This window comes from Zingiber officinale, chromosome 4B (assembly GCF_018446385.1).
Source record: "Zingiber officinale cultivar Zhangliang chromosome 4B, Zo_v1.1, whole genome shotgun sequence".
In the NCBI taxonomy this organism is placed as follows: Eukaryota; Viridiplantae; Streptophyta; class Magnoliopsida; order Zingiberales; family Zingiberaceae; genus Zingiber; species Zingiber officinale.
The window spans coordinates 26,787,064-26,859,152 of record NC_055993.1 but is presented as its reverse complement, the minus strand read 5'-3'; the positions used below and the strand labels follow the sequence as shown (position 1 = coordinate 26,859,152).

Here is a 72,089-nt window from a genome sequence, read left to right as displayed (position 1 = left end):
ATCATGCGTAATGATGCATGACACTAAGCATAGAAATATCCTGATCTTATCTACCTCCATAAAAACATGTACCAAATATGTGGATGAAATAATATGATCTAGGTACACAGATCAGGTATGGTATCTAACCAGTCTGATATATCATAAAACATGGCATGTCACTACCTCTATACATAAGTAGTAAACAGGGCATGAATGCTAAACAAGTAGCAAACAAAACATGCTCGGAAAACAAATAGTGACATGTCGATGCAGATATAAACATATTTAGTACTACTTGTTAAAATCTACCAAACATATCAACAAGACATATCAAAATAGATAAGTCAAGGTACCCGCCTCCAATGTAGATCAAGCTAATCAACCTCTACGTCAAAGTGCTCGTCCCAAATCCAAATCCTGCAATAAATCATACGGTATACTTAAGTTTTATTGTAAACAAAATAACTAAACCAAAATCCATATTTACCAGGAACCCTAACTATTCCAAATTTCCATTTTAGGTGTAACTACAACAAGGATAAATTCCTCCTATAAACAATCACAATTGCATTGGATTAAGCATTCCATAACCCATTAATCATCAATTAAATCTGATTTATCCCTCTACGAAATATGTTTCTCAGTAAATCTAGCGCCTCCAATCAACACAATCGCTTCCTCCAATTCACATTCATATTTAGAAATTCATACACCACCAAACATGACACCATATTCAATTAACAAACCAACTCCAATGTGTAAATGAAATCACCTCTAAAACTTACCTAATTTGCCCTCCTCTGTTGAATCACAGCCGGAGAAGTTGCTGCCAGAATGATGCCCGGAGCTAGGTGGAGCCGCTAACCTCCAAATCCAACACTAAAATTCCCAAACTCTGCTGTATAGATCAATTATCCATCATATAGCTTACAATTCCAGTATAGGTCATGAAATCAAATCCTGCTAATCCAATACCTTGAAAGGTTCACCCCTCCAGATTCGCAGCCTTCTCTCTGACGAACTCCACTGCTACTGTGGCGGTGAACCAGTAGAGGGACTGCAATGGTTCTAGGGCATCAGGTCAAAGGTAATCGAGAGGTAAATAACCTTTACTGATCAACTTTCGACGAGAGCATGCCATGTCAACATGGTCCAGACACTCGGGAGGGGATCCAGGTGCCTAGAATGGGCTATAAAAGAAGGCTTCGACAAATGGCTCAATAACAACATTTTGAACAACTTTCACTTCTTTGTACTGCTCAAAAAATGCCTCCTCGAGATCCAAAAGCTGCTCCGATGATGACTACACTGAAGATCTAATCCTCCAAGTCGTCGGTATTGTAACTTCACGATGCCTCCTCGTCGCTTTTTATTCAAGTTACTTGTGTTTAAATTGTAATCATCTATTGTAACTTTCTAATTTATTAGTATTTTCCCAATGAAAGCACTCTCACATGCGAGCCTTAGAGTAGGAGTCACCACAGACTTCGAACCAAGTAAATCTTAGTCGAGTTAGCATTGTTCTTTTGTGTCTTTCTTTATTTTGCTGCCTTTACTCTCTCTCCGATTGTTTTAAAATGAACGTAAAAGCCACTAGCACTATTTACCCCCCCCCCCCCCCCTAGTGCATCTCGATTCTACATAAACATACACATGAACATAAGTATTCATGGTTTGGCACACTCCAAGGGTGTGAGTCCCCAGATCATACCACCATCCTATACATGAAGTTAACTGATTTCTTAGGTAAGCTTCCTAAGCTTGCCTAGGATATATCTTACCCATCCCCTTGCTCCTATCATAATTGGTAGGGATCTAAGTCTTAGAATGGACACCCCTACCCATACATACTTAAACTATTACTATGGTATAAGCTCCCCAGGCTTGCCCGAAACATATCTTACCCATAGTGTGAGCTACTCGAGAGAGGATCCCTGGATCGATGCTCGAAGCTCCCCGGACAAAAGGTACCCGCACTAGAACCTTGGAACAGGAGTGATACACAGTACCAGGATCGCAGCATGGTAAGCTCCCCGAGGTGTAGGACTCTCCCGAATCAACACTTGGGAGGCTTCCCAGCTCGCCAAGACATATCCTCCCTATACATACATAACTAATTTTATGGCAAGCTTCCTGGCTTGCCAAAATATATCTTATCCATATATACATAGCTAATTCTAATGGTAAGTTTCCGGGCATAGGTCCCCGGAACATATCATAATTTGGTAAGCTCTCTGGGTTTGCCTGGATCATAACTTAGTAAGATTTCCGGGCATAGGTCCCCGAAACATGACTGGGTAAGTGGCCCAGGCGTGGGTCCCCAGGGTCACACTAATTATACTTAAACATATCCATAAGTATAACCATGATCACTACTCAAGCATAGAACATAAATATAAACACGTATATAATGTAAACAGGATCATTGCATGAGCATGGACATAACTAAAAACATGCACCTAACATAAACTTGATCACTTCATAAGTATGGACATAAACATAAACATAAACATATAGACAAACATGATTACGTACCTAAACATATGATCACTACATAAGCATGAACATAAATATGTACATAAATATTAACATGATCCCTACATAGGCATGAACATAAACATGTACATAAACATTAACATGATCACTATACAAGCATGGGCATAAATATTAACATGTACATAAATATAAACATGATTGAATTTATAGCTTATAAAAGCATGAAACCTGAAACTAACATAAGGTACCAAATTATCTTAAACATAGTGGAATCCATAGCATACAAAAACATAATTTGAGTCCATAAAATTATCCAACACATAGTTGAATTCATTGCATACTAAACCCTAAATCCGAAACTAGTAGGTATTATAAAGGTATTATAACCTGATTGAGTTCATAACCACTTATTCCTAATTCAGACCTAACATATATTATATGTTATCAAACCATAATTGGGTTCATGGCAACTTAACTCTCATCCATAACTAATATGTATTATAATGTTATCAAAACATAAATGAATATTCATAGCCTCTTAAACCTTATAATCTGAAACTAACATTACCTACAAGGTTATCATAACATGGAGATTTTCATGGTATTTTAAAACCTTAAAATAGTGAGGAAAAAAAAGTCCCTACATAACCCCAAATCTACAAATTTACAACCATTTGGGGCATAAGAACATTACTAGCTTCTAAAGGTAACAAGTAGAAATAGAAAATATGAACATAATTATAGAGCAAGAACATGATTAATAACCCCTAAAAATAGAATTTAAACTCACCCCCATGGAACCCGAAACTTTACAACCTATACAAATCGATTTGAGAAACAAAAGTTCTCTAACTTCTAAGGGAAACCACATAGAAAGCATAAGCAAGTTGTAGTGCAACACCATAATTAATTATTGGTGCAATATTCCTTCGGTCAGGTTGACTAGGTTGACTAAGTTTGAGTTGACTCAATCTTGAGTCTTGATGCTTGGGTTTTGATGTTTGACAATATATGGAGATTGCAAGAGCAATCGTCTGATTGGGGAGATTGTTAGAGAAATTATCCTCTGGTCAAGGTTTGACCAGTCTGATGTGAAGAAAAGTCAAGTAGGTCAAAGGGTTGACCAAATACTTGACTGGAAAAGTCTTAACTAGAGGTTAGGCAAGAGGAAGTTCTGGTGAGTGAAGCTAGGCAGTTAGAAATCCTAGTGAGTGAAGTCAGGTGAAAGACCTAGTGAGTGAAGCTAGACAATTGGAAAATCCTAGTGAGTGAAGCTAGGTGAAAGACCTAGTGAGTAAAACTAGGCAGTTGAAAAATCCTGGTGAGTGAAGCCAAGTGAAAGACCTAGTGAATGAAGCTAACCAGGTGAAAGTCTCGGTGAGTGAAGCCGGACAGTGGGAAAATCCTAGTGAGTGAAGCTAGGTGAAAGTCCTGGTGAGTGAAACCAGGTAGATGGAAAGTCCTAGTGAGTGAAGCTAGGCAGATGAAAAGTCCTAGTGATTGTAGCTAGGCGGATGGAAAGGCCTAGTGAGTGAAGCTAGGCATGTAGAGATCCAAGTGGGTCAGGTTAACCGGACACCTGGTGTTGGGAAGCCCAAGTAGGTCAAAGAATTGACCGGATACTTGTCACGACGAAATCCAGATGTGTCAAGGGTGACTAGAAATTTGGTGGAAGTCCAAGTGGGTCATGGAGGATCGGACACTCGGCACGAGATGACAAGTCCAAGTGGGTCAAGATTGACCAGACACTTGGCACGAGATGAAAAGTCCAAGTAGGTCAAAGGATTTACCAGACACTTAGTGAAGAAGTCCCAGTAGGTCAAGGTTGACCGGATGCTAGGCACGAGGAGTTCCAAAATGTCACGATTGATCAGATGTTGGATTTTGGGACCCTTGAGCTTGAGTTAAGTAAGTTAAAGGTGGTCAATCAATCAGCTGATTGATTGGACCAAAGCCCAATCGATCAACCAATAGATTGGGAGAATGCTGCGATAAAAAGCAGCCCAATCGATCGGATGATCGATTGAGGGTGTTTATTGCACAAACAGAAGTCTCCCTAATCGATCAGCCGATCGATTGGGGGCTAGAAATCATGTGTGACGTGAGAAAGCTGAATCGATCAGCTGATCAATTCAGGATTGTCTAGCAAAGAGCATAGAGGCGCTTTGAATCGATCAGTCTATCGATTCAAGCCTCCCCAATCGATTGAGATATGACTGTTGTACAGGATATAGGTTTTGAACGATCGAAATCACTGGGATCTGACATGACAATCGATTAGGAGGAGCCCCAATCGATTGAAAGCCCTAGAAGCGCAGATATAAAGGCGACGAAGCATTTAAATGTTGTAACTTTTCTTCTAAAGCTCACACAATCCTCTTCGAGACTCACAGCCAATTCTTAGAAGCTCTTGGGGACAAGTATTGCTGCACTTCCAAGGTTCAACAGGCGATCAACTACAACAAGGTCAAGCAAGAAGAGGGGTTTTCCTTTGGGTACTTGTATTTTTCTTCTTGCGTTGTGTTGTATGTTGTGTGAGTATTGTACGAGGTTTCTCCACCTCCGGTAGTTACCGAGAAAGAGTATTTCTTTCTTAGTGGAGTACTTGCGTGTGTGGATCCTTAGATTAGTCACCTCATCTTGAGGTGGATACCAAGTAAATCTCTTGTGTTAGCGTTGTGAGAGTTGCTTGAGTGTTTTCCGCTGTAATAACATAATCAAAGCAAGCAACCAAAGTGCAACGAGCTATTCCCCCCCCCCCCCAGCATCAATTGACCCTAAAAAGTGATATCAGAGTGAGGTCGCTCTTCACCAGAATCACCGCCTGAAAGGGCAACAAGCTAGAGGGAGAAGAAGTTGAAGCAACAAATTCAACAAGTCAAAGATTTCATCAAGCATCAACTTCAAATGGAATTTCGAGATGGATTTGGATTCGACGCGAGGGTGCCTCCACTGTACATATCAATAAGTTTTGATCTTTGGAATTCAAGGATCGAAAATTTCTTCATGGTGGACATAGAGCAATGGCTTGCTCTAATGGAAGGTTTTCAAGCTCCAACAAATTCAAAAGGCAAAATTCTCAAGAAGAGCAAGTGGAGCCAAGAGAAAATTTAAAGAAGCGAAGCCAATGACAAAGTAACCAAAGTATTGGTCAACATATTGCCGAGCAACATTTTGAAGCAAATAGGAGAATTTGAAAAGCTATGGAGCAAATTGGCTAAACTCTATGAGGTCCCCTCCATTGTACCAAACCAAGAAGAATCCAAACAGGGTGACTCATTGGATCAAGATCAAGAGGAAGAGGACTCCAAAATTGAGAGATGCTCAACTTCTAAAGGAGAAGAACAAGAAGCTTCATCCTCAATAGAATGCAACAAAAAGGGCAAAGAGGGAGCATACTCCTTGTTCAATGAGCAAGAGGATGAAGATGAAGAAGTCTCCACCTCTAGGATTGAGGGGGAGCATCATGTATTGACACCGGAGCAAGAAGAGGCTTCCACTTCCAAGTCAAATGAAGAAGAAGAAGATGGTGCTACCTCCACAAATCAAGAAAAATCAAATGAAGGATCATGTGTCACCCCTACACACAAAGGTATAACAATTTCAAGTTTAAATAATAAAAATCACATTATTTGCTTTGAGTGTAGGGAAAGAGGACACTATAAGAGCAAGTGTCCAAAATTGGCCATGAAGAAGGGCCAAGCGGCACCCAAGGGCAAGGAGAAGCCCAAGAGAGTCGGTCCCGTGGAACGCAAGGACAAGGAGCACATTGTGTTCTTCTCTTGCAATCAAAGAGGACATTATAGGAATTGATGCCCTAAAGGGAAGAAGCCGACCAAAGTCAAAGGAGGAAGCACAAGTCAAGGGGGAGCTTCTAAGGTAAAATCCAAGATATCATTCATTGAACTTATTCCTTTGACCCATGATAAAAAGCAAGTTAGAAATAATTTATATCATTTTAATACTATTTATCATGAAAATAAGAAGCATGATAGAATTAGAGAAAATTATGTAGTCTATCATGCTAAAACTACTCAATCTTAGGCTAGAAAAATAGATAACAAATTAGGCAATAACTTTAAGGATTTTAGATATAGGCCTAAAATAAAATTTGCTCATAGGAATCAAGAAAAAACAAAATATAAGGATTTAAGGTTGGAAAACCAAGCCTTGAGATTAAGGCTTGATAAATTAGAAAAGCCCCTAAAGAAAATGGAAAATATTTTTAAGTGTCAAAATGAGCATAACCTAGGTTTAGGAACACAAAAGTCATCCTATGACCATAGAGGTTTGGGATACAAACCTAAGGCTAAGAAGGATGTGTCTTCATACCATAGGGTTCCATATAATTATGGAACCAACCCTAGGTCTAGTGGTCAAGTCAAAAATACAAGGGAAATTATCCCTAGAAGTATTTTTGGAAAAACTAATGTGACTAAGATTTCTAATAAGTCAAATAAAGTCACCAAGAAGGTCACAAGGGAAGCTATCCCTAGAGTTGATCTAGAGAAAGTGACCAAGGCTTCTAAGAAGTCTAGAAAAGTCATTAAGAAGGTATCTAGGGAAGTTATCCCTAGTGAGTACTTAGAGCATCCAAGGAGCACCAATAGGTTTTGGGTTCCGAGGAGCATATTCTCTACACCTTAGATGAGTTTAGAGAGTGCCAACTCCAAATGGGAAGGGTGGTTAACCCAACCTTGATAAAGTTGACACTTGGAGGCATTTTCAAGATTTTTGTTAACCTTTAAAAATGAAAAGGATAAATCAATTACTCTTTGGAGAGTAAAATGTACCAAAATTTGAGGAATTAGACTTAATATTAATTGGCACAACAAATCAAGAGTAAAAGAAATGTCAAGTTGGGTTTTGACATTTTCTTGAGAAAATGAGGGCAAATCTAGGATCAATTTTGGGTTCAACTAAGGATTAAGGATACTTAGATAGAATATCTAGGTATATTTTAATTATACTAAATTGTCATGCCTTGTTTGCCCATTATATGCCATGACATCATATTTTGCATTTATGCTTATTATGAAAAACAAATAAAAATATCATGTCATGTTATACATACATCATATAGTAATAGTATATTTTTTAAAAAAAAATTATTCTTTTTGATGTATGCCATAAATCATCATACATTATTTTTAATTTCCTTGTGATTAAGGACAATGACATTTACTAACAAGTGTCATCCTAGATGGATGCTTATAATTCCTAAAATGCCTAGATAGATATGCATGATTCCTAGTTTAGGGCAAAACTAAGATCTACATCTCACAAAAACTATAAGGTGACTTATATGTGTTTTAGTGCACATTAGATACAAGTGAGATGCTAGAATGATGAACAAGACTCAAGATATTGATTTAGTGCATCTATTTGAGTTTTGATTTCATCAAAATACATAGTTATGTGTATTACAATCATTGGGAAAGCTAATGTACAAGCCATATATATTGAGCCCAAAGAACATGGTTGGAAATTGGTCTTGAAAATTATTTTAAATATACTTTGGAAAACCTTGGTAAAAGCTATCTTTTAATAGTAATTATCATTGAAAAGTTAGACACAAACTAGAAGAAAACATTAAAATTTTCAAGAGTTTTCTTAGAAAATAAAGTCTGTGAAAATAAAGTGTATTTTCTTAGAAAACTATTTTTCCATGGTAGTATATACCCTAAATAATATCTACAAGAGTTTTCATGATTTTTAAAATTTTGTAGAATTTTTGGGGCATTTCTGAATTTTGCTGAAATTCACTTTCAAGAAATCAGAGTTTCAATCGATCACTTGATCGATTGGAGTGTCTCAATCGATTGGGCGATCGATTGAGATAGGGTTTTCTTGCGAGCAGAGGTTCATGGAATCGATTAGACAATCGATTCACTCATGCTTGGATCGATCGGGCAATCGATTCAAAAGCATTTTTCATGAACAGAAGCTCGCGGAATCGATCAAGCGATCGATTGAGCAAGTGGCAATCGCTTGAGTCCCAACCCAATCGATTGAAAAGGTTAATTTTGATTGGGAAAGCCTGATTTCAGCACGTTAAGCCACTTTTAGTCCCTTTAACCACTTCTAACCCCTTGGAATATATTTATATACATTTAAGGATAGTTTTCATGATGAAAATAAGGAGAAAGGAACACTAGATTGAAGTTTAGGATGAGGTTGGTTTTAATATTGAATCTGTTAAACCTCAAAACTTCAAGTTTTTGGGCTTCCTAAAGGTTTAGGGATTCCAAGTCATTGTTGGTACAATGACAGAAGTTTGGAGCATGTCTTTAAGGGGAGTTACTCTTTAAGAACATGAAAATTAATTTTTTTAAACACCATGGAAGGTGGTTTAACCTTCTTTAGAGTAAATGCTCAAGGTTGAGCACTGAAAAATAATGGAGAGTGGATATCTTCATTGTCCAGTTGTGAATACTCAAGAATGAGCATTATGAAGTGGATTAATGCTCAAGAGTGAGCATTGACTACAATGAAGGGTATGCGACCTTCATTGTTGAAATGATGAATGCTCTAGGATGAGCATTGTGGAGAAGTTTAATGCTCAAGGATGAGCATTGGATGTAATAAAGGGTATGAGACCTTCATTGTGGTGCTGTGATCAACATGGTAGGTTATGAACAATGTTGAGTAACTCTTCAGGGGGGAGAGTTTTAGATGTATGCCAATAGGAGGAGAATGTAGGGTTTAAGTTAGGCTTTCACTACCCCTCTAGGAAAGTTTGGGGGAGAATGTAGAGTCTAAATTATACCTTCATTATCCAAAGGGAGAGTTTGCTCTCTGGGAAAGGGAGAGAATGAAGAAAACCATCATTCATGCATTGGCATGAAGAAAAAGTTGAGGCTATGGGATTAGCCTAACTTAAAGGAATTGTCAAATATCAAAAATGGGGAGATTGTTGTTACAATATCCCTTGGGTCAGGTTGATCAAGTTGACTAAGTTTGAGTTGGTTCAATTTTGAGTCTTGATGTTTGAGTTTCGATGTTTGATAATATATGGAGATTGCAGGAGCAATCGTCCGATTGGGGAGATTGTTGGAGCAATTCCCCTCTGGTCAAGATTTGACCAGTCTGATATGAAGAAGAGTTAAGTAGGTCAAAGGGTTGACCAGATACTTGACTGGGAAAGTCCTAACTGGAGGTTAGGCAAGGGGAAGTCCTGGTGAATGAAGCCAGGCGGTTGGAAATCTTGGTGAGTGAGACCAGGTGAAAGACCTAGTAAATAAAGCTACGCAGTTGGAAAATCTTGGTGAGTGAAGTTAGGTGAAAGACCTAGTGAGTGAAGGTAGGCAGTTGAAAAATCCTAGTGAGTGAAGCAAGGTGAAAGACCTAGTGAGTGAAGCTAGCCAGATGGAAGTCCCGGTGAGTGAAGCCGAGCAGTGAGAAAATCCTAGTGAGTGAAGCTAGGTGAAAGTCCTGGTGAGTGAAGCCAAGCAGATGGAAAGTTCTGGTGAGTGAATCCAGGTAGATGAAAAGTCCTAGTGATTGAAGCTAGGTAGATGGAAAGGTCTGGTGAGTGAAACCAAGCACGTGGAGATCCAGGTAGGTCAAGGTTGATCGGAGACCTGGTGTTAGGAAGCCCAAGTAAATCAAAGGATTAATCGAATACTTAGCACGAAGAAATCTAGTTGTGTCAAGGGTGACCGGATATCTAGTGGAAGTCTAAGTGGATCATGGATGATTGGACACTCGGCATGAGTTAGCAAGTTCAAGTGGGTCAAGGTTGACCGGACACTTGGCACGAGGAGAAAAGTCCAAGTGGGTCAAAGGATTGATCGAACACTTGGTGAAGAAGTCCCAGCAGGTCAAGGTTGACCGGATGCTAGGCATGAGGAGTTCCAACAGTTCACGATTGACCGGATGTTGGATTTGGGGACCCTTGAGCTTGAGTTAAGCAAGTCAAGGATGGTCAATCGATCAGTCGATCGATTGGGAGAATGTTGCGATAAACAACAGCCCAATTGATCAGGTGATCAATTGGGGGTGTTTATCGTGCAAACAGAAGCATCCCTAATCAATCAGCCGATCGATTGGGCAACGCCAATCGATCAGTCGATCGATTAGGCAACGCCAATCGATCAATCGATCGATTGGGGGTTGAAAATCGCGTGTGACAAGAGAAAGCTGAATCGATCAGTTGATCGATTTAGGCTTTTCCAGTGAAGAGCACAAAGACACTATGAATCGATCAGTCGATCGATTCAATCCTCCTCAATTGATTGGGATATGACCGTTGCGCAAGATGTAGGTTTTGGACGACCGAGATCATTAGGATTTGATGTGGCAATCGATTGGGAGGAGCCTCAATCGATTAGAAGCTCTAGAAGCGCAGATATAAAGGCAACGAAGCGTTCAAATGCTATAACTTTTCTTCTGAAGCTCACGCGATCCTCTTCGAGACTCACCGCCAATTCTTGGAAACTCTTGGGGGAGTGTGCTGCTACACTTCCTATTAGCTAGAGCCCTAGAGCCAATCATTTGATGATTGTATTTTGGAGTTATTGTATCATATTCTATATAAATAAAGACATTTTGATTTTGGTTATTATACTTACTTGTATTGGTGCCAAATAAACTAAGTATAATAATGTCCTTGACTAGACGATTCTCACCTATATCAATCGGTTAGTTGAACCGATAGTGAGATGATATAGGGAACACTACTCTTAATCATTCCTAGTCGAGTATTAACATTCAGGGACAATGTTAATGTAATAAGACTAGCATGTATGTCAACTCGATGACTTGATCTCACAAGTCATGGATATAGAGATATCAAGTTGACACATGGGTATACATTAGAGAATGTATACTGAATGACCCGCCATGAAAAAGTATCATGGATCGTTATATGAGTGTCATATACTTTCTCATGTGGCTATTAGTATGACTACTAGTCCTTAGACCTGAAGTCAGCATAGATCCCTACATAAGGAGTTATGTACTTTGGTTTCGTCAAACGTCACCCGTAACTGGGTGGACTATAAAGGAGATTACTGGGTATATAACAAATTATGCAGAGGGATGTGAGTGATGTAGATGAGATCTATCCCTCCTATATGATGGGAGAGACATCGGTATTCTTGATAGAGTGAGACCACGAAGTGCATGGTCATGCCCAAATGAGTCAATATAGGATATTGAGCTCATTTGATTTAGTGAGTCTACTTGGAGTTCAGGATTTAGATTGATCAGAGGATGACACGGTCTATGCCTCACATTGATCAATCTAGATATCTAGGATAGAAGGACACTTGTCATATCTTGTGAGGAGTCACAACTAATAGTCACAAGGTGATGTCGGATCTCGACATTCTTGTAACTTGGGTAGTAATGATGTGTTGCTAGATACCGCTCATTACTTATGCTCCTAAATGGGTTTAGGGCATTGCCAACGTTGCAAGAACCTATAGGGTCACACACTAAGGACAATTAGATGGAGATTAGGTTCATATGATGAACCAAGAGGATTAGATTCATTTGATGAATCAAATTAGATTAAGAGTAATCCTAATTGGGCTAATTGAGTTGGACTCAAGTTGATTTATGTATTCAATGAGTCTAATTTAGATTATGACTCATTGAATCAATTTAATTAAATGAATTAAATTCATTATATTAAGTTGGCTTGAATCAAATAGTTGGATTAGATCAACCATGGGAGAGATTTGGTCAAGTTTGACTTGACTTGAGAGGAAGAGGAAAAAGTCAAGTTTGACTTGACTATTTACCACATCATTAGTGATTTGGCATTAGGTGGACTAATGATGATGTGCCACATCATCAAAGAGTGCCACTTCATGGGGGTTACAAACCTATTCTCTTTAATGGCCACATTAAAGAGGAATGGAGGTTACAACTCCAATTTGGCCGGCCACTTATTGTGGTTGAATGAAATTGATTTTTCATTCAAGGCAATTTGATTCCATCCTCTTCCTTGCTCTAATTTTTGCTCTCCCTCTCCTCTTCTTGCCGTGGCTGATCAAGGGTGCTAGCACACCTTTGTTTAGTTTCTCTCCACCTAATTAGTTCGTGTGGATACTTCTAGAGGAGTGTCTATTTTGACACTCTCGAGATCCGGCATCGTTTGGACGAGAGGGAACGCGAAGGGCTTCGCTACAAGGGTAAATTTATAAACATGTAGATCTAAGTGTAGATCTAGATAGTAAACTCGTACTCGTAAGTTTTTCGTAAATTTTCTTCGCATGGATCCATGGCTAGGGGCTTTGGGGGTTTCCGCGACGTGAAAAAGCGATTTTCGCGGCCCGAAAAATCCAACAGTGGTATCAGAGCCACGTGCGAAGCTTGTACGAGTTTAGTTTGATTTTTATGAAAAATTAAAGCTTCTGTACATTTCTGTAAATTTATGATTTTTATAGTTTTAAGAGTAATATTTCTCGTAGAAGCGAAGCACAAGTGTTTATACACTTGTAGGCTTCAACTACCGAGAAGTTTTTCCCAAAACGGCATCGTTTCGACCCAAATCTTTTTGGGACAGCGGGATAAGGTGCTCTTGGTTCGCTTAGGAGCAACTCGCGATGGTTAGATCGCGGGTAGGGGTACTGCCCCTAACCCCGCAAAGGGATTTGCTCCGCGATTGCGCCCGAAATCGCTAATCGGGACCGCCGGGAAAAATTTACTCATAAAATCTGTAAAATTATGAAAAATTACAGAAATATATAATTTTGAATTATATATTAATTTTTTGATAGTCATGGCCCAAAGACCCAATTCGATTGGACAATTGTGTTGTAATTCATAATACGGCCTGCGTGCCGTTATTTTATTTTTATTTTATTTTTCGCGACCTGCGCATCGTGCCTTTCTTTTATTCTGGTTGTAAATTAGATTTAGACTCGAATGTAACTCGAGTTTCAAAATTGTAATGTACAAAAATTGGAGCTGTGGAAGGTCCACTCGAGACGGAGTTACGAGGAAGGCGGGAGCAACACAAGGTGGTCAAAAGGAAGGCGCTTGAGAAGTTGACCTTAGGTTGACCATCCGGTCTTCTCATTGGCTTGAGAAGATCGTAGCAGGGCCATGACTAATCACAAAACTTAGTTAATTACTTGTGTATATGATGCATGTTTAATTAAGTAATTAATTAGTGCCTAGCGATTAAGATTAGATCTAAATCGTGCACAAGATGCACCCTTACGATTAGATTAGATCTACATCGTGTACAAGATGCACTCTATCGATTAGATTAGATCTATTTCGTGTATATGATACAACATCATTTAGATTAGATCTAAATCAGGACAACACAAAATGCCTACCATGCCGTGATACCTACCACTACCTCGATCGCATGATGTTGTTGAATCTGTCAAAGCAGAGCAACACATACTATCTTGGTAGGGTACGGAGGGACAATCTTGGTCCCGCCTATCAACGCATGGGCGAGTACAAACTCAATTAGATTGAGTATTCCTAGTTTACTCGGTTGGATCGAGTACAACTATAGGCATTCTTCCAATGGTTGGAAAGGTAGGACAAAATCACGTTTATATTAATTCTCGGCCGTATTAGCCAAAGCTAACTCGAGTTTTAATATAAATACGGATTTCATCCTATAAACAAGAGTTGCATAGAGATGTAATTGGTAATCGTTACCTACCGATCATACTAAGTCTTGGGTGTATTAGCCAAAGCTAACTCAAGGGTTAGTATGATGTGGATCTTGTCCCACATGAATTATAGTATTCAGTGGGAGCATCATTTAGTTAAAGGCCTAATTAAATAATTAAGAATATGATACTTATTTCTGCATTTATTTCTGTTGTAGAATTGCCATGACGTCAAATACGAACACTTTCTCTCTGCGTTCTGTCCTTAAGAAGGACAAGCTCAACGGAGCAAATTTCCTAGGACTGGTACAGGAATCTGAGAATAGTTCTCACTCAGGAACGTAAACTGTACGTTCTGGAGCAGCCCATTCCGGAGGCTCCTCCTGCCACTTCCACGTGAGCAGACCGTGATGCTTACAAGAAGCATCAAGATGACGCATTAGATGTGTCCTGTCTTATGCTCGCGACCATGAACTCTGAGCTTTAGAAGCAACATGAGTTGATGGGTGCTTACGATATGGTTAAACATCTTTGTCACCTATATTAAGGACAAGCAAGGCACTGGAAGAGGAACTCAAAAGAATACCTGGAAGATCTTAAGAAGAAGAGAAATAAGATTTCTACTTCAGGTATACATGTTATAGATGTCAACCTCTCTATTTCTTCATCGTGGATATTAGATACCGGATGTGCTTCGCACATTTGTACTAATGTACAAGCGCTGAGGGTGAGATAGACCTACGAGTAGGCAATGGAGCACGAGTTGCTGCTATTGCTGTAGGAACTTATCATCTATCTCTTCCCTCTGGGCTTGTACTAGAATTAGATGATTGTTGTTATGTGCCTGCCTTGACTAAGAACATAATTTCAGTTTCAAGAAAGGATTTTCGTTTATAATAAAGAACAAATGTTGTTCCGTCTATTTAAACGATATGTTCTATTGTAGTGCACCTCTGATAAACGGACTCTATATTCTAGACCTTGAGAGCCCTATCTATAACATAAATACCAAGAGGTTCAAGTCAAATGACATGAACCAAACCTACCTCTGGCACTGTCGCTTAGCTCATATAAATGACAAGCGCTTATCCCAGCTCCATAAGGATGGTATGCTGGACTCATTTGATTTTGAATCATATGAGGTATGTGAGTCATGCCTACGAGGCAAGATGACCAAGACTCCCTTTAGTGGGCACAGCGAGAGAACAACTGATTTGTTAGGACTCATACATAGTGATGTATGTGGCCCTTTCAATGTTGTTGCTAGAGGCGGTTACAGGTACTTCATCACATTTACTGATGATTTCAGTAGATATGGTTATGTGTACTTGATGACACATAAGTCTGAATCCTTTGAAAAGTTCAAAGAATTCAAGAATGAAGTACAGAACCAGCTTGGCAAGAGTATTAAGATACTTCGATCCGATCGAGGTGGAGAATACCTTAGCCATGAGTTCCGTGACTATCTATCTGAGTGTGGGATTCTATCCCAACTCACTCCTCCTGGAACACCATAGTAGAATGGTGTATCCGAAAGGAGGAATCGTACCCTATTAGATATGGTACGATCGATGATGAGTCACACAGATCTTCCGACATACCTTTGGGGCTATGCACTAGACACGGCAGCTTTTATACTCAACCGAGTTCCATCCAAGGTCGTGATAAAGACACCATATAGGATATGGACTGGGAGAGATGCCCAGGTGTCTTTCATGAGGATTTGGGGTTGTGAGGCTTACGTACGACGTCAAGTCTCAAACAAATTAGGACCCAAATCTGACAAGTGCTATTTCATTGGATATCCCAAGGAAACTAAGGGATATTACTTCTACATTCCCAGTCAGCACAAGGTTGCAAAGACTGGGGTCTTTCTAGAAAGGGACTTTGTTTCTAGAAAGACTAGTGGGAGCGCGTTCGATCTTAAAGAAGTTCAAGATGCGAACAATAGCACTGATGCCTCGATGGAAATTGAACTGGAACCACAAAGTGTTGTGGATGATGTTCCACAAGGAGTTGAGGAACAACAACCAGTTCAAGTAGACATTCCTCTTCGCAGGTCTGATAGGGTACGTCGTCAGCCTGAGAGATACTCATTTCTCTTGCCTGACCATGATGACGTTGTGCTCATAGAGGATGAGCCTACCACCTATCAGGAAGCTGTGATGAGACCAGATTCCGAGAAATGGCTAGAGGCCATGAGATCCGAGATGGAATCCATGTACACAAACCAAGTTTGGACTTTGGTTGATCCACCTGAAGAGGTAAAACCCATAGGGTGCAAGTGGGTCTTTAAGAGAAAGACTGACATGGATGGACTTATTTATAAGGATCGCTTGGTAGCTAAAGGTTTCAAGCAGATTCATGGTATTTACTATGATGAGACCTTTTCTCCAGTAGTGATGTTTAACTCCATTCGGATCATGCTTGCTATTGCAGCCTACCATGACTATGAGATATGGCAGATGGATGTCAAAACCACGTTTCTGAATGGAAACCTGCTCGAGGATGTGTACATGACACAACCTGAGGGTTTTGTAGATCCACAGCATACTAGTAGAGTATGCAAGCTGCATAGGTCCATTCATGGACTAAAGCAAGCTTCTCAGAGCTGAAATCTTCGATTCGATGATGCAATCAAATAGTTTGGTTTCATCAAGAACGAAGATGAACCTTGTGTCTACAAGAAGGTTGTAGGGGATATAGTTGTCTTCCTCATATTGTATGTGGATGACATACTACTCATTGGGAAGGACATCCCTATGCTTCAGTCTGTCAAGACCTGGCTAGGGAGTTACTTCTCAATGAAGGACTTAGGTGAGGCATCTCGTATTCTAGGGATACAGATCTATAGAGATAGATCTAAGAGATTGCTTGGCCTAAGTCAGAGTACATACATTGACAAGGTACTCCTTCGGTTTGCCATGCAGAACTCCAAGAAGGGATTTCTGCCGATGTCACATGGCGTGAGTCTTTCGAAGACTCAAGGTCCCTCTTCTAGAGAGGAGAGAGACCGCATGGATCAAATCCCTTATGCCTCAGCCATAGGATCGATCATGTACGCCATGCTATGTACTCGACCTGATGTCTCGTATGCTTTGAGCATGACGAGCATATACCAGTCAGATCCAGGTGAAAGTCACTGGATGGCGGTCAAGAATATTCTTAAGTACTTAAGAAGGACTAAAGAATATTTCTTGATATATGGAGGCAATGATGAGCTAGCTGTAAAGGGTTACAGTGATGCTAGCTTCTAGACCGACCAGGATGACTATAAATCGCAGTCGGGGTTCGTATTTTGCATTAATGATGGTGCTGTCAGCTGGAAGAGTTCGAAGTAGGATACAGTAGCTGATTATACAACAGAAGCTGAGTACATTGCTGCATCAGAGGCAGCAAAGGAGGCAGTTTGGATCCGCAAGTTCATCACTGAACTTGGGGTGGTTCCTAGCATTGCTGACCACATTAAGCTCTATTGTGACAACAATGGAGCTATAGCACAGGCGAAGGAACCTCACTCACACCAGCGGACCAAACACATACTACGGCGCTTCCATCTCATTCGAGAGATCATCGAGAGAGGAGATGTGAAGATTTACAGAGTACCTACAGAGGCTAACATCGCAGATCCCTTTACCAAGGCTTTGGCACAGAAGAAGCATGATGGTCACACTAGGTCATTTGGGCTTAGAGCCTACACTGATTGGCACTAGTGCTAGTGGAAGATTGTTAGCTAGAGCCCTAGAGCCAATCATTTGATGATTGTATTTTGGAGTTATTGTATCATATTCTATATAAATAAAGGCATTTTGATTTTGGTTATTATACTTACTTGTATTGGTGCCAAATAAACTAAGTATAATAATGTCCTTGACTAGACGGTTCTCACCTATATCAATCGGTTAGTTGAACCGATAGTGAGATGATATAGGGAACACTACTCTTAATCATTCCTAGTCGAGTATTAACATTCAGGGACAATGTTAATGCAATAAGACTAGCATGTAGGTCAACTCGATGACTTGATCTCACAAGTCATGGATATAGAGATATCAAGTTGACACATGGGTATACATTAGAGAATGCATACTGAATGACCCGCCATGAGAAAGTATCATGAATCGTTATATGAGTGTCATATACTTTCTCATGTGGCTATTAGTATGACTACTAGTCCTTAAACCTGAAGTCACCATAGATCCCTACATAAGGAGTTATGTACTTTGGTTTCGTCAAACGTCACCCGTAATTGGGTGGACTATAAAAGCGATTACTGGGTATATAACAAATTATGCAGAGGGATGTGAGTGATGTAGATGGGATCTATCCCTCCTATATGACGGGAGAGACATCGGTATTCTTGATAGAGTGAGACCACGAAGTGCATGGTCATGCCCAAATGAGTCAATATAGGATATTGAGCTCATTTGATTTAGTGAGTCTACTTGGAGTTCAGGATTTAGATTGATCAGAGGATGACACGGTCTATGCCTCACATTGATCAATCTAGATGTCTAGGATAGAAGGACACTTGTCATATCTTGTGAGGAGTCACAACTAATAGTCACAAGGTGATGTCGGATCTCGACATTCTTATAACTTGGGTAGTAATGATGTGTTGCTAGATACCGCTCATTACTTATGCTCCTAAATGGGTTTAGGGCATTGCCAACGTTGCAAGAACCTATAGGGTCACACACTAAGGACAATTAGATGGAGATTAGGTTCATATGATGAACCAAGAGGATTAGATTCATTTGATGAATCAAATTAGATTAAGAGTAATCCTAATTGGGCTAATTGAGTTGGACTCAAGTTGATTTATGTGTTCAATGAGTCTAATTTAGATTATTACTCATTGAATCAATTTAATTAAATGAATTAAATTCATTATATTAAGTTGGCTTGAATCAAATAGTTGGATTAGATCAACCATGGGAGAGATTTGGTCAAGTTTGACTTGACTTGAGAGGAAGAGGAAAAAGTCAAGTTTGACTTGACTATTTACCACATCATTAGTGATTTGGCATTAGGTGGACTAATGATGATGTGCCACATCATCAAAGAGTGCCACTTCATGGGGGTTACAAACCTATTCTCTTTAATGGCCACATTAAAGAGGAATGGAGGTTACAACTCCAATTTGGCCGGCCACTTATTGTGGTTGAATGAAATTGATTTTTCATTCAAGGCAATTTGATTCCATCCTCTTCCTTGCTCTAATTTTTTCTCTCCCTCTCCTCTTCTTGCCGTGGCTGATCAAGGGTGCTAGCACACCTTTGTTTAGTTTCTCTCCACCTAATTAGTTCGTGTGGATACTTCTAGAGGAGTGTCTATTTTGACACTCTCGAGATCCGGCACCGTTTGGACGAGCGGGAACGCGAAGGGCTTCGCTACAAGGGTAAATTTCTAAACATGTAGATCTAAGTATAGATCTAGATAGTAAACTCGTACTCGTAAGTTTTTCATAAATTTTCTTCGCACGGATCCATGGCTAGGGGCTTTCGGGGTTTCCGTGACGGGAAAAAGCGATTTTCGCGGTCCGAAAAACCCAACACTTCCAAGGTTCAAGAGGCAATCAACTACAACAAGGTCAAGCAAGAAGAGGTTTTTTTCCTTTGGGTACTTGTATTTTTCTTCTTGCGTTGTGTTGTATGTTGTGTGAGTATCGTACAAGGTTTCTCCACCTCCGGTAGTTACCCAAGAAGGAGTATTTCTTTCTTAGTGGAGAGTGCTTGCATGTGTGGATCCTTGGATTAGTCACCTCATATTGAGGTGGATATCAAGTAAATCCCTTGTGTTAGCGTTGTGAGAGTCCCCCCCCCCTCTCTAGCATCAATCGACCCTAAAATTAATGAACTCTAAAAATAGAATTTAAACTCCCTCCTATAGAATCCGAAACTTACACCAATCCCAAGCACCACTTAGAGCATCAAAACTTGCTTACTTTCATTTATTATAAAGAAAGGTTCATTAAAACATGAAGAAATCTCCTAAAAACCGTGAGGTGCATAAACTCTACATGATCCGAAATTCATAAACCCTATAAACTAATTTGAGCATCAAACCATTGCTAACTCCATTTAGAAAACAAGAAAGGAACAATAAAACATGAAAGTAATCCCCTAAAATAGTGAGGTGCATAATCTCTACATGATCTGAAATTCATAAACCATACAACCTAGTTGGAGCATCAAAACTTGCTAACTTTCAAGTAAAGATGAGAAAGGAACCTAAACCATGATATCATCTTCTTAAAAATAGAAAAGAACATAAAAAGCTATAGGATCCGAATTCCACAAGTTATAGAAACTAATTAAAGAATTAAGCAAAGTATAGAACATGCCTTCTGAATCTTTGCTACCAATCTCCTTCCTCTCCTCCTCCCTTTAGAGCTTAGGATCGATGGCCTTTAGGTGAGGGTGGGAGGCTTTAGGACCTGCGGGATTTTGAAGAAGGTGGAGGCTAGGAGCTTGGGGGAGGTGGCCGTACAAACCAAATGGGAGTAAGGTTTTTTTCTTTCTAAGATATATATGTAGGTTGTGCCAAATCCCTCTCATCCTTTGAATGGTTGCATATAAATTTGTATACACCTTGCTGTTTCCAAACTTTGGATTTTATCCCCTAACAATAAATTTTTGTCTAAGTTCCCTCTTTTTTATGCTACATAAAAAATTATCCCTTTGGTATATACATTTTATATATATATATATATATATATATTTATACGTATATAGATGAAATAAATCTTATACCTATTCAAGTCATACAAATTTTATATATATTTAAGTCATGAAATTTTATAGAAATTCGGATGTAATATAACTAAATTAATTAAACCTAAGTAAAGCTATCCATTTAAATTAAATCAATTTGAATTAAATCTGAATTGATTAAATAAAAATCTTCTTAATTAAAACAATTAGTTCCGGACACTACATTTTTCTTATTGTTCGTGATATACGAGTCCACTCAGACATTTCACATCTACAAAACATATTAAAACTTTCATATTCTAATAATGTAAATAGATGTTCGTGCATTGAAATCCATGAGGCAGGTGCTTCTTTCATGTATTCCATACAAAATTTTCTATCATGTAACAAAGGTGTACCTGACTTTATTTTTGCAAGGAATAGTTAACAATGTTTGCACTTATACTTATCACCTTTTGGATCCTCAACCTCAATCATTTCTGATCATACATGAGATCTCTTTTGTTTCTTTAACTTTGGACTTAAATTATCATTCTCAGTCGCATTATTATTCACACTATCCACTTTATCTCTTATCTATTGCCATTTCATTTGAATCTAACGAAGCTTGAATAACTGAATTTGCTGCTAGAGCAGAATCGACCATATTATTTGAAAATTAAAAGAGAAATTATCCTATGAAATTAACATATCTTCAAAATCAAGGAATAAATTTCATGGAAACAAACACTACTGTACTTAAATATGCAAAACTGTAAACTCGAAAAGTTATCAAAATTAATACTATTCTACTAAAAATAATATCTAACAACTTCTATTTCTTCAAGAAATATGTAAAATACCGGGAAAAAAGGGTGAAAAATAATAAGAGAATTTTTCCGAATTTTTAGAAATTTTTCGGAACTCGTATGGACGAGTTTACGGGGATAAAAGTGGGCCCCGGGAAAACCTATTTTGGGCTACCCATTTAAGCGAGGAAATGTTTATATTTATAATTCCTTTTTCTGTTTCTTTTTCTTTTTATTTCTTTCTTTGTTTCCTTTCCTAGCCGAAACCGCGCGCCCTCTTCTTTCCTCGTTGCGACCCGTGCCCTAACCGCTCGGCGGTTCTCCTCCTCTTCAGTCCTTCTGCCCGACGCCACTGCTCTCCCGCCGCAGAGCCATTTTCTCCTTTTCCTTCCGAGCCACACACCCGACGCCTTCTTCTTCCACTTCCCTCAAGCGCCGGCGACAAATCTGCCACCACCGACCCACTGTCGCCTTGCGTGTTGTCGCCTTTTCCCTCTGCGGATTTGTGATGCCTCTGCCCTAGGTCTCCGCCGCACGGAGTAGCGTCGACCCACCACAGATCTCTTCTCTGATCTCCTCTGTGAAGCCGAGCCACCGCCTAGCGTCGGCGACCCGCCCCTTTTCGGTGTTGCTCCTCCTCAACCCTAGTGTCGGCACAAGGAATTGGGTAAGACATTTCGATTTTGGTTATAGGTTTGTTGAGGTTTGGATGCAAAGTGTGTTCATTAATTGAGGATTTAGATTACACTCTAGTAATTGGAAACTAGTGAGAGTAATTGATGGAGAGCTTCTCTTCAATTCAGCAGCCTCTAGTTTCTTCACTGAACGATTACAGTGTTGCATTGAGGTGAGAAGTGTATAAATTGGATTCGTACTAAATTAAATCCATTGTTTCGTTTGCTGCATTGGATTGATTATGGTTCTAAGATTTAAAGTGTTAATTGTGAACAGGGGATTGACTCATTTACAGGATTGAGGCTGTTAATCTGTGCAGCTTGAGTGGTGAGTGATTTGTTGTTTAGTTTCAGGTGATGGATCAGGATTTGAGTCTTATGCTCAAAGGTTAATGTGTTGATTTTGATCCAGGGTGCGGATTTGGGAAATCAACAACTTCACCTTGTTAGGATCCTTCGTACGGCTAGAGAGGGGGGTGTGAATAGCCGACCCCAAATCTCTCGCGTTTCTTCCTACAATTCGTTAGCGCAGCGGAAAATACAAAGAAACGAAAGAGAAGAAAACCAAACCTTAACACGAGGATGTAACGAGGTTCGGAGATTAGGGCTCCTACTCCTCGGCGTGTCCGTAAGGTGGACGAGTCCAGTCAATCCGTCGGTGGATGAGTCCCCGGAGAACCGGCTAATACAATATACTCCTTGTGGGTGGAGAAACCTCGCCACAAACGTTTGCAAAAGCAAACAAAGAGTACAAGAACAAAGAGTAAGCAAGAAATACAATAAGAATACACAAGCACTCTACCAATCTTGCTTTCTCGTCGACTGAGTCCGGATGAAGCAGCAGCTTCAAAAACTCTAACAGCAGCAATTGTTTCAATCGGTGAAGCTCACGCGAAGCTTTCGGACGAGCTCAACAAAACATCCTTGGCAAAGACAGAGGAAGAAGGGTCAGGAAGATTTTTCCTTAAGCGAGCATGCAAATAGTTTATGTGACAGGCTAGAATATTCTAAAATATGACTGTAGGCTGGACATGCTTGTTGTTAGTGACATAAACTTTCAGAGTCCCGGACATGTATCGGTCTCGCGATAGCCCGATCGGTCGTGGACCGATCGGGAAGATCCTGATCGGTCTCATCGGGAAGAACACCTAATTCGGTGCTCACTCGACACATTCCTAGAACCGAGTCGAGGAACATTGAGCTCGATCGACCTTCAGGTCCGATCGATTCTGACCGCCGATCAGGCTTCTTCTTTACCGATGAGCTTGTCGGTCCACGGTTGCTATGCCAACTCCAATCGAGCTGGAGGCCCAGGATGGTGCCGACAGTCTAGTTTTCGATACTGCAGCCCGATCCAAATTTTTCAACCCTAAACCTAAGGCTTCCACACCAACATCCGGTCAACCTTGACCTGTTGGTACATCATGCCTAGCATCCGGTCACTCCCTTGACCTGCTAGCACTCCCCGCTAAGTGTCCGGCCAATCCTTTGACCCACTTAGACTTTTCAACACCAAGTCCGATCATCCCCGATCCATCTGGATTTTCCTTGCCTGGTTTCACTCACCAGGACTTTCCCAACCGCCTAACATCCCGTTAGGACTTTCCCACTGGTTTCACTCACGGGACTTTCCACACGCCAACATCCCGATTAGGACTTTCTCACCGCTGGCTTCACTCACCGGACTTTCCAACCGCCTAACATCCCGCTTAGGACTTTCCCTCGTGCCAAGCTCCTTGCTTGATTTTCCGTACCAAGTCTCCATACTTGGACTTTTCGCGTGCCAAGCTCCTGCTTGGACTTTTCCGATGCCAAGTCTCCATACTTGGACTTTTTTCCGAATCAGGTCAACGTCAACCTTGACCTACGGTTGCACCAATACTCTCCCAAACATCTATTCTTGTCCCATATCAAGAATACAACTCTTCCACGAGTGTCAAACATCAAAATACAACTCAACTAGGTCAACCTTGACCTAAGGTTGCACCAACAATCTTCCTAAGTCAAACATCAAAATATAACTCGAGTCAGGTCAACTCGAGTCAGGTCAACCAGGTCAACCTTGACCTAAGGTTGCACCAACAATCTCCCCCTTTTTGATGTTTGACAAAACCATAATCAAGTTAGGTTAACCCGATAACCTAACTTAGGTTTTCAATCATCTTCCAATGTCCAATGTTCTTTCCTTGAACATTCTCTGGACATTCTCCCCTTAGGTTAACCCGATAACCTAACTTGGGTTCTCCAATAATTCTCCCCCTTTTTGACATACATCAAAAAGAATTCCAATGTTCTTCCTTGAACATTCCTTGACATTCTTTCCCTAGCTTAGGTTAACCCGATAACCTAACTTGGATTCTCCAATAATTCTCCAATGAACACTCTCCCCTTTTTGACACACATCAAAAAGAACAAGGAGGGTATCAAGGTCAAGAGTTTCTTCCTAATGAAAATCTCATACCTTTCATTGAAACTCTTAATTTCCCCCTTGATACTAAACTCAACAATCAACTTAGTGATAATCCCATATCACTAATCCTCAAAAGTCTTAAGGAGTACAAACTCCCCCTAAAAGTCAACTCCTCTTGACAATTAGGTAAAACTCCCCCTAAAGGTCAACTCCCCCTTGACCATTGCACCAACAATGTCTTTGAGAGTTCCAAACCTTTAGAAATCCACAAAACCCAACTTCCAGCTGAAATTTCAGACCAACAGCTGAAAATCAGAAACTGGCACGCACTGATCGGTCCCCAGACCGATCAGAATCCCCCTGGATCGGTCCCCAGACCGATCCACGCTTCACTGATCGCACTGGATCGTCACTGATCGGTCACCAGACCGATCAGAACTTCCCTGGATCGGTCCGGTGACCGATCCACACTCTGAAATCAGAGATTTCTGATTTCCCTTCCCGGAAATTCAGAAACTCCTAATAAATTCCAGAAAATTCCAAAAATCGTAAAATTTTGAGGATACACTCCTCATACCATATACTATCACAGAAAAATAATTTTCTATGAAAATAGTTTCCATTTTTCAATCTTGATACAAAATTCAAAAACTTTGAAATAGTTCAAAGTTAAGTCAACTTTGTATCACAATGTTCAATGATGAATGCAATCACTAAGATGGCTTCATCAAGGTTTTTCAAAACAATTTTGAAATGATTTCAAACCCTTTAATTTGGGACCACAATCTTAGGGCTATATGTACATGACTTGTACACAAGCTTTCCCTATGATCCCCCATATCTTGAATTAGGCTCATCTAGGTACAAGAGCTATGCACCTTGATCCTAAGTCATGATCCTAATATCTCACACACATGTAGAGTGTATCAAGCACATCCATGTCAATTTTGATGTGAGATATGGGTTTAGGTATCTTAGGCTAAGGTCTCATGCATTTTCTAAACACAAATTTGATCTCAATATCAAAATGTGTTTTTCATCCTTAAATCAATTCAATTGATTATTAATGCAAGAGATGATGACATGGCATAAAATGGTATCATAAATGAGAACATGTGCCAATGTCATGATGTCATGGCATAAAGTTTGAAACTAAACTAACACATGACATATAAACTAGCCTAAGTATTATCATGACATTTCAAATGATAATAAGACTAAATATGATGTCATGACATGTGAGGGCAAACAATCATGGCAAGATTTAGCATAGATAAATATACCTAGATTACCTATCTAAGTATCCTTAACCACTTTGCTAACTTAAAATCTAACCCTAGATTGCCCATATATCCCTAAGAGAAAACCAAAATCCCAATTATGGTATTTCTCTAGGTTTTCTTAAATTGTGCCAAATAAGATTGAAATCGATATTTTTCAAATATGGCACAATTTACTCTTTAAGGAGTAAATAATAATTCTTTTTCATTTTCAAAAGTTATCAAAACCTTGAAAATGCTCCTTGAGTGTCAATTTCCTCAAAGTTGGGTTAACTACCCTTCTAATTGGAGTTGACACTCTCTAACCCATCTATGGGGTAGAGAAGATGCTCCTAGGAACCCAATACCTATTAGAGCTCATTGGGTTCACTAAATATTCACTAGGGATAACTTCCCTAGCAACCCTCCTAATGACCCTCTTAGGCTTTGAAGCCTTGGTCATTTGGGTCTCATCAAGGTCAACTATAGGGGCGACTACCCTTGTGACCTTGGTAGTGGTCTTCCTAGCCCTAGGTTTTGTTCCATAATCGAATGGAACATTATGATAAGTGGGCTTGACCACTTGGGACTTAAGTTTGTGACCCAAACCCTTTTTGTCCTTGGACATTGGTTTTTGACCCTTAAACCCTAGAGATGACTTCTCCAAGTTCTTAAGAGCATTTTCCAAAGTATCAAGTCTTGACCTCAAGACTTGATTCTCCTTCTCTAGTACCTCAATTTTTGATTTGTCATTTTTCTTTGAGGCATTCCTAGGCATGTGTCTAGTTGATTTGGGATTCCTACCTAGGTTCTCCTTAACCTTAGATGAGGTAATTCTAGGGTTGGCTTTCCTAGTGTTATCCTTATCTAGGCTCACATGTTTGGCACCTAAGCATGTGTATCGATTTCTAATGTTATCATGCTTATCATTATTGACTAGTGCAATAAAATTTCTAGCATGCATCTTACTAGTATTGCACGAATGAGACTTAAATGATACCTTAGGGTTTGCCTTAGCTCCCCCTATAGAAGTGCTCGGTCTCTTGCTCTTGTGAGGTTGCCTCCCCCTCGAACAATGACTCCGATAATGTCCCCTTCGCTTGCATTGGAAGCACACCACGTGCTCCTTGCCCTTGCGTGTCGGGACTCTGGCTACCTTGACCTTTGGCGCCGGTGGAGTCTTCCTTACCCTCTTTGGACACTTACTCTTGTAGTGCCCAAATTCCCTACACTCAAAACACATTATATGCAATTTACTTGAACTTAAAGTGTTTGAGTTACCTAGGGTTGAGGATGAATGGATGCTCTCTTCTTCATCCCTCCCGGAGGTAGAAGCTTCTTCTTCGTGCTCCGATCTTGAAGAAGAAGAACTCACTTCCTCTTCTTCTTTAGATGTTGAGTAACCCTCAACTTCCAATTTGCTCTCTTCATGATATGAGCTACTTGGCTCACTAGGCTCCTCTTCATGGCTTGAAGTGGAGCTCTCTTCATGGTACTTGGCCAAGTTATCCCATAATTCCTTGGCATTGTTGTAACCTATCTTACACAAGAAGTTAGTAGGCAATGAAAATTCAATTATTTTCGTTACCTCTTTGTTGATTTCGGATTTGTGAATTTGTTCTCTTGTCCACTCCTTCTTCTCAAGTGGTTTTCCTTCCTTATCCACCGGAGGAGTAAATCCTTCTTGTACACAAAACCAATTCATTATGTTAGTCATAAGAAAATACTTCATCCTTACCTTCCAATACGCGAAGTCGCCGCATTCGTAGAAGGGTGGAATGGTGACATCTTCTCCATAGAGATCCATTCTCTAGCTTTGCTCCCACGGGTGTTGATCCGATGAAGAGCGGCCTCGCTCTGATACCACTTGTTAGGATCCTTCGTACGGCTAGAGAGGGGGGTGTGAATAGCCGACCCCAAATCTCTCGCGTTTCTTCCTACAATTCGTTAGCGCAGCGGAAAATACAAAGAAACGAAAGAGAAGAAAACCAAACCTTAACACGAGGATGTAACGAGGTTCGGAGATTAGGGCTCCTACTCCTCGGCGTGTCCGTAAGGTGGACGAGTCCAGTCAATCCGTCGGTGGATGAGTCCCCGGAGAACCGGCTAATACAATATACTCCTTGTGGGTGGAGAAACCTCGCCACAAACGTTTGCAACAGCAAACAAAGAGTACAAGAACAAAGAGTAAGCAAGAAATACAATAAGAATACACAAGCACTCTACCAATCTTGCTTTCTCGTCGACTGGAGTCCGGATGAAGCAGCAGCTTCAAAAACTCTAACAGCAGCAGCTGTTCCAGTCGGTGAAGCTCACGCGAAGCTTTGGACGAGCTCAACAAAACTCAAGCACAGCAGCACTTAGCAACAGGAAGGAGGAAGAAGAGTTATCGCACAGAAGATGCCCTCGATCCTTTTATACCTGCGAAGAAGACGGCGAGAAAACTAGCGTTGCGTCATAGCAGCTAGAACTCCCGATCGATCGGACCGTCGCCTTAACGTAAACTTTGTCACCGATCGGTCCCCGGACCGATCGGTGTCGCGATCAAGCCACGATCGTGCCGTGGACCGATCAGTAACATCTGATCGAGTGCGGACCAATCGTGGGGAAGAAGCCTATGCTTCGTTCCTGATCGGTCCACGACCGTCGAGGAACTCTCCGATCGGTCGGACCGATCGAGGCTTCTTTCTCGCCGCCATCGATCTCGCCGATCGGTCTCCGGACCGATCGATAACCATCGATAATCTTGATCGATCAACGATCGGTCACCGCACCGTCGGATGAGCCATGTGTCATTGGATCGATCTGCAGCCCGATCCAAATTTTCAACCCTAAACCTAAGGCTTCCACACCAACATCCGATCAACCTTGACCTGTTGGTACATCATGCCTAGCATCCGGTCACTCCCTTGACTGCTAGCACTTCCCGCTAAGTGTCCGGTCAATCCTTTGACCCACTTAGACTTTCAACCTCAGTCCGATCATCCGATCCATCTGGATTTTCCTTGCTGGTTTCACTCACGGGACTTTCCAACCGCCTAACATCCCGCTTAGGACTTTCCCCGCCTGGTTTCACTCACGGGACTTTCCACACCGCCTAACATCCCAGTTAGGACTTTCTCCTCGCTGGCTTCACTCACGGGACTTTCCAACCGCCTAACATCCCAGTTAGGACTTTCCCTCGTGCCAAGCTCCCTGCTTGGACTTTTCCAGTACCAAGTCTCCATACTTGGACTTTTCGCGTGCCAAGCTCACTGCTTGGACTTTTCCAGTGCCAAGTCTCCATACTTGGACTTTTTCCCGAATCAGGTCAACCAGGTCAACCTTGACCTACGGTTGCACCAATACTCTCCCAAACATCTATTCTTGTCCCATATCAAGAATACAACTCTTCCACGAGTGTCAAACATCAAAATACAACTCAACTAGGTCAACCTTGACCTAAGGTTGCACCAACAATCTTCCTAAGTCAAACATCAAAATATAACTCGAGTCAGGTCAACTCGAGTCAGGTCAACCAGGTCAACCTTGACCTAAGGTTGCACCAACACACCTAGCCAGGTTGCAACGACCGACATCATACTTTTCGGCTGTGAGTCATCAGTGGTGGTGTGAATTAGGGTAAGGATTAGGTGTATTTAAATACTTGTTGTAGATCATGTTCCGAATTGGAGGATTTGGTTAGACGATCATGTGTATGTTGATTAGGTTTATGTGTTTTTGAAATTAGGGTTTTGCCCTAATTTAGGGTTAAAGAATTTATTTAGCTATTTATAGTAATTTAGCTAAATAATCGTATATCTATTGGATACAGAACTTTGACGCGAGACGAGTATCTCGATGTCGGATTTGGACATTCCTATTGGAGACGGGTACTTCTGACTTTATGTCGTTTGATATGCATAGTAGTGAATTTAACAAATTGCAATAATTATGTTTCTTATCTGTTTCATTTAGTCACTACCCGATACTTGTTACATGCTTGGTTGATACTTGTTTTGCATCTCATGTTATTTCTTACCTGCTTATACATGCTTATAGGGGGTAGTGATATACCATGCTTCACCATGTTCAGGACCTAGGTTTTATACCTTGTCTTATTTGTGTACCTTTGATTTGATTCATTGACCTAAGGTGCACCTTCTATATACATATGGTTTAGCTCAGGATATTTCCATGGTTAATGCCATGCACCATTCGCATGATTGCATGCTATGCGATAGTCCGCTCCATTATTGTTGAGCACATCGCCAGTTACATGGATCTGCACACACCACCACTCATGCGTTAGTGGTCGATTCAGGCAGAGTGTGTTGCAGCAGGGACTTTGTTTGGCTTCGTTGGTCCGCTCATGGGTAGTGTGACGCAGCGTGGTAGCCGGTAGAGATTCCTCCCCGTCATCGTGTACCGGGAGTTGAGAGCATTGCGCTCCCCCATTTATGATTTGGGGTAGGAGGATATGTGTACTTCGACAGCATCCCGTCCACTCGGTCACTCATCAGGAGCAGTGACGACAGAGTGCACGGTTGTCACAGTCCTACCCACTCTGTCTCACTATTGTGTGTGAGATGGTTGACTGGCATCAGGGGTGACCAAGACGCATCATTGGCATCATACGCATTGATGCATTTATTTATTGTGATTGTGTTTGTTGTATTTATTTGCTGCATATTGGTTGGATGTCATGCTTGACATGCATACAGGATTTCTATACCTCTCAGACCGTTTATCCTTGTACCAGGTCCTGGTTAGTACAGTTTTCTCCTGTTTACTACAGTTGCATTTTATCCTTCTTATATCAGGAGACTGTACGCATGATTAGTGCTAGATGTTATTTCTCTACTATGTATATCAGTTGTTACCTGCTGAGGAGTTGACTCACCTCGTGGATATTTACTATTTTCAGGTTGATGCTGTCAGGAGAGAGTTCCAGTTGCTAGTCCCCTGCAAATCACGAGGACGTCTATTGGTCCTTGAGTTTTCTTTAATTGACTATGTTTAGACTTGTTATGTTTTGGATACTTTGGATCCTGTATGGATTGTTTTTATTTGTCGATGACTTTCATTCGGACTTGTTTTACTGCATGCCTGCCTAGAGGGCAGAAGAGGTAAGTTCGTTGTGATTTGTGTTTTACGAGAGTAGTGGAGTAAAATATCAGTTTTGAGCTTTATGAGTGTAGTTGAGTAGGGTGGATTTTGATTCTTATTATCATTGCTTATTAAACTGCGTGGATGTCTGTGTTATTGTTTTGTTTATTATTGTTATTAATCCAGCCGCATGTGGCTGAGGTATATGGTGATGTAGTACAGTTTCAGATTGTCCGCCGTATAGGGGAGATGCTACCGAAATTTCTTCAGACAGGGACTCCTCCGGGGCGTGACAAAATAAAATGAATATGCAGATTAAAACAACAAGAAGTAATTTCTTCTACAAGAAAAAGAAGTCCCCAGGGCTATGGTGCCAGGGTAGGATATTCAGGTTATTATCCAGGCATCCGCGGTTCGATCTCCTGCTATGGTGTATTTATAGGAATTTTTCCTCCAAATAAGGGGTGCAACCAAAGGATACTGGGCTTCTAGGTTGGCCGCCGTGTGCGCTTGCCAATTTACCCTAGTGGCTAATGGAAAATTTTCGTGGGGCCGAGCACCCCAAGGATAGCCAATGAGACTAATTGAGATTATTATTATTTTTTTTACAAGAAAAAGAAAAAAAACTAAGAATGATGCTAAAGACTCATGAAGAAATTCTATGCTTCAACAAAAAGAAAAAAAAAAAGACAAAGAGATTGAAAAGGGGAAAAAGAGACTTACTTTTTATATTTTCCTTGATTAGAATGTTGAGGGCTTAGGTAAAGAAGCTCGTGTGTGGTCTACACTCTTTAGATCCCGAGTTACCAACCACTAGAAGCATGATCGCACAAGTGACTTCTATTTCATCCAAAAATAAAATGAATATACATATTAAAACAAACAATAACTAATATTTTCTACATTAAAGAAGGAAAAAAAACTAAGAATGATGCAAGTAATCCTATACTTCAAAAAATAAAAAGAGATTGAGAAGAGAAAGAAGGAACTTGCGTCTCAGATTTTCCTTGATGACAAACGTCGAGGCAAATAAATAAGCTTGTATATGATCTCCATTCTTTAGATCCCGAGTTCCTGACCACTAGAAGGACGATCACACGACCTCGAGTCCTCAACATGATTCTACTCTCAGTTTTCTATCGTCAGCTCGTCACCTTAAACCTCCTTCCACTCGTTGATGTTTGCAACAACAACGTTGAAGGCTCGAAGCAAGGCTAGGGTTTGTAAATGTTAGGGCTATTAGGTTATAAACTTATACGGTTAGTAAAATGTGCAAATAGTAATGAACGGGTGATGACTTAACCCTTTAACTCATTAACCCAATAACCCATTAGAATATAAACCATTAACCATTACTAAGTTATATATAAAAAATAAATATATAATAAATTAAATAAAAACTTACGAGCATGTTCGAATTTGAATTCGATAATTTCAAATGTAAATCAAGTATTATTCGAATTGGCTCGAAAAGCTCACGAGCCAATTTGATTCATTTGCATCCCTAGTACAGACTAGACGTGAACACCTGAGCCCTAATAAGCTAGATTAAACCGAGTTAAATCTAAAGGACAGGGCCAGAAAAAGGCAGTTCTAGTAGCAGCTGAACCAATCAAAAGGTCTACGAATGGTCCCGAAACTAGTGAAGAATGATTATTTTATACCCAGCTATAAAGAACAGTTCTGAAGTTGAGATTGTGTGATATGTTGTATATCATAGAAACAGTTACTTTCAATAACAATCGATTCACTGAAAGCAAGCCAGTTTTACAGAAAAGAAGGGGGGAAATATATTATATTTCTGCCAAGTGTATGCTGTTTTATATGGTCGAGGAGGTAATTATACATGACGACCAAATTTAATAAAACATAAATACAAGACCACACAATTATGTTTTTGCAATACAAACCGGCAAATTATTGCACACATGAAAGCAGACAAAGCAAATGAGAAAGTATGCACACGATTGCCAATAAATGGATTGAAGCACCGCCCAGCAGTGGACGCCAGAACTGAGTTGTATTTAGCCATCGTTACACATCGTAGTAGAACTGGAAGCAAGCATTGCCATGAGATTTCCTCCATGAACCCGACCTTCTGGAAGTGAAACCGACCTGCAATCAGTAGTAGGGACTGCTGTATCAGATCCACTCCAGCCCGATACCCCCTTTCCTGCAATGGCACCCTCTTCAGTCTTGATGAACGTTTGATAGCGAGTAGAAAACACAGCAGCAGTGCTCTCGTCGTGAATACATTGATCTTGTTGCAATGAATGGTGTGCAGCACAGAGACCCGCTTTGGTCCTGGAAAACCTGTCACAAGGTGCATCACCAACGCCGACATTTGAATACAACTGACCCCATGCACAATGTTTGCCACCTCCATGGGCCTTGCAAAAATCAGTACTCCCTTGTGCACTTTTCCCACAGCCTTCATACTTGCACCGTTTGCCTCCACCATGACGTACACAGTAACTAGTTCGCCCTCTAGCACTCTTGGTGCATGAAGGAGCCACACATCTCTTCCCACCACCATGAGCCACACAGAATAAGGTGCCACCATGCACACTCTTTGGGCAAACACCTCCACCGTCAAATAGGCACCGCTTTCCTCCACCATGCCCCTTGCAAAATAGAGTGCTCCCTTCAGCACCTTTCGTGCATCCCAAAAAAGTACACCGTTTGCCTCCACCATGTGCCTTGCAAAACATCGTACTCCCTTGTGCACCTTTTGTGCATGATGGGAATTGACAGCGCTTGCCACCACCGTGAGAGATGCACAGTCCAGTATAACCTTCTGCACTTTTTGTGCAATTCTCCTTCTTGCACCTCTTGCCACCTCCGTGCCGGATGCATAGACCAGATTTACCTCTTGCAGCATGACTGCAATTTTCATGGATGCAACGTCGGCCACCACCATGGGCAATGCAGTAATCAGTTCGGCCTTCAGCGCTTTTTGTGCAGCCAAGGTGTTCACATCGATGACCACCTCCATGTGCTTTGCAAAAAATTGTCCTCCCTTCAGCACCTTTTTGGCATCCAAGTTTTTGGCACCTTCGTCCTCCGCCATGTGCTATGCATAGACCAGAGGCACCTCTTGCTCTTTTCACACACCCCTGGAACTGGCAATTCTTTGTGCTATTATGTTGTAGATGTGTAATTTCAGAAGTGAAGACAATTGGACTTTTCAATGTATTGAACATAGTCAATGGGTGGTCTACCGCACCATCAAGTGAATCATATTCTTTGCAACCTATTTTGCCTGAAGAAAAACTACCGCTTGTATCTGAATTGTGAAAAGTTGTATCCATGTAGCCACCAAACATCCAACAAGAGGATGAAGTCCCTTCTTCATCATTGGTTGGCACTGAACTTACCATTGCTGAAGCCTCCAAACTATACTGAATTGGATCCAAGAAGTGCTTGATGCCACTTATGACTGATCCAGATGAGCCAATTGATAGGCTTAACTGGAGATCCAGTGAATTTCCAATATGAGAATCATCAGGAGTAGCAATTGATTTAGGATTTGATGTTTTTGCATCCCCATGAAGAAGCTGAAAATTCAATCCCAGATCACAGGACTTGTCAATTTCTGTTACTGAAGATGCAGGAACAATCATGGAGCTCTTCTTGATAACATCTAAAGAATTCAGTGATTGACCTAAACATAGGGCGAAGTACTTCTCTGGACAGTCTACATCATTCACATAACCAGACACTTTATTGATCCCCTTAGAGCTATCTTCTATTGATCGAACTCTCATTGAAAAATCACAAGCACTTGAGGAGAATAGGCTGGCAGTAGTCCCCAGATTCATAAGAGAATTATCCATTATTTATCGATATACCTCTTCGATTCACCAAATCAAATTAGAAAAGAAACAGTCAGTTTGACTTCCAGTAACATTAAAGTATTAATGTTAATTGTTAATAACTAGTGAAATTCGAGCTTGCATCCCCCACTAACAAATCCTGATGTATCACATCGGTCCATTTTGAAGATCTTGGAAGAGATGATAGATATTAGCAGCAACTGTTGCACTTAGGGCTAGTTGTCCACCATGTCATGGAGCAAAAGTATACCGGCAAAACTGCATCTGAAAAAGCACAAATGAGAAAATTATAAAGATCCAATATATCACATTGCTGGATGAAACTTCTTTTGAATTTCAAGATTTTAATTCAGAGAGGAAACTGAAGTTAGTATCTTATTGCAGTGAAGATCAAACACAAACCAAAAAAAGACCACCAATTACCAAGAATTTAAATATTGGAAGGATAGACTACAAAACTTGATACTATTAATGACAGAAACTGAGTCGTCAGTTATCACAAACATCCAAAGATGATGAAAATTTACATCCATGATTTAAATTTTGAAATGTTTTCTAGGACAGAACTTTGCAATTTAGATTACATACTGTTATATATCCATCACCTACTACAAACAGCTATGTTTTTTTTAAAGACCGTCACTGAAAACCACAGGTATATGAACTAAAGAAACTAATATGATCTATGAATTTGGCAAACTTGTTTTAGCACATGTATCATCAGTGATGCTAATATTTCTCTTTGACATTTCCTTTTAAAATGGTATTAAAAAGCATTTATTGGGACCTAACAAATGATGTCTACAAATGTATAAAAAATATATGATATGGTTAACAATAGTTACAAATTTTTATACCTCTATGCAGTTACGTAAACAATATTTAGCATATTCAACCAGTTTGTCAGAGTACTAGATGAGAAGATGAGTAAAAGAAATCCACTAAAACATCTATACTGATGAACATGAGACAATTAGGTGGTCATCAACAAATTGAAATCCTGATCCACAAATTAAGGTTAATGAGAATATTAACTCCAGTGATGTTACACAAAATAATGTACTTGCTTATTTAAAAAGGATAGTCCTGCACACGAAGCTCCCGCCGATGCGGGTCTCAAGGAAGGATTGAACCGCATTGGGTCTATTGTACGTAGTCTTACCCTACATTATGAGAGGTTGTTTCAGCGGTTCGAACCCATGACAACAAGGTCACATGACAACAACTTCACTGTTGCGCCAAGACTTTCCTTTAATGTACTTGTTTATTTAAGAAAAAGAAAATGAGAAAATCATTTTTAAACTATTAAACCTTGCAAAGAACTTTAGGAGATCAAGACATGATCTGAAGGGTCTGATAGCTGACCAAAATAACAAATTACATGTGCATATAGGGAGAGTACACTATGAGATAGTCCTTACTGAAAATGAGGCAAAAACTTGGAACAGCAAAAACCAACAGAAGCATGTTAATGCAAACTCAAATTAGGGATTTCAAGTTTAGAAAACTTTATGGGTTTTAAGAGTCGTAGACTTTTAATTTGGTTTAGTAATAGCAAATTAGATAGTCTAGTCAATATTTTCGAATTAGTCATTGAGAGAAAAAAATATTCATTTTCAAGTTTTATTTGTTATTTGGGAATTGGCTATTTTTTTACCATGTTTTTAAAGAGAATTTGTCATGGCTGGGACTTTTAGAAATCCCAAACCTTTTTTCTATTTTCAATTAACATATTTTTATTATTTCTCTTCATAAGTTTTGGTTTTCTTCATTGTAGATTTTTTGTTCTATCAAAGTGTTGCATTAACTGCTATCAAAGTCATTTTTCTGATTCGAGTCATTTGTACTCCCCCTTCAACTGCTTCTCGTATCTCCATCAACATCCAACATCACCCTTCCTGACATCCATTCCATTGCAACATATTTGTTTCCTGTTCCACCTCTTCTACAAGAGTTAGCTCTTGCTTCCTTCTAATGATTTCAGTGCTAGGAGCTCATCTACGCTTCCAACTATATAACTTGGAAGCCTCTTGCTCAAAATTTTGTACCTCTTTCTCACTTCCACACCCTGCTATAAGGCATGATATGACATTTATGCAATTCTATACAGTTTGCAAACCCTTATGCTGATGATTCAAATTCCTATTCCACCATCTGTCTCTTATTTCTCGTGATCTTGACACTGTCATTAGAGGAGACTTCTGCCTCCTGTGAGCTACCCCAATTTGCCTTCCACCCTCACATGTATTTATCCCTTCTGTCCTATTACATAACTATGCCTCTAAAATTGATTCAAATCTGAAAACATTTGCCAACAGGAGAAAACGTACTACCTCTTGCATTGACTGCTCTAAGCACAAAATTTGCAACATCTAGGATGCTGACACAACCATGCCCTATGTGAAAAGTGGCCTCTGCCCTACTAGAACCAACTTCTCTCTTGTTTTTGTTTTTTTAAATTCTTAACTTATTAGTCACAATGCTACCCTCGAGATTCTTTTTAGAGATCTCTACCAATGAGCCCATGGATGCATCCACTACATACCACAATAAACAAGCGTTAAATTGAGTGAGGTGCTCGTACGTGAGTCAAAGGAAGGATAAAAAGCCATGACAAAATATAAACATCTTGCAAAGGAAAAGCCAAATACGTGCGTTAAATTGAGAGAGGTGGTCATATGTGAGTCACTTGATTGTGTCGAGTTTTTTCATAGGAAAAATAATAGAAACAATGAAAGAATGCCTACACTATTGGTTTATGTGGTTCAGAGACTTCTCTCCTACTTCATGGCTTGTAACTTGTCAGGTGAGTCACTTCGATCAATCTACTATAGTCGCTCCTTTACACAAGGTAATGGAGCAAGCCTCTTGCTCTCTCAATTCTTTGGGATCATTACAAGGTACTCCCCTCTTAAATATAAATGAATTGAGTAAACTTTAGTAGAGGAGATTAACAAGGAATAAAGCCTTCAACTTGAATCTTAAACCCTTTGAGTGTTGTTGATCTTTAGCACTAAATCACAACAAAATATTAAGTATTTTTGTGTACTTTTTTTTTTTGTTTAAAATCCTCCAAGGCTTATAATAAGAGGTGCTTCAAAGGCTCTATTTATCTGCCTTTCGTTAACTGAAAGAGTCTTCAGTTAACTAGTTAGGCAAATATAGCCATTGAGTAGTAAATGAGTATATAATCTAGTCAGTTACTGCTTGAATAAAAATATTTTGTTCAATGAACCCTTATGTTCAAAATTACATCCCTAGTCGTCTAGGCACACCCGTCAGTCAATTGAATCTACTTAGTGATTCCACTTCTATCGACATGCACCCTTCTATAAGCCTACACAAAGTGATGGGATCAAACTGAGCCACAAAATACAACCCAAGACCTATCACCCCTCCATGAAAGTTTCATTGAAACTACTAGATAGTCTAACTCTTACAGCCTAAAAGTGAAACTTCAAGATTACAGTCCCTCTCATAATCTCTCACAATTCTCATGCCCTGTTAGCATTTTCATCCCCTCTGCGTTTAGACAACTAAGGATTTTGATGAGTTAAGCAAAAGACTCAAGTTAGATTTGTGTATTAAGTTGCACAGGATCTACCATGTATACAAGTTGACTTGGTGTGGCAAAGTCAGTGATGGCTCAATGGCTCAAGGTTTATGAGATTAGAGAAGGATGATACATCCAAGGGATCGCACGACAAGGAGAATCAAAGCATGGCAGGCTGAGGAGGTGAACTATGCAAGCAAAGGCACCAAGGATGGCTTGAGGGGGAGGTAAGAGCTTGAAACATTCGAGGGATGCAGTGATGGTAGAAGACCAAGCTTGGAGAGAACTCCATGAGAGATATGAATGATCTATATATAAGGGATGATGATAAATGACAAACTTATGTGGACTCGACCATAGATGTGGTCAAATTCAAGGGAACTAGTTGACTAATATAAGGAACCAGTCGATTGATATTAGGATCCAATACAAATGATGGTTGAGAAATCACATCTTGAGTCTATAAGGAGTTTTTGGTTTGACCAATATTAGGAACCAGTTGTTAATTAATTGATTGGTGGATGAGAGGTTAATATTCTAAGTATTTTTAGGATTTGAGATTTAACCTAGTCGACTGCTAGTTCATACCTAAGTTAAGTTTAATTAAGGTATTCACAGGCCCTGTGCCCAGGCACCCTCCAACATCCTAGAACTCTCAAGCACCTTAAGTGTGTTCGAGCCCACCTTTTGAATACCCACCACTTCCGGATTGGGTTGCAGCCAGTATCGTGAGCGCCTTCCAGCATTTGAGCACTCCTAGTCACCCTAAGTGTGGTCAGACCCACCTCCAAGTACCCATCATTGTCCAATTTGCCCTCAATGATATCCCGAGCGCCTTCCTAGTGCTGCCGGTATCTTGAGCGCCTTCTAGCATTTGAGCACTCTAGTCACCTTAACTGTCATCAGGCCCACCTCCCAAGTATCCATCGCTGCCTAATTTGACCTCAGTGAAATCCCGACCGCCTTCCTAGTGCTGCCAAGCCTTCTATGTGGTTCCCAATCTTAGTAGGTATCCCCTCCAGCATTCGAGTATTTCTAACCTTTTGCTATATGAGAACTTCTAGCCACCCAGTGTTCGAGCCTACTTGAAGCGTACCCATGTGCCATTCAGCATTCAGCCTCTATAGTGGAGCCAACCTGAGCACCCGGCGCTCGAGCCCAACTTAGAGTTCTATCTTGAGGTGGACTTGTCATCCAAGAATATCTCCTCATGTCCAACAAAACTGCAAATTTCAGTAAACATCTAATGATCGATATGCATGCACTTGTATCTTCCAAAACACCAGCTTCACATAAAATCTAACTCTTTCAAACATACTTTGGTTTCGTGCTCTCAAGTAAGATGAATCATGGAGGACATAGCCAAATGTCGAGCCTTCACTAAGTTGATAGTGCCACTAAATCGTTGTTTGAAAACCCTGAGCATCCACTGATACGTGGACATCTCGTATTCCATTTAAAGCCACCATCTGACCTTCCTCCATAGTTTATTGATCGAATGACATCTAAAAAATACGTTCCTAGTTCTCCTCCACTAGCCAGTGAAAGGTACATCGCCTAAATATCCAGGTCGTCCAATCCAGGGCCGACTCAAGCCTATTTGAGGCTCTAGGCAAAAAAAAAAAAATCTCTCGCCCTTTTTCATTTAGACCTGAGACTAACAAACTTTCAGACTTAGGACGAAAACGGTAGTTTAAAATTTTTTTTAAGAAATTAAAATATTAATTTTAAAAAATAAAATTTCATATAATATTTGATTTTCTCAGTATTTGAGATGCAAAATTATTTATTAAATTGTCATATTCAAGTTTTGATAACTTAATTCAAAGAAGTATAAGCTTTACGGTATTAAAAAGTGTATTATCATTTAATATAATAATACACCTTAAATAGATAATAAGTGTACAATTCACTTAGTCGAAAATAAATGTATTCAAAATTGCTTAAAAATAAAGAAAGTTAGAAGTATGTCTAATTACTTAATGAAAAATGGAGAGAACAACCCTTACAAAAAGGAACAAAATTGAGAAAATAAGAACAACGTAATAGAACAACAATAGAAAAAATAATGCTCCCGTGCTCAACTCATCATCATCCGCGAAGCACAAAAAAAATAAATAAATAAAAAATACATATACAAAATGACAAAACTCAATATAATCCTTAGAAAATAAATATTGTAATGAGAGCAGACCAACCATTATCATTTATCATTAACTCAATGAGAGCCTTTTTATGCACAGAGCAAAAGAAAAAACAAACCATATTTTTCATCACCTAAACCAGAATAGTTGTAAATAATAGAATGTAGACAAAGGGGAAATGAACAATTTATGATTGTAAATACATCTAAATAAAAGAAATTTAATGTCTATCAAGGAAGCGAAATGATAGATGTACCTAACTCATTATTGCTAAAAAATAATAAAATCCTTCATTTCGATTAGACACAATACGGACGAATGCATCAATATTTGAATTTAATCAAGCAAGGAGCATAGTAGCAATGTTGGGTGTGGTTTCTCTTTCCCAATCTCAACGAGCAAGAGTAGCACAGAGAGGGGGAGTTGAAAAAGGGGAAGAGGGGGAACTAAAAAATTAGAGATAAAATGTGACCAATGAAAGATAAACGTAACGAGAGAAGGATAGGATTGAGAGATATTACAAAAGAATAAATTAGATCTCATAAAATAACATGCATAATTAAAAAAAGAGCTCCTTATGACTCTATATATATGTTGGAACCATAATGAGATATATGCGAAATCCGAAGCTTTGATCATAAAATGGGATCAAACAAATCTTTAATCACATGGATTTATTCTTTTCCATTCTCTTATATATATATATATATATATATATTAAAAATAATGGCCCTAATTTTTAGAGAATGAGATTGTGTAAATCTTTTATCACGGGCCCTATTTTTTTCCCATCAATCTCGAGTTGGTAGTTTCCCATGTGCTAACATCTATAATGTAAAGTGACTCAGCTACAAATAATTTTTCCACATTGTGCTTACCCATGGCTTCTTAGCACTCACTCCTCTGAAGTAATCATAGGCTTTTTAAACTACACCCTCTGCTTGACCAAACCATTTTGTAAGCCACTATCCTGCAACTTCCGACGTATTGGCGGAAGCTAAGATGTTGTCTCTGATTTTCAAGTCTTTAACAGTAAGGAGTCTATGTGTTTGGCTTGCTATATCCATATGTCCGAATGCCTGAGGTATGTATGATAAACCCATCGAATCCATAATATGTCCTATTTTTCATAGATTTGCCACAATACTTGGGCTAATAGTAGAAGGTTCCAAACTTTCAAATCCCGAAGTCCAAGTCATTCCTCCTCCTTAGGCTTGCATAGCACCATCTAGGCAATTGAAGGATACTTAGTTGTCCACATAAGCACAACTGTAGATATGATCAGCGACACAACAAGGCAATGGCAAGATGGACATTCAGTAGCATTCCATCCCTTGCATGACCAAGATGATGAGTCAATTTTCCAATGTAGGATATCGTATTTTTCGGCTAGAAATTAATTTTCCCGATTAGTGAGTCCATGAGATGGTTGTAGTTCACTATGCTAAGCTTCTTCGAGGATAAGGGAATTCCAAGGTATCTAAAGGGTATGCTGCCTTCCTCAAACCCAATGATCGACAACATTCTTTCTTTAGTCTACTCATCCACTCCTGCCATGTATGTATTTGATTTGCCCGAGTTTGTTTGGAGACAAGCCATAACACCAAATTGTGCCAAGAATGAGGTGAGCGTGTTGATAGATGGTAGATCCCCTCTAAGGAATAGCAACGGGTCATCAACATATGCAAGACGTGCAATTCTGAGTTGTTACACTTTAGATGGAAGTGGAAATTGACCTCATGGCATGTTGTTCCAGTAGGCACACCAAGTACACCATGGAAATGCCAAATGGGGGGGTCGCCCTAAGTGGTTGTATATACCTCCATTTATCGCTAAGGAAAAAGGTTGGTGCAACGGGGCCGGTAAGAGGAGAGGGGTGAATTGCCTGCAATAAGAAAATACCCTCCTCGATCTTTCAATTCTAAAATAGCAACAATAAAATAATAACAAATAAAATAAAAGAAACAGAAAATAAGAGACTCAGCAATTTGACTTGGTTACAACCTAGATGGTTGTTAATCCAAGGCGATTGAACAACGCACTAAGAATCTCCTTCTCTGAAGGCGGAGAAGCCTTTTACACACTTAGAGAGCTCAAGAGTTGCTAGGAAATTGAATACTGAGTTGAATGATTAATTCCTAACTCCAGGGGCATTTATATAGCTCTTGGAAATCCTATCTCGGGTTTTGAGGGCGCCTCCAAGGGGGTTGAGGGCGCCTCCAAGGGGATGAGCAGATAAAACTTTACCTGCTCGTCAACGGCCAAGTTGGCCGGGTCGAGGGCGTCCTCAAAGGCATTGAGGGCACCTCCAAGGTTGTTGAGGGCGCCCTCAATGCCATTGAGGGCGCCTTCAGCGTGCTGAAGTCGGAGGCACCTCCAACGACGGTTGAGGGCACCTCCAGCTGTTTTTCCAGCACTTCTACCTCTCCTTTTCAGCTTCCGAAGTTTCGTTTGATTGGGTGATTACGGCCAACCGAAATAGGACTCACCCGAACCCAACTTCCGGCCTTCTCCTCGAGCAGGCTTCCGCCTCGACTTCTCGTCCCTCGAATGTCGCGCACATTCTTCTCATCCACCGGTGTACTCTTCCGCAGCTCTTTCGTCCTTCAGACGCACCGAGTCCGTCGGCTCCTTTCCCGTGTCGTCCTTCTCGCTAGCTGCGTCTTCCACTCGACTTCCTGCGCTCCTGAGCTCCTGCACACTTAGACACAGGGATAAAAAACAAACAGGACCTAACCTAACTTGGTTGATCACATCAAAACAAGCACGGGGTCCAACAATCTCTCCTTTTTGATGTGCATCAACCCAAGTTCAAGTTAGGGAAAAAACAGACAAGAAGTAATTTTAAAAAATTACTAAACTAACATTTTAAGCATAAAGATTGCAATAGAATTTGCAATTTTCTAAAAAAACTATTAACTAGTTCCTATCTAAAAAATTTTTAAGTACCAATTTTTTAAAAATATTAACTCCCCCTAAACTTGTAACTCTCCCTAAACTTGTTCCTATCTCTCTCCCTTTGATCATAGCAAAAACGAGGTAGGAATTTTTTAAAATAAATTTTAAGTTAACAAAGAACTTTAACCTTTAGGCAATTTAAACAAAATATTTTTAAGAAATTTTCAAAAAAATATTAAAAAAACTTATTAAAGCATTATCTAATTTCTATTTTCATGCTTTATCAGTAAGTTAATTAAACATTTTATTTCAATATTTTGACTTCCAGGCAGTGCGAGGCACTAGGCCTTCTTGATTATTGGAGCAACAACCATTTTCTTAGACAAAGTCTTATAAAGAAATTAACTGTTTAATTTTTCTTGCTGAAAGCGCTAACTTACAAAAATTTAATCTTGAAAAGATTTTGGAACCAGTATAGGTTCCTTCCTACTGGATTAATCAAGTATTTAGGAGGTACATAACTTTTGGGAACTTTTCTAAGTTGTCCCGATGTTTTCTAATATACCAATTCAACTTTCCATAAATTCTAAGCTTTGATTTTTTAAATTTTTTTGGTTTAAAGCATGTATCAGTTTTCAAATTTTCAATTTGCATTTTCATATTATCGTTTTCTAATCTTAAATTATCTAACATTAATTTTAAGTCAACAATTTCTTTTTCTGATTTTATTAAGTCTTGTAAGAATTTTGATGAAATGAAAAGACTGTTTAGGGGTTAGAGTACGTACCTTACTTACCTCTATTTCTGATGCTCCCCCTTCATCGTAGCTTTCTTCTGATGATTCTCCCCCTTTATCTATGCTCATCTTTGAGCTGGTTTCTTCTTCAATTTGATGGTTGGCCATTAGTGTTACTCTTGAGAAGGATTCGACTTCTGATTCGGAGGATGATGATTTATCCCATGTAGCCTTCAGACTCTTGCGTTTAGAGGACGTCGGTCTTTGAGACTTCTCCTTGTCCCGTTTCTTTAATCTTGGGCAGTCATTCTTGATGTGCCCTTCCTCGTTACAGTTGTAGCATCGGACTGTCCTTCTGTTGTGTTGATGCTTTCTCGACTGCGTTCTAAATTTATTAGTCTTAATAAACTTATTTAACTTTCTTACCAATAGCGCCGCTTCAGTTTCGTCGATTGACGCTTCAGAGTCGGGATTGTCCATCTCGGCTTGTAGGGCAACATTGAGATTTCACTTCTCTATTTGTTTAGGTTCTGCAATTCGAGATTCGTGAAGTTCGAAGATAGAGAATAAATTTTCTAACGTACTTACCTCAAAAGTCCTTAGAGATGTAGTATGTATGTACTAAGGACGCCCATTCTGGAGTTCTTGGGAAGGCGTTGAGCGCATACCGGATCGAGTCTCGGTTTGTTACCAATCCTCCGAGGTTATTCAGTTGAGTTATTAGTTCCTTGATTCTTACTTGGAGTTATGCTACCTTCTCGCCATTGTTTATCCGAAGATTTGTAAGCTGAGTCCGGAGAATGTCGCGCCTTGCTAACTTCGCTTTTGAGATGCCTTCGTGGAGCTCCAGGAATTTTTCCCAAAGGTCTTTGGCGGAGTCGTAGCTTCCGATCCGACTTACCTCCTAGGGTGGCAGAACGTTGAGCAGATGGAACTCTGCCTTTCCGTTGGCCACGGAATTAGCTTGTTCCTTTTTCGTCCCGTTGTATTCTTCCTTGTCTTTAGGGACTGCAAAACCATATTTCATAACTAAAAGAATATCAAATTTTGTTTTGAAGAATACCTTCATTCGGTGTTTCCATGTAGCGAAGTCTCCGTCGAATTTCGGGGGATGAATATTTGCACCGGCCATCATCTTGATCTTGATGTTTCAATCGGCAGTCAGTCTTTCTGAGGCGGTTTGGCTCTGATACCAATTGTTGGTGCAGCGGGGCCGGCAAGAGAGGGGTGAATTGCCTACAATAAGAAAATACCCTCCTCGATCTTTCAACTCTAAAATAGCAATAATAAAATAATAACAAATAAAATAAAAGAAATAGAAAATAAGAGACTCAGCAATTTGACTTGGTTACAACCTAGATGGTTGTTAATCTAAGGCGGTTGAATAGCGCACTAAGAATCTCCTTCTCTGAAGGCAGAGGAGTCTTTTACACACTTAAAGAGCTCAAGAGTTGCTAGGAAATTGAATACTAAGTTGGATGATTAATTCCTAGCTCCAGGAGCCTTTATATAGTTCCTAGAAATCCTATCTCGAGTTTTGAGGGCGCCTCCAAGGGGATGAGCGAATAAAATTTTATCCGTTCGTCAACAGCCAAGTTGGCCAGGTCGAGGGCGCCCTCAAAGGCATTGAGGGCGCCTCCAAGGCTGTTGAGGGCGCCTTCAGCGTGCTGAAGTCAGAGGCGCCTCCAGCTGTTTTTCCAGCACTTCTTCCTTTCCTTTTCAGCTTCCGAAGTTTCATTTGATTAGGTGATTGCGGCCAACCGAAATAGGGCTCACCCGAACCCAATTTCCGACCTTCTCCTCGAGCAGGCTTCCGTCTCGGCTTCTCATCCCTCGAATGTCGCGCACATTCTTCTCATCCACCAGTATACTCTTCTGCAGCTCTTTCGTCCTTCGGACGCACCAAGCCCATCGGCTCCCTTCCCGTGTCGTCCTTCTCGCTAGCTGCGTCTTCTGCTCGACTTCCTGTGCTCCTAAGCTCCTACACACTTAGACATAGGGATAAAAAATAAACAGAACCTAACCTAAATTAGTTGATCACATCAAAACAATCACGGGGTCCAACAGATCCCCTCTAACGAATAGCAAAGGGTCATCAACATATGCAAGATGTGCAATTCTGAGTTGTTACACTTTAGATGGAAGTGGAAATTGACCTCATGGCATGTTGTTCCAGTAGGCACACCAAGTACATCATGGAAATGCCAAATGGGGGGGGGGGGGGGGGGGGGCCGCCCTAAGTGGTTGTATATACCTCCATTTATTGCCGAGGAAAAAGGTTGTTGTGGCAATGCATTACCTGATCCATGAGACGAGGATTTATGGGAATTGCAGTCCTCAAAACACAACTTAAAGGAAATCCTAGAGAGTTTCTGGAGGTTTCTCTTCATATACACCATGCGCAAGAATAAAAATGTTAAAATTGTGGATGGATCATTTGCTAATCACAGTGAAAGGAACTGTTGTGGTTTCTCCTTTCCTTGTCCTTAGAAATATTTTGCATATGCCTCATTTATCATATAATCTATTATCCGTCAGCAAACTTACCTTAAAAATATTAGCAATGCTAGACAGGACAATGGCCTCTTCATCTTCAATGCTGGATCAACCTTCATCAAACAAGACCTCAAGACCTGTTTCAACTCGATTTCTGCTTCTAATGACAGTGAGATTATGTTATGGCATTATCGTTTAGGACATCCAAACTTTCACTATTTAAGACAATTATTACCTAAGTTATTTTTAAATAAAAGTCCTTCATCTTTTAGATATGAATTTTTTGAATTAGCCAAGCATCATCGCTTTCCATTACAACCCTATAAAAAATCAACACCATTTACTTTGATACATAGTGATGTTTGGGTTCCTCTAGGATAGTAACATTATTTGAAAAACAATGGTATATCACATTTATAGATGAGCATACTAGAATGACTTGGGTATTTATTTTGAAAAATAAATCTAATGTTGAAAATGTGTTCATAAATTTTTATAATATGATTCAAACACAATTTCAAACATAGTTTAAAATTTTTCATAGTGAAAATGGGAAATAATATTTTAATCAATTACTAGGGAATTTTTTTTCCGCTGAGAAGGGAATTATTTATCAAAGTTCTTGTATTCACACTCAATAAAATGAAGTGGCTGAAAGAAAAAATAAGCATCTCCATGAATTTGCAAGGGAACTCTAAGTTTTCATACTAAAGTTCCAAAGTTTCTTTAGAGTGATGTGATTCTAACCCCTACCTATTTAATAAATAGATTATCAACAATGATACTGAACTTTCAACTCCGATAAAAACCTTTCAAAATTGTTTCCCTAACTCTCGCCTCTTCACAAATATTTCCCTAAAATTTTTTAGTAGCATTGTCTTCGTTCATAATCATGACCCAAGACATTCTAAATTTGATTCAAAATCTTATAAATACGTCTTTGTTGGATACCCTATAAATCAATGAGGATACAAATGTTTTGATCCAATTTCAAAAACAAAATTGGTATTCATGGATGTCACATTTTTTTTAGGACAATCTTACTACGATTCTCATCTTCAAGGGAGCATAATAGGGAAAATGAATGTTTAAATCAGTCGGACTTAACCTAAACTTGTGCTATTTCAAAATAATGACATAACAAAAAAGAGTAACAATCGGTTCAAAGGTCATGTTTACAGAAGGGAAGGTTAGGCTCAAAAAAAAGAAAACATTGTCCATCTACAAAGCCAAGAATCTGATTAGAGGCAAAATCATGAGACTATCAATGATTACTCAAAAATCTCTGACAATAGAACCCAAGCTATGTTTGAGTTAAATTCTTCAAGTCAAGTTGATCTTCCTATTGCCCTAAGGAAAGGAGTTCGGTCATGCACACAACACCCACTTTCGAATTTTGTATCTTATAAATATTTGTCTTCTTCCTATTGTACTTTTATTTGATAACTCGACAATGTTAGTATTCCAAATAATATTCAGGAAGCACTAAAGATACCTGAGTAAAAAAGAAATAATTTTTGAGGAAATGAGAGCCCTATAGAAGAATTCTACTTGGGAGAAGGTTAATCTACCTCACGGTAAATCGATTGTTGGATGTAAGTGGGTATTCACCATAAAGTACAACTAAGGTGGTTCCCTAGAATGATATAAGACTCATTTGGTTGCTAAAGGCTTTACGCAAACTTATAGAGTAGACTATTTTAAAACATTCTCTCCAAAAGCTAAATTGAACATTATTTGAGTCTTATTATCAGTTGTTACAAATCTCAATTGGCTACTACATCAATTAGATGTGAAGAATGTGTTTCTAAATGGTGATTTAGAAGAAGAGGTTTACATGGAGGCACCCCTAGGATCTTTTAATCAGTTTGGATCAAAAGTATGTAAGCTGAAAAAATTTCTCTATAGGCTGAAGCAATCGCCCAGAAGATGGTTCAAGATGTTCACAAAGTTTGTAAAAAGTCAAGGCTACACCCAAGGACAATTTGATCATACTTTATTCACAAAGACATCTAAGAAAGACAAGATCTTTGTGCTAATCATGTATATCAATGACATAATCTTGACTAGAGATGATATAAAAGAGATGAGCAAATTGAAAGCAAATATAGCCCAAGAATTCAAGATTAAAGACTTGAGTCAGCTAAGATACTTTCTTAGAATGGAGACAGCGAGATCAAGGAAAAGTATTCTGGTGTCTCAGAGAAAGAATATTCTCGATCTCTTGAAAGAAACTGGGATGAGTGGGTGCAGATACTCCAATTGAAATGAATACAAAGTTGGGAGATATAAAAAATGGCACTCCAGTAGACTCAAAGACTTGTTGGGAGACTAATGCACTTGTCTCATACTCGCCCAGACATTACTTTCGTACTGAGCATGGTCAGTCAATTCATGCATTCTCCATGTGAAAAACATTTAGATGCAGTGTACCGAATCCTAAAGTATTTAAAAGGAACACCTGAAAAGGGACTTTTCTTCAGAAATGATGAGAAAAGAGACATTAAAGTATATACAATGCAACTAGGCAGGCTCTGTTACTTATCGAAGGTCAACTTCATGATATTACATATTTGTGTGGGGAACGTGGTAGCTTAGAGAAGTAAGAAGCAAAGTGTTGTAGTCAAAAGCAGTGCAAAAATTGAGCTTAGAGTAATGGCTCACGAAGTATGTGAGATTCTTTGACTAAAGAGAGTTTTGGATGAATTAAAGAGACCAATAAACCTTGTCATGAAACTATAATGTGATAATAAAGCAGCAATCAGTATTGTTCATAATCCAGTTCTACATGATAGAACAAAACATATGGAAACTGATAAACACTTTATAAATGAGAAGTTGGAAGACGGGACAATTTGCACTCCATTTGTTCCAACCATGCTATAAGTTCCAAATGTTTTGACCAAAAGTCTTTCAAGACAACTCTTTGAAACACAAGTTAGCAAGTTGTACATGATGAACATTTTTGCACCAACTTAGGGGGAATTTCAATAAATTAGGCATGATTTGATTAAATTAAATATGTCATGATTTTATTTGATCGAAATAAATTTAGGAAGGCAATTATTGGTAATTATTAGGATTAGAATATTTCTTTATTATATTTCCTTATTTTAGAATATTACCTTGTACTCTTTCTTCTATTTAACTATATATTGAGATTTTAATTATGTATGAATAAAAGTAGATTGTAGTCTTCCTCCTTCATTCTCTTTTGGTGCATTATTTACATACTCTGTGATTTTCCCCACAACCTCACAAAAATCTATAGTGATATCTCCATTACTCTTCTCAACAACTACAATTTCCTTTTTTTTGTTGTTTCTTTTTACTATGGAGTGAAAAAATGTGGTATTTTTGTCAAATCTCTTAAAATATTTATGTTTTGCATGCTACTGGTAAAAAAAGGGACTCAATCTCAGCTAGCTTCCTAGCTACCTTCTGTCGCACGTTATACTCTCCTATTGTCCTTCTAACCCGAGCAACTCTATCAATTATGTGTTAGAAATGTTTGTTTATTGAGTTGTTTCAAGTCCTCCTTCAACTAATTTAATTTGGCCTTGAGTCTGTATCGTATTGTGTCATTTGGTATTTGCTCACCCACTTGCTTCCAGCCTCCGACCACCAACCGAGTGAAATCCTCATGCGTAGTCCACATGTTGTAGAACTTGAAAGGCTTCCTCCTTTAAATAATGTCCAACACAAATAATGTGATCCAAGAGGTGTCCTAGTGGTCGGAAAGCATCCATACTTTTTCTTTCCTATTCTAGCTAGAGTTTGTTATCTAAGGCACAGCCCAATTTACAACATATATGCCCATTAGTCCGGGTATACTTGCATCTAAGGGAGTGGAGATGTTCCATTACAACCTATAGAAAATCTGATGTGTTGTAGGTCGTAACTAGCAACCCTTCTTGTTTATCCATAGGTGATAGCGGGTTAGATAAGAGAAAACGCCACCACAACTATTGTAAGAGATATGAAAGGTATCCTTGCTACTTGCAAAGATACTACAATCAAAATGCAAGATGAACCTAGATAGGGTAATTTAAGCAGCCTAGATAATCTAATCAAGTTTGTTGATAAAAGGAAAGGATGTTGCACAAACATGTTAAAGGATGTTGTACAAACATGTTTAGACATCAATCAAACACTAAGATAATTTTAAATTAATAAAAAAGGATCAAAGTGAAGATTCTCTTTAGATGAACCATTAAACAACGATAAAGATGAAATTAAAAAAAAAATAACATAGTCAAATTCCCAATGTAACACATACTAGATGAAACATGAAAAAAGTACACAAATATTTTTGTATACATTTGCAAAATAAGGATACAAGATATAAGATTATTATTGATAGAAGTTTATGAATGTAGTTTCCAAAAGGCAATCAATTATATACAATTAAAAAATATTATAGTTGTGCGGGTAGATCAAACATCATTAGCAATCATAAAAATGTTTGGTTCAAGGTTTAAAGTTTCATGTCGTGCTAGTCGACACAGGTGAAATTTGCATTTTGTTTACCGATAGGCACAACACCAGATTCAACATAGAGCCAACAAAAATCAAAGATAAGAGAATGAAGAGAAGAAAGTAGAAAGTATACCGGTCACGGATGATAAGGCGAGCCAATTAGGATTGGGCAACAGGTGATTCTTCTCACCAAAACTTGTGTAACAAAGAAGGCCTTCCACAAGCTCGTGGCGGCCTCACAATAGCCATTCCTACTAATTCTTTTCCTCTTTTCCCTTTCTTTTTTTACTTCTTTTCTTGCTGATTAGTTACTTTCCTCTTTCATTCATTGATTTTTTTTTACCTTCTAATATTTCTCTTTGTTCCCCTAATTCACAAAATCTTTTCTTTTCCTTTTTCAACTAAGAATTTTTTCAAGAGATATGAAAAAAAATTAAATATAATATAATTCCTAATTTTATAAAATATACTACAATTTTGATTAAATATTGAACCAAATTATTCTTAATTTTATAATATAATATGAAATAATTCTTAATCTTATAATATGTTTTACATTTAAAAAAGTACCAAAGCCATATTAGCACCACACTATACAGTGCATCTTTCCGGTTATAAACCGAAACTTAAATCCAGTACCAACTCAAAATTTTAAACCTTTTGGTTTTTATCAGATGAACTAGTAAACTTATACAATAGTGTGATGTTCTCCCTATGAACACTGCCCATGTCATCTCAGATAGATAGGAACCATATGATCTCACACCAAGAAAGTGAAAATATATACACCGTAAAATACAATAGGAAGAACATTAGACACCGTGCTCTCTAAACTAGAGTTGTAAATAAGAATGAAAATTTATAAATCTTCTTTCTTATTAAACATAAATAGGAAACAAAAGGTTCGAGAGTAAAGTTAATCCTATCCTATATGAAAAAAAGCAAAAGCCCCACCGTCATCAAATCAACTATCTCATGAAAATGAGTCCCAAGGAGGTGATTTTTAAAAAGTAACCTCAAGACTCATTCTACATTTCAAGAGAAAAATAGAGAGATAGTGATGAAGAAAATCATAGCACTACAAGACATAATTCCTACCTCAATTTCTCTCTAGAGATTAAAGCGCTTTTCATTATGCCCTAATCTTACCCCCATAGAGCATCTTAATGGCCTACCTACTTTAAGAACATTCAAAATGACATTAATCATATGACCACTAAAATTCTATCACATGTAACTTATGTCCTGTGGCAGACGATCTTGAAGTGAGCCTTCAAAAGAGCTCTTGACAATTCACCACCTCTAGAGAACATCCAACATTAAATTCACAATTGCCACACTACCCTAAGAGGACAAAAAAAATTGAATAAAAGAAAGAAAAAAAATTAGGAAAGCAAGTTTCTAATTTGTGATAATTCTATCACAATATTTACAAACATGTCTATTTTATAGGCACTTTTGGAGTTCAAAGCTCAAAGACTTATTTATTTATTTCATTTTTATACTTCTATCTTTTAGACAAAGATATCTATCGTGTGCATAAGACACATCTACGGTACTAAAAAGAACATGTTAATGATAACTATAAAATTGTTATTGATATGTCTAGTAGATGAAAAGAACATCATATTGATTATGCATTATTAGCCCAAGAAATCCTATAATCCTTCACCAAACGCATTTGCACCCCATTCATTCCTCTCCAAATACATTTATATTCACAACACCATCTCTTAATGGTGTGAAAAATGGTTTCAATGTTTATTTATTTGACTTGTCATTGTTTGACAGCCTTTTTAAATGCCATTACAACTTTTAAAATAGAAGATTTATCCTATTGAGAGATATTCAAAAGTCTATCTTTTCTGAAATTGAAAAGAGTGACCAATCTTAAAATCAATAGCAACATTTTCTTATCTGGTTTATATTTGTGTGTTTATTTATCATGTAACTACGACATTTTGATGTTTGGAATGTTATAAATGTGTAATTTGTATACAAGACTTGTGTATCCTTAACATTATCTTATGTAAAAAGGATTTTCTATTTTAAAAAATGTTTTTAATGTAAAACCTTTCTATGATGGATAAAAATGTGAAACTTTATTATGACAAGTTTACACTGTTGATGGCAATTCAATTCCTTACACAACACACAATAGTTAGTGTCAGATTGGTTATTCATGATTGGTGTTTTCCATCACAAGAATTGTCATATATGATTGTTTAATTACAATAGATTTGGAACAGTGTAAATTGTCACAAACTTACACAAAGTTTTTCCATTGTAATATTTTCTACAATGGCATTTTCTGCAATGACTTGCAGTAGTTTTTTGTCACATTGGGCTTCCCTTGGTCTGCCACATGCAACCTTCATTGATCATTCATGGACCACGAGCCAATAAATTACCAACCTGCCAAGTCATTGCTCAGAGATACTCCAATACCATCTCAATGCTCCTCGTCCTATAGTCCCTCGAATGTCCCATCTCATCCTTCTCTGATCTCCCCAGACATCCGAACCATTAAGCATGCCACCTTGGCGACGCGACAACTTAGCCACACCAAGCCATGAACTTTTTAAGCTCTATGTGTGTTCCTACAAGTCTCGACATATTCAAACACACATAAAATACACCAGAAAAATCTAACTTAAACCTTTTCCCTAGACAACAAAATTCAAGATCACACTAGACCACTTAGGGCACGATTACACCAACCAATAATATTCCCTTTTCTGATGTTTAGCAATTCGTTTATGTTAAGAAAACCAAAACAATAATAAAACGCCCATGCACATGCACAAAATGCAATATCATGCACCGGGACCTACATATAGGCTCCCACTGACCTAAACTTTCCTAAATTCATTATAGAGGAGAACAAGGTTCCTATTGATAGGATCAAATGACCAAGCTAGAGGGAGAACAGATGAATAACAATCAATCTTATCAATCGTTAACCTACAAGCATGATTCTAATATGCTCTTGCTCTCGATAGCAAGGTTACAAACAAACCACTAGTAGTGGAAATGAAAACAAAAAACCAATCGAACCAATAGCCAACATGTTTGTTTGACATGGCTCAGCAACACCAGGTCCCTACTCCACAGCTATGATTTATAGGTGGATCACTTCTAAAAAACACCACTAACTTTCTCCTTCTCGATCAACTACTAGAGGTGGAGAACATCTTAAAAGCTCAAGCTCGAGATTACAAAGGAATTCTAAAAAGGAAAAGCACATAAATATAAGGCTTTTAATAGAGTTTAACTAATTCTATTTCGTCAACCTTAGAAGTCTCCACGACCCCTCCTATACCCTTCGAATCCTTGTTATAAGTCTGCCTATTGCCTAACAATTGACTCTCCATCATCATCAAGTCCACATGATTTAATAGTTATCATGCAACAACGATTTCTTTATGCTTTCCATGTCGGCAAACAATTGTCTGGTTACTTACTATAAGTTCATTATCTAGTCAAGTAAGCCGCGAAGAATCATTCTATTCATTGGCTCATCGAACCTACCCCAATTGACTATTCCTCTAGTTGATTGAAATCAACAGTAGTCAATTGCTCCAAATCATAAACACTAGTTTACCACAACTTCGGGATTTTAGTTTACGAGTCGACTGCCTCTTTCATTAATTGACTTCAACACCAACTGATTGGATTCCATACTAATTGACTAGTCAACCTTTATCCATTTATAGTACTAGTTCCCAATCGCTAGTCAATTGTGGTCCATTAACAATCGACTATAGACACGGACTACGATTGGTTCTATAGTCAAGCTCATCTATATTGAGTGACATCCTCATCCCGTGGCTACAGGTCACAAAACAATCAACTTACAAGAGTCTTACTTTTACAGCTTGACTTCGCTCTCAGTCATCTACCGTAGGTTATATGTCCCTTGGATTCACCTGAGCCCTCAACTCCTCCACTTACAATCCTTCAAGTCTCATGCCTATATATTGTTTGCCTCCAATGGTTGTTATCCTCATTGCCTTAATGCTCCTCGTCCTATGGTCCCTTGGTCTGCCACATGCAATCTTCTCAGATCTCTTACAAACCTCAAGTCATCGAGCTACCACCTAAACGTGCTAGGTCATTGCTCCAAAATTGCTTAGCACCACCTTAGTGCTCCTTGTCCTACGATTCCTCAGATGTGTCAAATCATTCCTTTTTGATCTCTCTGAACCTCCAAGCCACTAAGCATGTTATCTTAGTCACGCTAAGTTAACAACCAAACAAGCTCTCTAAGTTTCATATGTGTTCCTACAAGTCTCTGTACACTCAAACACACATACTAAATACAATGCAAGACCTAACTTAAATCCTTTGCCCATACATCACTTGAGGCACAATTGCACCAACACCCATAAATTTTTTCGCTTTTCTCCCTTTAATTTTAAATTAGGGTCCTCTTAATCAAAACATAAACATTGAAGTAGTTGATAGAGATGTTTTCCATATAACACAAGTATGATGGTTGAAATGAAGGAGTGCGTCAAATGTTTATTGTGGTCATAAAGTACCTCTAAATGCTAAAAGAAAGTTCAACAATTTAAACTTGTTATGTTATATGATGTTGAATATTGGGTTATAAAGTGAGCACACAAGCAAAAGATGAGTTGCAAAATAAGGATGTTAAGATGAACGTGGATGTGCGAATATAGGAGGATGGATAGATAAGAAACAAGAACATTCAAGGGAAAATTGGGGTTGCACCTATGAGGAAAAACTCCGAAAAACCCATTTAAGATAGTATAGACAAGTACTTAGGTATCAAATAAATGTCTCAGTTAAGCGATGTAAGACTATAATGAATACACTCATCGATAGAGAAAGAAAGACTAAAAAAAGACTTGGTTAATAATGATAAAATAGAATGAAATTCGTTTAAATATAAATAAGGATATAGACAAGATCAAGCCTAATATCGTAGGAAGATCCTTATAACCTATCTCACTTAGTAGGATAAAAACTTTGATTGTTGGTAATCCAAGAACCTTGAGAGGAGAATAAGATTTTCACTAAAACTTTTTCTTTTCTCCCCCTTTGCCACACCAAAAAAAGGATAAAAGTCAAAAGGATGCCCTTTTTTTTGGAATTATCAAGATGACACCCTATTTTGATTTTTTATCAAAAGGATGCCTACCCCCATGTATAATTACCCAACTACCCTATACTACACAATGGCGGTTTATTTCCATTATTATCTCTTTCCTATTTTTTCCCGCCTAAATCGATGCGTTGTAGCAGGTACAAACCTATAGCCACTACAAGTTATAGCAAATACAATTTCATAGCCATTACAACATTTTAAAAAAAAATTAAGACAAAAATTGTTCGAAGTCTCCGAAAAAGATTTAAATGATATTTTTTTTAGCCAGAAACCAAGCCGTTAAACCCTAAACTTTAAGAGGTCATAACTTTTGACTCGGGTTGAACTATGGGATACACAATATATCAAATCGAACCTCGTTTAGAAATCTACAATTAATTATGGGGTGGAACCCATAAGGGCCTAATTCAAGGCTCAAAACATCATTTAAATCCTTTTTAGAGACTCTAAACAATTTTAGTTTAAAAAAAAATCATGTTGTAATAGCTGCAAAATCATAGCTCGTATGAGAGTAAGGTGCTCTTTTGATAAAAAATCAACATAGGGCGCCCCTTTGATGATTCGGTAAAAAAGGGGCTTGACTTTTGAACCAAATATCTCCTAACAATTGTTCTTATGCATCAACCATGGCCCTTAAGGGAGAGCCTTGGCGCAACAGTAAAGTTATTGCTTTGTGACCAAAAGGTGTTCGAATCCTTGAAACAACCTCTTGTAAAAAGCAAGGTAAGACTGCATATAATCGATCCTTCCCCGGGTCGGACCCTGCATAGCAGGAGCTCCGTGCACTAGGATGCTTTTTTTTCAAATCGAGCATGGCCCTTAACTTATATACAAATTCTCCAAATGGATTCCATATATGAATGCCAAGTTCTCATGGTCAATCACAAAACTGAAACCCCATATTCAACATTTTTAGCATTCTGCTAATCAATTGAAACCCATGATATTCAACTGCCAATATTAACAATCCATTTGGTTTCTAAATTCACAAATAATTTTACAATCTCTAGTTATTTCTAAATTTTGTGGAAATATTTGTCTAACCCATGGCTACATGGGAAAGATGGATTTTACTAAAAATATTTACCAACCCCATGTTTGACACAAAATTCAAAACTAACTAAATAGTTTAAGTGAACCTTGACTTAAAGTCCTACTTTTAGCTTTCTGTTTATTGTATTTGCCCAATCCAAAATGAAATGCACCCATTGCACTAGTTAATTTAACATCTCATATAATTGAATATCCATTTCATACCTCATGAACATTTCTCATATATTCGTTACATGAAACTCCATACCAATGTTCCAACCTCCAAGGATTGAGATTTTTATTCATCCCAATCTTCAAGGTAAGATTTTCATTCATCTCCAAATCATTGACATATCATATGGACCCTTTCTAGAATCCCTATCTTTGGATCGCAAGACCATGAGTTCCAACTTGGCTCATGAAGCTCTTCCTAGAGCTTCCATCCTTAGCCACCTTCCATGGCCAAAATTCCACCATGTCATAGTTTATCCTAGAAGACTTCTTGGTACCATAATTGAATGCCACCTTGGTATATTATGGTACCTCAATTTTATATGATGAAAATTGGTATCCCAAACCCAATCTATCATGTATGAGCTTTTAGCTTCCCAACATTGCATTTAAGTTTTTAGATCCAATGATAAATCTTTTTCAAGATCTTCTCTAGGTCCACAAGCTTTACCATCAAAGCTTGGTCTCTAATTCTAGTTTGCAAATTCTAGATTTATCTTGTCTTTCATAGACATTCCTAGACCTATTCCTAGGAATGTGTTTATCCTTCCTTTTTTGCTTGCCTATGTTCCATTTTAATTGCGTCTTCCTAAGAAAAGTAGTCCTATCATGAAATTATGTCCTAAAATTATCATGAATTATAATCCTAGATTTATCATGATATTTAAAACCATAGTTCAAGGTTTAAAATTTCGACCCGTGCCGAGGTTTCGGTCCCAGACTGGAACGATACGGTTTCGGTATCGTATCGTGCCGCGCCGATACAGTTTCGGCATTTTTTATTTATATATATAGTAATTATTAGATAAATATATTTATTGTGTATAATTTAAAAATAAGTTATATATTGATTTTATATAAGTTCTTCATTATTAAACAACTTAATATTGTTATAAAAAATAATTAAATATAGTTTTTTTTTTAAAAAAACAATTGATGCATAAATAACTCTAATTAAAAGTGGTACATCATAATATAATATGTTAAATGGAAGCAATGATTCTTGTAATATTTTACTTAGATAATCTTTATAGTTCTTCAATGTTCGGATTAAATAATCATAATTATATAAATTAATATAAAATTCTATTTTATATATAATAATCATATAAATTAACTATTTGTTTATTTAATTAATTAATAGTTTAAATAATATATATTTAAAATAGTAAAAAAAATTAGAATATCAATTAAATATCAAAACAGTAAAAAATATAAAATAATTAAAAAATATATAAGAATAAAAATTTGATTTATTAGAATTTTTATAAAAATTTTAAAATTTATTTTAGAATTTTAAAGTTTTTTTTAGAATTTTTAAAATAGTAAAAATAATTTTAGAATATTATTTAATGAAATTTATTATTTTTAAAAAAAATTTAAATATATTTTTTTATATTTTATTAGGATAATTTAATTAGGATTTGTGTAAGCCTCTTTAACATATCACAATTAAGTGGGAATGGGAATTGTTTTATTTATTTAAGTTGCAAAATTAAATTTTGCACAGTAACCAGTGGCTTCGTCGAAGCCACAACTCACCTGCGACGCCGCGACTCAACCACGACGCCGCGACCCATCTGGCGCCTCCGACGGCGTCGGAGGCGTCCGGCGACACCTCCGGCGGCACCGGAGGCGTCCGGCGATGCTTCCGGCGGCGCTGGAAGCGTCCCATGACACTTTTGGCGCCGCCAAAAACGTCGTGTCCCGACGCCTCCGTAGCCCTCGACCTTTTTGGCGCCCCGCGACGCTTCCGGAGGCACGGGAAGAGTTTGGCGACGCTGTCCATGCTGCCGCGCGACGACGAGCGACGCATGACGCCGACGAAATCTTCCCTAGGTTGGTGCCGGTTTCGGTGCGCGGGCGGAACGATAAGTTTCGCCCGTTCCACCAGGCACGGAATGAAATTTTGAAGCTTGCCATAGTTATGTATGGGTTAATGGATAAAATTATTACTCCTATACATGGAAGAATTCAAATTTGAGTTGAAATTCAAATTATAAATTTGAGTTGAAATTCAAATTAGGAGAGTTTACCTTCTTTTTACCTTTGGAGTTCCCCCTCAACATAAGCATCCATTTGCCCATTTCCTCATTTGCTTCTTCTTGACCTCCCCTTCTTTGGGCTCTTAGTATAATAATGACCTCTCTCCACACGTGAAACAAATGATGTGGTTCTTCATGGCATCCAAGTTCCTACAACATTGGTTAGATAAAATATTATTCATTTTAACAAGTTTAGAAAGATTTACCTCTTTACATTTCTTGCCTTCTCCATGGCAATTAGGCATCTATTTTTACCGTGTCCTTTTTTATTGCACTTAAAGCATATAATGTGCTCTTTGACTTCGGTGGAGGTACTCAAAACTTGAGTTTTTAATGCTTCTTCCTCACTTCATAAAGCTTTTAATGCTTCGGTGGAGGTACACAACTTAGAGATGAAGAAGGAAAGAAAGTTCGAACAAAAGATTAGATGAAGCACCAATTTGAGCTATATAAAGGGAACACGAAAATTTAGAATCCTCTAATATTGGTGGTGCCTAAAAGAATCTTGGATGAGATAGATGAAGAATGTAAGGATACACACAACACTTTGGAGTCCAATTGTGTGTGTTCATGAGGATTCTTAGAAAAGGAAAAAAAAAGTCAAAGATGAGGAAAGTGAAGAAAAAATTGAAACTCCATAATTGGAAGAAGTGGAAGAGATTAGAAGTCCAAGAGTTAAGGAAGTCAATGAGGACTCTAGACCTTGTTCGTTGGATGGATCGGACAGGGAACCATCCACATCTTTATGAAGTGAGGAAGAAGCATTAATGTTGTTACCCTAAGTGCAAACTCCTCAACTTCCCCTCATTGGCTCCAATCAGCAAGTGAAGGAACTGGTGTTACCCTAAGAGCCTCGAACCCCACATAGCCTCTTCTCTGGTTGTTTCAAGTAGGAGTCGAGAGTGCAATGTACAAAAGGCAGTGCAAACTCCTCATTAATGTTGGTTGAAACCAAGGGTCGGTGCAAGTGGTGAGGGAACGTTAGCCTGAAATGATTAGATATCTTTTAATGGAGGCCAGCATCTTCCACCACACAACCTCATACAATTAGGAGGGGCCTGCAAATGGGTAAGAAGAAGAAGGCCATGAACAAGGAGTTTTTAACAACCCAAGCAGTAATAGCCACCACATGCTCTATTAAGGCCTTCCCAACCTTGCAAGAGGCTACACACAATGTTGATCTTACGTTAGGAGGAAGGGAGAACTCCAGTGTGGCATTGGCCTTCGTGGAAGAAGGCTCTTACACAAAAGTTCCCAACTCTAAGGGTGAAGAGGATGGGTATGGAGAAGACAGTAACAACTATAAGTAGAAGAAGATTTCCATAAAAATGTTCAGTGGGAAGAATGTACTGCCTGGAAAGAGTCCCTAGCTGAATCTCTTCGATAACAGGGATTCGGAGGAAGGCTTTGGGCTGAAGGTGATTCAAAGAGAGGATGAAGTGCTCTTTGATAAAGTAGAAGAAGATGTGGGGGCTGCTGTCTTATTGTCTATTTTTCAAATTATCAGGTTGAGATGAGGTCAAGATGCAATATTACAACTATGTAAATTTTAGAAGGTCAAATACAGCCAAAGAGACTGAAATGATATCGGATTGTTTCCTTTCTTTGATATTAAGTGATATGTCTCCCAAGGGTTGTTTCTACACTTGAACTAACAGTTCTATTTGGAGAAGTTAGATTGGGTAATGGTTAACACCTTATGGATGCAAAAGAGGACTTATGGGCAAGCAAACTTCCTATCTACTTGCAAGTTGTCTTTCATCTCACTCCCTAGTGTGGTGACCTTGTTTTGATTGGAGGAGAAGGGAAGAGTGGCATTTTGTTTTTTCAATATGCGGATGGATCATCTAGAGTTCATGCTACTGGTTTAAGCTAAATGGAATTGGTTTCGGAGAGGAACTCAGAGATATTCCCTATGTATGCAGCTAAAAACACTGGACAACCGCTGAAACAACTGAATGAGAAGCATTACAGGCATAACTCAACTCAGGTAAAGAAAGCCAAGTGACAGCTAGAGACTTTCCAATTATAGTACCATGCTGAAACCAGAAATCTGCAACTTCAGGAATGAGCAGCAATTTTGCGACGAAAGACGATAATGCTTTGTGATGATGAACGCATGTTTTATCAGCAGAAAGCCAAGTGCGAACACGTAAAGCACAACAACAAGTGCACAAAATTCTTCCATGATATGGTCAAACAGAATGCCAAGAGGAACTACATAGCTGTGGCTTATAAGGCAGATGGCTTAAGGACATAATCACAACAGGAGTTGGCTGCTGAGTTTGTGGATTTTTACACATTTTTGCTAGGTTTGGCAAGTCCAAGTATGGGGTTTGAGCAATGGATGATGGCAACAGGTACTCTTATTACTTGACAAGGAGAAGCTTTGACCAAACCTTCCACGGAGGACAAAGTTAAATCAACCTTGTCCGCAATTAGGGATGACAAATCAATAGGACCAGATGGTTTTTTCCTCATGCTTCTACAAGAAAGCTTGGGAGATAGTTGGTCAATACTTCATGGTAGTAGTTCTAGAATTTCTTCTCATCAAGCTCTTTATTGAAGAAAATCAACCACATTGAAATTGTGTTGATTCCCAAGGCGAATCATGCTCCAAGAGTGGAAGACTACCAGCCCATTGATGTTGTAATGTGACATACAAAGTAATTACTAAGATGCATGGTTATGAACTCAGCCATAGATCTAGCACAAGCAACCTTCATTAAAGGAAGGAGCATGGTTGAGAACATACACTTAACTCAGAAGCTATTGAGGTAATATAGCAGAAAGTGTATCTCACCACATTGCATGATAAAGGTTGACCTAAGAAAAGCATATGACTTGATTAGCTAGGAGTTCTTAGAGATGGTCATGACTGTTATGGGATTCCCTGGCCAGTTTACTAAATGTCCTAATCAGTGAAGGTCAATAATACATTATATAAACACTTTCAGGGAAGAAGGGGGCTCCACCAGGGGATCCTTTGTCATTGAACCTCTTTCTTCTTTACATAGAATACCTATCCAGTTGTTATAATGGAGGACAGCAAACCTGGATTTCAACTATCACCTAAAGTGTGCCAACTTGAAGATATCACACTTGGCTTTCGCAGATGATCTAATCCTCATGGCTAGAAGGGACAACACTTCAGTTGACATCCTTTTACAAGGCCTAGAGGAATTCAGATCAGTATTAGGATTGTAGGTAAATTCCATGAAGCCAATCATATACACTTCAAACATCATAAGCTCAGAGATAGAGTAAATGTAGAACCTTTACTCAGATCCCAAAGGGTACACTGAGGTTCATATATTAGGGTATGCCACTTGCAGCTACAAAACCCAAGATTGTGCATTATACACCTCTTATGGACAGGATAGCTTCTCTAATCAACCGTTGGACCAGTAAAACCTTATTCTATACTGCTAGAGCCAAGCTAATTCAATCAATGTTATAAGGAATGGAATGTCTTTAGCTATCTGCCTTCTTGATACCAACTTGCAGAATGTTTCTATGGGGGTCGAAGTGGTCTTTGGTGGTGTGGAAGAACTTGTGTTGTGCCAAAGAAGAAGGAGACTTCATTTCAGGGATACAAGGAGTACAACCATGCTATTCTCATCAAGGTACTTTGGAACATCCATGCCAAGGACGACACACTTTATGTCAAGTGGATCAACAACGTATACCTCCATTTACAATCAGTGTGAGAATGACAACCAAAGAAAAGAGATTCACCAATCTTCAAGCAACTGGCAGTGCAAGATACAAGCTCGGTAAACTCAGCCATCAACCTCAGATAAAGCAGAAGTAAGGATAATCAGCTATGCACCGCTCAAGTCTATGAGTTCTTCAAGCCAAAAAGTAGAGTGCAGCCAGCTATAGAATTGATTTGAAGCTCTTGTATACTACCGAAAGAAGCCTTCATCCTGTAATTGGGAGAAAAGGGACGTTTGCTAACTGAATTACCTTACAAGAGCTCTCAGGATCATGTGAATTCTGCAACACCAAGCTATAAACTAAGGAGTACCTATTCTTTGACTATAAGTGCAACAAGTCTATATAGGATCATATATGGTGTTGAATGAGAATCAAGAGACAAATGACCACCACAAAGTGCCATGAAATGTTTCCATAAGAAGCTTGAGGCACTGACTAGTGAAACTAGGCCAAGAAAATCGCTTTTGCATCCACAATGTAACTAATATAGCTAGCAGAAATAAACGTGTTTAAGGGAGTGGTGTGCTTGAAAGAGTGCAACATACACAAAATTAAGGTACAAGTATACAAGATTTTATTTGTACTATACCTAGAGGTTTAGGTGTTGTATGAATAATGGGTAATAGGTGAGGGAAGTGGATAAGGAAGTTTTTTTATGGTGGTCGCACACATAGCCCATGTCTTAGTAGGGACACTTTGTGTCAAGGTTTTGATGTACATATTCCCTTAATGAAATTTAGGTATATAGATCAAAAAAAAAAGTCACACTGGAACATTTGGGGCACGATTGCACCAACAATAACTTAAAGAAAAATATATAGATAATTCTTTTACCTCTTGATAAGATTGTATAAAAAACTAAGTCAATGAGATCAAATTTATCGTTGAGTAGAAAACAATAAAAATAGCAGGAAATTGTTATTGTGCAACAAATGGGATTAAGTCTAAAACTCATCATAAAGACATTTTAATGAAGAATTAGGGGGTCAGAATTTTCATTTTTATGAATTCTAGTCTCCAAGTGCTGCTAACAGTTTCCTTATTCACCGTTTCAAAACCATCTTTCCAATAGAAAGGATTGATAATATGAGAATAACTATCATACATCTCCTGCAACAAAACAGAACATTGAAGCTGGGAGACAATAAGACCTTTTTTTTTCTTTGAGGAAAAATGAGATGATATGAACATCAAGATATTAGTTACTTACAAACCATAACTAGTGAAAAAAAATAGAAGATTGCAGATAAATATAATGTACGCAGGTTGCAGATATATATAATGTATGTAACGTAGACTTGACTGTTCGATCACTTCGCTTCTATATATATATTTTTTAATAGAAGCCGGAAGATTCGGATATGCTATCGAAGGCACTAAATATTGAAATAGTTAGAATACTGGAGAATACAGTGATACTGAAAATGCGGAACCATTGTAAAGAAAGACAAACCACGAGAAAGGAACCAAAACACTCTACGGAAGCACCAATAAGGATTAATCTAATTCTCATTGGAAAAACTTTCCTCCTTTTGCGACCATTCATCATTAGTCAAATTACAGATCTCCGATTGAAGGAACTCCGAAGAATGATTCACCACATCGGCTACAGCATAAAATTTTGTAGCGCCAATAGCATCCAAAGGTAGCAAATCCAAAAACCCATACCTCGGAGGGAGAAACTGACGAAATAGATTGAAGCAATAAACCCAAAGACGAAAGGTAAGAGCACTCGCCTGTTCCGCCGGGGATTCGGCTTCGGTTACGACTTCCGGCGATGAGCGAAGTGGGAAGCGTGAGAGGAAGCAGAGCGATAAAGAGGAAAAGTAGGAGCACTCGCCTGGACCGCCGGAGATTCGGCTTCGGTGCCGGCTGCCGGCTTCCGGCGATGAGCGAACCGGGAAGCGTGAGAGGAACCAGAGCGATAAAGAGGAATAAAACAAGAAATGAATAGGAGATATTTATAAGCGAGCGGAAACGAGGATTAAAAGAAAATTAATATAAAGGGGAATCAATTGGCTATTTGATTAACGAAGGTGAGAAGTGAGAGGCGACCGAGCGAAAAAATGAAAGGGGAGCAGGCGATGAGGCGGTAGGGCGTGGGGCGCCGCCTCGACACGTCACGACGGGGCATGAGATACCACGTCGGCAGCGGCTCGCAACCGTCCGTGGTGCGCTGCGGGTGGGCCCGCATCCCCACTTTTCTCTCTACTTTATTAAGGATTTCACTCGTTTTGCTGTAGGAGCCACGAAGCCATCCATTTATATTTCCGGCAAAATTTCTAAAGTGTCCCTTTAAAAATCTAAAATAATATTATAAAATAATTACTTCATAGATTTTCAAAAAATAATAATAAAAAATTTTGTTTTTGAAATTTGATCCATGGTGGTTTTACTATAGTTAAAGCGGTTAAGTGAATATAAAATAATCAAATTTCAGATAGAGCTTGTTAGGTTTTTTTATAGAGTTATCCTTGTTCGTTCAATCAACCTTTTATTAAGGTTGACTGAACTCTGTTAGTTAAGTAAGAATTGATTTTAAATTGAATTTTAATATTTAATTAATATATTTGTTGATTGAGTGAAAAGTCAGATACATCAAAATTAATTGAATATTTAATATTGAAAAAAATCTAAGTAAATCATAATTAATTAGACATTTCATATTTAAGAATTCAATAGGAAGCTAGTAAGGTAAAAGTTTAAGTAGATCATAATTAACCGGATACTTAACGATTGAAAATTCAATAGAGAGTTAAAATAAGAGGTGAAGTGTAAGTGAAACATGAAAGATCAAACACTTGGCATAAGACGTAAAGTTCAAATAGGTCAAAATTAATCGAACACTTGACAATGAAAAAAATCTAAATAGGTTCAAGTTGATCGGATGATAGAAAATGATAAAATCCTGACAGCTTAAAGTTGATTCAATGTTAGATAAAGAAAGTCTTAATAAGTTAAAATCAATCAAATATTAGCAAGATGAGAATTCGGCTTTTTTAAAGACTAAAATAAAGGTATCAATCAATTATTAGGTAGTAATAATTAATTGATGAACTACTAAATCATGAGTTTGAGATTTGACGGGATTTTAGTGGGTTTGTTATATATTAGATGACTATTAAGTATGAGCAATTGATCACTATTTAAGCAAACACAAAATTTTTAGATTGATTCGGGAACTTGACTAATTGTTATTAGTCGATACTATTACAACAAATATAATATTTTGAACTCAATAACAACACTTGACTAATGTGGCAAGAGTCAACTAATGGTGAATAAAAATTAACTGTTGTGATAATGAAGAGTTAGAAAAAGTTGTTCCGTAGGTACAACATTCAATTCAAGTAGAGCAATTGACATAGACAAAAAGCGACCAAGACTTGAAGCCTATAAGAGAGGATTTTGGGAGGATTTTGTATACTAATTCTTAGAGATTTTAGAGGATAGTGTTACTATATTTTCAGGCCTCATGAGACAATCCAAAAGCGATAAACAACGATCAAGGTCAAGCTTCTCTGTGTAAACATGTTTATTTCTATTCCTCTTGATACCATTTTTATATTTGTATTTGTCTTGTATTGTTTGTAAGAACAAGTGTAGTAAGAGATTTTTTTCACTTCCAAAAGATTTTCGAGAATGAGCAAGGCTTAGTGATGGTAACATTAAGACTAAGACTGTGGAATAGGAATCGAGGATTTCAAATCATGTAAAATCAAGTTATATGTGTGCTTATACTTACGTTTATTATTGTTTTTTTATGTTTGCTTATGTTATTTTCCATCTCTACATATTGATCATACAATCAACAAGTAACGAATCATGATTTATTATTCACTCCCTTTTAGTGACCCCCAACAATTCTATACTCACACTTTAATTGTTTGACCTTTAGAAGACCATTTTTTAAAAATTGAACAAATTATTTATATATTTCTAAACTGCTTTTTATTTTTTATTTTATTATTGTTCGAGTTCTCAGAGATCATTTAACACTTTTAAGTAAAAATTACTTGATGAATCTAAACTAGTTGAGTTTTAAAAATAGTTTTGTTATAATCCTTGAGGCCTTAAAAGATATTTTAAGAGCTCAATTCAATTAGTTGGTTCCTAAAGTTGATGCTGTTAGTTAGAGCCCTAGAGCCAATCATTTGATGATTAGATGGACTCATTGTATCATATTCTTATATATTAATAAAGTCATTTGGATTTTGGTTATTATACTTACTTGTATTGGTGCCAAATAAACTAAGTATAATAATGTCCTTGAGTAGATGGTTCTCACCTATATCAATCGGTTAGTTGAACCGATAGTGAGATGATATAGGGAACACTACTCTTAATCATTCCTAGTCGAGTATTAACATTCAGGGACAATGTTAATGCAATAAGACTAGCATGTAGGTCAACTCGATGACTTGATCTCACATGTCATGGATATAGAGATATCAAGTTGACACATGGGTATACATTAGAGAATGTATACTGAATGACCCTCCATGAGAAAGTATCATGGATCGTTATATGAGTGTCATATACTTTCTCATGTGGCTATTAGTATGACTACTAGTCCTTAGACCTGAAGTCACCATAGATCCCTACATAAGGAGTTATGTACTTTGGTTTCGTCAAACGTCACCCGTAACTGGGTGGACTATAAAGGCGATTACTGGGTATATAACAAATTATGCAGAGGGATGTGAGTGATGTAGATGGGATCTATCTCTCCTATATGACGGGAGAGACATCGGTATTCTTGATAGAGTGAGACCACGAAGTGCATGGCCATGCCCAAATGAGTCAATATGGGATATTGAGCTCATTTGATTTAGTGAGTCTACTTGGAGTTCAAGATTTAGATTGGTCAGAGGATGACACGGTCTATGCCTCACATTGATCAATCTAGATGTCTAGGATAGAAGGACACTTGTCATATTTTGTGAGGAGTCACAATTAGTAGTCACAAGGTGATGTCGGATCTCGACATTCTTGTAACTTGGGTAGTAATGATGTGTTGTTAGATACCGCTCATTACTTATGCTCCTAAATGGGTTTAGGGCATTGCCAACGTTACAAGAACCTATAGGGTCACACACTAAGGACAATTAGATGGAGATTAGGTTCATATGATGAAACAAAAGGATTATATTCATTTGATGAATCAAATTGGATTAAGAGTAATCCTAATTGGGCTAACTTGAGTTGGACTCAAGTTGATTCATGTATTCAATGAGTCTAATTTAGATTATGACTCATTAAATCAACTTAATTTAATGAATTAGATTCATTATATTAAGTTGGCTTGAATCAAATGGTTAGATTAGATCAACCATGGAAGAGATTTGGTAAAGTTTGACTTGACTTGAGAGGAAGATTAAAAGTCAAGTTTGACTTGACTTTATGCCACCTCATTGGTGAGTTGGCATTGATGTGGACCAATGATGATGCACCACATCATCATGGTTGCCACCTCATGGGAGTTACTAGTGAGTGCCACCTCATGGAGGTTACATTCCCTCTTTGATGACAACTTAATGCATTAATGGAGGGGTTACATTTGGGAAATGTGGCCGGCCACAATTTGAATGAAAATGGATTCATTTTCATTCAAGTGATCATTATTGCATCTTCTTCCTCTCAAGCTCTCCCTCTCCCTCTCCTCCTTGCTTGGCCGAATCTTACCAAGGTGCTAGCACACCTTTGTGTGAGGTTTTCTCCACCTACGTGTCCGTGTGGATACTTCTAGAGGACCGACGCTTGACGGTCTAGAGATCCGGCAATTCCTTGGACGAGCGGGAACGCGAAATGGCACACTTCAAGGTATACTTCTTAACACATAGATCTAGGAGTAGATCTAGACATTTAAAAACTCGTACTCGTAATTTTCGTTCGGTTTTCTTTGCACGGATCTACGGCTTTGGGTGATTCGGGGTTTCCGCAACACGAAAAGCGGTTTTTGCGGCCCGAAAAACCCAACAGTGGTATCAGAGCCACGTGCAAGGCTTGTACGAGTTTAATTTTTGGTTTTATGAAAAATAAACCTTCTGTGATTTTCTGTAAAAATTTAGTTTTTTATGTTTTTATGGGTAATTTTTCCGTAGAAGCGAAGCACAAGTATCTCGGCACTTGTAGGCTTCGGCTACCGGGAAGTTTTTCCTTAAACGGCTTCGTTTTGCCCCAAATCCGTTTGGGACAGCGGGCTTGGGTGCCATTAGATCGCAAAGGAGCAACTCACGATGGTTAGATCGTGGGTAGGGGTATTGCCCCTAACCCCGCAAGGGGATTTGCTCCGCGATTGCACCCGAAATCGCTAAAAACGAACTTGCCGGGAAGATTTTTCCGAAACGGCAATGTCTCGACCCAAATCGTTTTGGGACAGCGAGTTTGGGCACTGTTGGATCACAAAGGAACCCTCGCGATGGTTAGATCGCGGGTAGGGGCGCTGCCCCTGGCCCCGCAAGGGGATCCGTTCCGCGATTGCGCCCGAAACCGCTAAACGGGACCGCCGGGAAATTTTACTCGTAAAAATTGTAAAAAATTAATTTTAAAATTATAGAAAATTATGAAAAATATATAATTTTGAATTATATATTAATTTTGTGATAGTCATGGCCCAAAAACCCAATATGATTGGATTGTGTTGTAATTCATAATACGACCTGCGTGCCGTTATGTGTTTGTGCGTGTTGTATGTTTTTTATTTTTTCGCGACCTGCGCGTCGTGCCTTTCTCATATATTCTGGTTGTAAATTAGATTTAGACTCGAATGTAACTCGAGTTTCAAATTGTAATGTACAAATTGGAGCGGTGGAGGATCCACACGAGACGGAGTTCCGAGGCGGGCACGAGCAACACAAGGTGGTCAAAGGGAGGAGCTTGGAGAAGCTGTTGACCCTAGGTTGGCCATTCAATCTTTTCATTGGCTTGAGAAGATCATAGTGGGGCCATGACTAAATCACAAATAGATTAATTAGTTAATTGCTTATGTATATGATGCATGTTTAATAAGTAATTAATTAATTAGTGCCTTACGATTAGATTAGATCTAAGTCATGCACATGATGCACCCTTGCGATTAGATTAGATCTAAGTCGTGCACAAGATGCATCCTTTTCGATTAGATTAGATCTCGATCGAACCAACTCTAAATGCCTAACCGTGCCGTGATACCTATCACTACCTCGATCACATGTATTGTTGAATCTGCCAAAGTAGAGCAATACATATTATCTTGGTAGGGTACGGAGGGACAATCTTGGTCCCGCCTATCAACGCATGGGGGAATACAAAATCAATTAGATTGAGTATTCCTAGTTGCTCGGTTAGATCGAGTCAACTATAGACATTCTTTCAACGGTTGGAAAAGATAGGTCAAAATCACATCTATATTAACTCTCGGGCGTATTAGCCAAAGCTAACTCGAGTTTTAATATAAATGCGGATATTGATTTTATAAACAAGAGTTGCATAAAGATGTAATTGGTAATCGTTACCTACCGATCATACTAAGTCTTGGGCATATTAGCCAAAGCTAACTCAAGGGTTAGTATGATGTGGATCTTGTCCCACAAGAATTATAGAATTCAGTGGGAGAATCATTTAATTAAAGGCCTAATTAAATGATTTTAAAAGAATATGATATTTATTTCTGCAAATTTTCTGTTGTAGATAACCATGACGTCGAATACGAACTCTTTCTCCCTGCGTTCTGTCCTTAAGAAGGACAAGCTCAACGGAGCAAATTTCCTGGACTGGTACAGGAACCTGAGAATAGTTCTCACTCAGGAACGTAAACTGTACGTTCTGGAGCAGCCCATTCCGGAGGCTCCTCCTGCCACTGCCACGCGAGCTGACCGGGATGCTTACAAGAAGCATCAAGATGGCGCATTAGATGTGTCCTGTCTAATGCTCGCAACCATGAACTCTGAGCTTCAGAAGCAACATGAGTTGATGTGTGCTTACGATATGGTTGAACATCTTCGTCAATTATATCAAGGACAAGGGTGGCATTGGAAGAGATTCACAGGATACCAGGAAGATCTTAACAAGAAGAGAAATAAGATACTTCTGGTATAAATGTTATAGAAGTCAACCTCTATTTCTTCGTCGTGGGTATTAGATCTGGATGTGCTTCGCACATTTGTACTAATGTACAAGCACCGAAATAGCAGAGCATTGACAAAGGCGAGATAGACCTACGAGTAGACAATGGAGCACGGGTTGTTGCGCTGTAGGGGACTTATTTTCTATCTCTGCCCTCCGGGCTTATACTAGAGTTAGACGATTGTTGTTATGTGCCCGCATTAACTAAGAACATTATATCGGTTTCTTGTTTGGACAAGAAAGGATTCTCGTTATAATAAAGAACAAATGTTGTTCTGTCTATTTAAACGATATGTTCTATTGTAGTGCACCTCTGATGAACGGACTCTATATTCTAGAGCTTGAGAGCTATATCTATAATGTTAGTACCAAGAGGTTCAAATCGAACGATATGAACCACACCTATCTCTGGCACTGTCGCTTAGGTCATATAAATGACAAGCGCTTATCCCAGCTTCATAAGGATGGTTTGCTGGACTCATTTGATTTTGAATCATATAAGATATGCGAGTCATGTCTACGAGGCAAGATGACCAAGACTCCCTTTAGTGGGCACAGCGAGAGAGCGACTGATTTGTTAGGACTCATACATAGTGATGTATGTGGCCCTTTCAATGTCGCTGCTAGAGGCGGTTATAGGTACTTCATCACATTTACTAATGACTTCAGTAGATATGG

General features: G+C 38.6%; 1 protein-coding gene and 1 long non-coding RNA gene across 3 annotated transcripts; one reads left to right on the top strand and one right to left on the bottom strand.

Moving 5' to 3' along the window:
- Positions 1-22,299: 22,299 nt before the first annotated feature.
- Positions 22,300-22,688, top strand: LOC121977462. The gene is made up of 3 exons (XR_006110847.1): positions 22,300-22,417; positions 22,522-22,572; positions 22,657-22,688. It is a non-coding gene; the product is annotated as an uncharacterized LOC121977462 (long non-coding RNA).
- Positions 22,689-32,766: 10,078 nt separating this feature from the next.
- LOC121974888 lies at positions 32,767-65,349 on the bottom strand. Of its 2 annotated transcripts, XM_042526163.1 has the most exons (3): positions 65,042-65,349; positions 59,577-59,735; positions 32,767-35,101 (listed from the first exon to the last, which is right to left on the bottom strand). In XM_042526163.1, exon 3 carries the CDS (start codon positions 34,835-34,837, stop codon positions 33,026-33,028), a length of 1,812 nt encoding a protein of 603 aa, XP_042382097.1. In that variant the 5' UTR covers positions 34,838-35,101; positions 59,577-59,735; positions 65,042-65,349; the 3' UTR covers positions 32,767-33,025. The 2 variants fall into 2 exon arrangements, with proteins under 2 accessions (XP_042382097.1, XP_042382098.1); XM_042526164.1 differs by lacking the exon at positions 65,042-65,349 and having other exon boundaries at positions 59,588-59,734.
- Positions 65,350-72,089: the final 6,740 nt, after the last annotated feature.

Coding starts and splice junctions, on each gene's coding strand:
- LOC121974888 (XM_042526163.1), bottom strand. CDS start 34,837: ATGGATAATTCTCTTATGAATCTGGGGACTACTGCCAGCCTATTCTCC.